The 72089-nt window shown below is 47.1% G+C and overlaps 1 long non-coding RNA gene across 2 annotated transcripts; it reads right to left on the bottom strand.

The window, feature by feature from the left end:
* Nucleotides 1–13215: 13215 nt before the first annotated feature.
* Nucleotides 13216–42807, bottom strand: LOC134970105 (uncharacterized). Of its 2 annotated transcripts, XR_010189664.1 has the most exons (3): nt 42623–42807; nt 14785–14945; nt 13216–14717 (listed from the first exon to the last, which is right to left on the bottom strand). It is a non-coding gene; the product is annotated as an uncharacterized LOC134970105 (long non-coding RNA). The 2 variants fall into 2 exon arrangements; XR_010189663.1 differs by having other exon boundaries at nt 13216–14945.
* Between the last annotated feature and the right edge of the window lie 29282 nt (nt 42808–72089).

Raw genomic sequence — 72089 nt, 5'->3', positions numbered from 1 at the left:
TTTTGTTTAGCAAGTTTATATATTCTATTAAATTGTACTTTTTCCCTTTATATAGAGGGGTTTGTATAGTAGATGATTCCTCACATTCAGGGACTCGTAAAGACACATACATTTGTTATAGATATAGACCATTTATAACATTAAATTGCATTTAGTTTCTAAACAGATTGTCAAATTTGTCTATGGTTCTCTAAGCACATTGTGTGCTGAATATCACAGACACTTTGAGTTCCCTGAGAGTGAGGTCTCAGGTGCCTTGTAATTAGTAGGATGTATATACTATGCTTTTTACATCTGAGCTTTGTATTAGTGTGCTATTGGTCTCTTCATGTGGCCGGGATTGCCGAGACCATATATGAGGATACGTTATATTTATTTTTGACCGGTTTCTCATTGTAACATCTGAATAATCATATAATATTATAGAGGTATCCGGACTCCAGGTCGACAACAAAAAGGTTGACACACCTTAGGTTGACGCCAATTGGTTGACACACCTTAGGTCGACATGGACAAAAGGTCGACAGGGACAAGGTCGACATGGAAAAAGGTCGACATGAGTTTTTCACAATTTTTTTCTTTTTTGGAACCTTTTCATACTTAACGATCCACGTGGACTACGATTGGAACGGTAATCTGTGCTGAGCGAAGCGGAGCAGAGCGAAGGCACCATGCCCGAAGCATGGCGAGCAAAGCGAGCCATGCAAGGGGACGTGGTGCACTAATTGGGGTTCCCGGTCACTCTACGAAGAAAACGACACCAAAAAAACATAAAAAACTCATATCGACCTTTTTCCATGTCGACCTTGTTCCTGTCGACCTTTTGTCCATGTTGACCTAAGGTGTGTAGACCAATTGGCATCAACCTAAGGTGTGTCGACCTTTTTGTTGTTGACCTGGAGTCCCAGACCCATTATAGAGTAGTCATTTTATTACTTCATTTAGTGATTTCTATGTCTGTTGTTTTACCCTGCATTTGCATGATTACTAGCCTGTAATTAAGCATCACCTGGGATAAGATTAGGAACTGTCGAAGTCAAAAAAATATTACATAAAAAGAACATACAAACTACACACATTATGAGTCGCTATACTTGCAAATACGCACAGCGAGCACAGCCATATATGGTAACACACGCATTTACACGGACATGCCACAGAGATGGATTCGACACTTATTTCATGCAGTACATAATTATAATAATATCAAGCGCCAGACATCATGATGATTTAAAATTATATAATGAAGTAATGTCATGTATGTGTATTATTTGAACGAAGCAAGATAGACCTGTCATATTTACTATTAAAGCAACCAGATTAATGTGTAGATTCATTTGATACTTGTTATTAAGTTATAGGACATTGCAACAAATAGTTATGATTAAATGTATGTAAGCTAAAATCACTTTTATTAGAACAATAGATATTCCAAACAGGTAGTGGACAGGAAGCTCAGGCCAGCCCTTTGGATGTCTTCAAGGCTGAACCTGATTAGCATATACAAAAAGACTAGTGACTCATCGTGAATAAATTCCCTCCCCCAAAAACTAGATAACACATTGCTGATCACACAGGAGGCAAGTTCCTGTTTTGGTCTCAGAGTAAGATGGAGTCCCAGCATGATTTTACAGAGAGAAAGAGACATAAGCATTGAGGGAATGGTATTGTATTGCTGGCCTGTAACTGTATGTAACTGTAACTGTATGTAACTGTATGTTTTAACTGCTTACTGTGTGAGTGTAACCATGTAACTATAGGTATACTGTACTTAGTAATATATTGAATCCATATCCTTTTAATAACAAATATATACATCAATGAGCTTTGGAACTCAGATAACGTGTGGGTGTATTGTTTTCTCTTATGGGATGCAGTGTTTTGCGATGTACAGTGCACTTTTATTGTATATGGCAATAAGATGCGCCTGACGTCTGCAGTATATATTAGAGTGGGCATTTAAAATATTTGGGAGGAAACAATTTGGCATTCACAGATGGGGGCTGGTCCGCGATATCAGGGTCTTAATGATGCACTGTACATTACAAACGCGGCTGTAATCGACCGGCTCCGATGGACGCATCGCGACGCTGATGAAAATAACATCCACGTGTATTGGTGTGATATCAGTAAGCCAATAATATGTAATTTCAAGGGACAATGTGTTTCTCATAATATTTAAGATGCTAAAATGTATTTTTATTGTTGCAAAACAAAGTTCAAATAAGTCATATTGTGTTTGATTCAGATTGGACTGTTTATCTGTTAAGTAGGTTTAAAAGTACATTTAAAAGTTGCTGCATAGCCTTGATATATTTTTTTTTAACTCAGGCCTAAAATAACTTCAGGTGCTTGTATAATGTGTGATTTCTTTGTGACAAAGGAAGCCGCATGGTCTGTCCTCCATTTTGGACTAACCACATGGCCTGTCCACCATTTTGTGTAAACCTCATGGATGTGGAAGGGGGAGGAGCAGTGGCCATTTTAGGAAGGTCATTTTCTAAATAGCTGATTTTAACTCTGCTCAGAACAGTTTCCTTGGTCACATCAAACACCATTTATGAGTTACCAATGCATTTATTTAACCCATGCCATTGTCAATTACAAATAGTTTCAATTGGGCCTAGTGCGAGTAAATGGTGAGATAAATGCTTGGCTTGGTGTAAAGAAATTGCACACAGATAGAAAAAGGAAAGAAAGGGTTTTTTTTTTTTTTCTCTTTTTCCTTCCAGGACTTGTAGAATCTGCTTGCTATAGGGTAGCCATTGAAATGCAAATTAACCTGTGTATCTGTTTTTTTTTTTTTGCAGTGGAAAAGCAAATAGCTTTGATATGCAAATAAGAGGTAAGGTGTCTCATAGGAGACCAGTGAATAGTACATATATATAATATTATAATTATGTGTATATTTATATCAGTGTATGTTCTGCAAGATAGCTATCCAATCTGAATCATATCATTTAAATTATTGATTATTGCTAGAGTCATTATAGATCTGTGTGAAATAGGATACATTTGTTGCTATATAGGTAAATTTGAAATAACAGTATTTTAAGGAAGTAAGTGTAAAGACACAAACGCAGGTCTGCATAAAAGTTTATACAGAACAAGTTGTGTCTAGTGGGCAATAGTAATTAGTATTGTTCACATTTATAGAGCTGGGTCGTTGTTTTATTGCGGATGCAGGGTTTTGTACACGTGTCTCGGACAAAGTACAGGACTGCGCACGCAGCGTAAGAGACACGCACAGTCGCGTGTTTACGCAAAGTGCTTAAGAGTGCGGGCGCTAAGTACAAATTATACAATAGTGTTGTTTAGTTCAAAAGTGGGATAGTAGACATTTAATACAATAGCACAAAACTACCCAGTTTCTAAAGTAGATTAGTATAAAACTTTTGTTTAAACTGTATTGCCTCTGGGGTAAAGCTGCCTAGCTGAATGAATTGAAATTTTCTGTACAGAAAGACCAAAGTGTATATGAGTGAGCGAACGTAGGAGTGAGTGGATTTGAACTCAGGGAATTCGGGATCCCGTAGTGTGGTACATCAAGTAAGTGGAGTCTTGGTGGCGTGAGGCGGCTGACTCACGTTAGTATAAGGTTTAATATGCAAATCGTAAGATTTGCAGAGGAGCGTAATAGGGAATTGTGCATTGTGTAGTATTGAAGTAAAAAGGTTTTTTGTTTTACGCTCCGAGCTGAGGGTCACAGTTTGTACATTGACCCGTGGTTGTACGGCAGATAGGTAACAAGTACCTATACCCTGTAGGATTGGACCGCGCGTTTGTGGGTGCGATAGATAGCGCAACTTGATACCCTTTTTATGAGCTTTTTGCGTAGAATTGCGGTATCATTAGCGCTGTATAGAGCATACGCAAGCGTGATTTGTGTATAAAAAGTGTATAGGGAGTTTTCACTGGTCTCTCTCAGGAAAATCTCCAGCGGCGGATATTTACTGGAAAAGGTAAGTCACTCCTAACACTTCCAGTAAATAGAAACCAATAGGGCCTCACTGGGTACGCTGTGTTCACTATTGGAGTGAGTCGTGGTACTCATCGGAGAAGGAGCGAGTGAAAGCGCTAGGTGTCATTCACCGACTATCTGCGGTGTGCATTGGGGATTGTGTTTATTGGCAAAAAGTCTGTGATGGGATCCAAATGCACAAGCAGAGGGCGTTTGGTGGCTAGGGTTCAGGCTGAAGAAGAGTTGGGGCCGAGAAGGTCAGACTCGGGACCGAGAAGGTCAGAATTGCGACCGAGAGGGTCAGCAAGGTTTATTATGTGTGAAAAGTATGGTTCACACATCGAGGCTTTTTGCAATGAATGGTTATGTATGACTGACAAAGATAGGGTACCATTCCCAAAGGTGGGCAGGGGTTGGTGAGTTTGATCCTAAGGTATTGCAGGTGGTATGTCTAACCAAAGTCATATGAGACAAGAATGGAAATATAAGAACTGTTTGAACTTGTAGTAACAATAAACAAGTAGGAAGAAAAAGAGAATGCAAGTACACCGCCATATGTAGATGTGGAAGCAGTTACGGCCAGCATACAAACTATAGAAAATAATAAAAATATGAAAAATATGACTGTAACCTATATATGTACTAATGAATGTTGAAGTTTTATTTAGGAGGAGAAGGCGACCTGTTTCAGCCATTTCTCATGCACTCAGAGGAGTATCCAACCGGTAAAAGAAGATCAGTAGCCTGTTGGGGAAGTGGCTGAGACCAGTGGAACAGGTAAGTATGGTATCATTCGTGTACATGTATAGTAAAACGCAAAAATAAAACAAAAAAATCAAGAAAGTAACGTCAGAAATGGAGAAAAACCTGTCCGCACATTAGTATTTGCCAGTAGGAAAGCTGACAGAGATAAGGTAACCCCCGGGTATTTCTTTCAGTTACCATATAAGAAGTATTCATTCCTATTAATGCCCCTAGTCAAGATGAGCTCGGAAATGTTTGTTGGACCATGTACAGACCCTTAATACGGGATGAGAAGGATTGAGTGAATACTTCGCATGACCTAGAAGCTTGTTAAAAAATTTTTTTTTTTGTCTTTTGCAGTAATAGAAAACTCTCCATCTGGATAAGACCACTGGTAAACACTAATTCGGCAAATGGGAGGTGGCTGTCTCTGTGCAAATGGACAGGCTCAATAAGGCATTGAGTGTCAGGGTGCAGACTTCTTTACAAAATTGGAAAGAGTTCACAGTAGCTAATCTTAGATAGTGTGCTATTGAACATCACAAGAATAGTGCTAGGCGCAGAGAACAACAGGTGGAGAGGTTGAGGACGGTAAGTATACTGGCACATACAGGAAAGACCCATCAGTCCAAATCCCAGATCCCTGATGGTCAATAATATATTACACTTGTAGGAAGGAAGGAAGGAAGGAAGGAAGGGCAATTTGAAGATGGGGCCTCTAAACTTTTGCTTCTTTTTCCTAGCAGAAATGGCCCCTGATTAACTTAATTTTGTTAGATATGATATACATATACTATGCTTCCGCTCAGGTAGTACAAAGTATGTTAAACACCCATGAAGACTAATGTCGCATTCTACTGTTCTAGATGCATGTCCATCACAGGTAGAGGAAATTATCTCACAGATACCGGGTTCCCTATGAACTTAGGATGGACAGGACACTGGATTGAAGGCTGGGATAGTCCCAATAGCGATACGACAAACACAGAAAATTTTTTTAAGGGGAGTAGACCAAGTAGAGAATCACTTTCCCGTAGTGCCCAATCCAGTTGTCAAATTTCTATAAAATCTTCACCTCTACAAACTCATCTGTCACCAACCCTCTATTCTGTTTCTCTACAGTTTTCCTTTACATCTTTCACACAGGGTGGTACAATACATGGACCCAATTACAGTTCAAACTCCACATGCCTAGGTCCTTCAGAGTTCTGCCCAAACCCAGTATATCTCAACAACACGATAACACAAGTGTTACTGCAGTGTGCCTTGTCATGCACAAAGGGTGGAGAATGGGAGTACTGGTGAAGGGACATTTTGTATAGACACTGATATGCCTGTTGGTGAATGGCAAACCTGACATTTTCTTTTTTATTTTCTTCTTCCTTCTCTCCTCTAGAGATGTTTCTTTTTTTCTTTTATCTTTTTTTTTTTGAGTTATGCTCCTGGTACTCTACATTAAAAACACACGATAGTAAATTAAAATGAAAAAATTGTGTTCCCTATAGGAAAAGGCAGTCTGGAGGACAAAGGAGTATGACCAGGAGTCCTCAGGACTGTGGACAGGTGGACACGGTAAGCCAGTAGCCCCCAGAGCATACCTTCCAAGTCTAGCTGAGGTGGCACACGGTCTGACTCATCTAGGCGAAGAGGGTAGGTGCATGCTGATGAGATCCTACTGGTGTGCGCCAGGATTCTATTCTCATGCAGGTAAGAGAGCAATGACCTGTCTTGCTTGCTTGAGGAAGAATATTGGTAAAGCAATACCAACAGAGCCATCCCATATCCCTCCTGCAGACGGATCTTTTCAGGAAATACAAATCGACTTTGTACAGTTAACACCCTTTAGGAATTATTGTTATGTATTAGTGTGCACTGATGTTTTCTCAAACTGGGTAGAGGCATTTCCTGCCACCATGGATGCTGCTGTGTTTACCGCAAAGAAAAATTGCGCAGGAATTTGTGTGTAGATAATGGTACCCCTAGAAGTAGGAGCAAAGCTTGAAATTGTACTATTGTGATCATAGATACTGCCACTAGTATTATGTAGCTTCAGAACCACTCCCAGATCTTCACTCAACGAATCACCCTCTTCGAAATTTGTTTTTGTTTTTGTTTTGGTATTTGTGTCTTTTTTGTGTTGTTTTTGGAAGACAACCTCATGTCATGATTGATTCGCACAATGATCAGAAATGCACCAATGAGGTGACAGTACAGTACTTTATTGAGATGAGCCAGCATTTGAGAACTTGACAAAAGAACTTGAAACTGTTGATTGCTGGAATGCCAAATACTAACTGTCTTGATTGTGAACCAAGAGACTGTGTGATTGTTCTTACGCTCAGGTTGCCTAATAAAAAGGTGGGAAGGACCATACCAAGTTTTGTTGACAGCACTATCCCAGTGAAAGTAGCTGAGAGAGAGACTTGGGTCCACGATTCCCATTGCAGGAAAGTCGGTAGTCCGGAAGGAACTCGTAAATTGAGTGAGATCGCAAAAGTATCACCAGAGACTCTGTTCCATGAAGACTGAGAGGTGGCACTGTTGAACACTACCTGAGCGTACTAATGGATTGCAGAAAGACCAGTCATTGTAATTGATTTGTTATGAACAAGAGTTGTTTTGTTCTATTTCTCTTTTTTCTCTTTCCCGCTGACAAACATTTTTTTCAGGATATTCTATTTTTGTGAGGTTTTTTTATGAGGATTTGAGTGTGGGACTGGAACTGGCTCTTGAGGAAGGAGTGATTTCCTTATAGGATCCCAGGATTAGCCGATCAGTTTGTTAAAATCAGAGAAAAATCAAAGGTCTAGTAGTTATGGAGTTCAGAGGTAATCAGGAACAATCAGGCAATGGCTATTCACACATTGCAGATAAAGAGCTCATTAATATATGTGGAAGAAAGGTTTATGAGTGGCTCTCCCTGAACTCCGAAGGTTTATGTTATTTATTATTAAACAGACCTAGCATACGTTCCAGAAATGGAAACAATGTTCAGAAAATGACAGGTAGTTCATGATAGGTAGTTCATGAAAATTTTATATGTCACTGTCACGATTTGTTTGTGTCTTCTTCATCTACCCAGCAGAACCTCAATCGAATCCAACCATCAGTGTACAAAGACGTAGGTACATGTATGTGTGAAATGTACATCGCAAATCAGACATTATAGGCCAGAGCACTGTCCCAGCATACTCTATAGGTTGAATGTTGTCCCACACCCAACCAGTGGTCCCGTGACCTCCTCCCTGTCTTCCCCAAATATAGTCAAGTGTCTGATTTGCGAAATGCATACATATTTGTGTCTAGGTCACCGATTATTTTATGAAATATTTTTTCTTATGTTAATAATGGATGGCAGTTATTGTTTGCTGCCAAAGGGTGGACTGTCGAAGTCAAAAAAATATTACATAAAAAGAACATACAAACTACACACATTATGAGTCGCTATACTTGCAAATACGCGCAGCGAGCACAGCAATATATGGTAACACACGCATTTACACGGACATGCCACAGAGATGGATTCGACACTTATTTCATGCAGTACATAATTATAATAGTATCAAGCGCCAGACATCATGATGATTTAAAATTATATAATGAAGTAATGTCATGTATGTGTATTATTTGAACGAAGCAAGATAGACCTGTCATATTTACTATTAAAGCAACCAGATTAATGTGTAGATTCATTTGATACTTGTTATTAAGTTATAGGACATTGCAAAAAATAGTTATGATTAAATGTATGTAAGCTAAAATCACTTTTATTAGAACAATAGATATTCCAAACAGGTAGTGAACAGGAAGCTCAGGCCAGCCCTTTGGATGTCTTCAAGGCTGAACCTGATTAGCATATACAAAGAGACTAGTGACTCATCATAAATGAGTAAGTTCCCTCCCCCAAAAACTAGATAACACATTGCTGATCACACAGGAGGCCAGTTCCTGTTTTTGGTCTCAGAGTAAGATGGAGTCCCAGCATGATTTTACAGAGAGAAAGAGACATAAGCATTGAGGGAATGGTATTGTATTGCTGGCCTGTAACTGTATCTTCTTTTATATCCATTTGTATTTTGGGAGTACTTGAGGGTGAACTCCATTGATTTAGAACTAGCAGCCTATATTACAGCGCAAGGCTATAAACATTTTATTTGTTGCATGGTTGTGAATTAGTTTTGAAAATATATGTTCATGTTTTGTTTGTTTTGTGGCATCATATTTTAAAGATGAATTAAAGGTTATATTTTAAATGATATTGTTCAATGAGTGCCCCCCCCAAAAAAAACTAGAGTTCTTTTCTTCTTTTGCTTCCAAATGTTTATTATCTCTCAGGGGTGAACCTCCACATGAGATAATTGCCTATCCACCAAAGGGATATTCACGTTACATTATTGTGGTACGTTTATTTGCTGGTTATTTTAACCACAAACTTTGCTCATTGGACCTGTGCTCTGGTTTTCTTCCCCTTCCCCCCACCTTTCCCTTCCCTTTATCTAGTAAATTAATATCATCAAATGAAAGCTTATAACCAATCAATAAAAATAGTAAAATTAGGCAGGCGGGAGGCAGCGGTTACTGTTGTGCATAGGGGTGCCCTCATCCCTAAATCTGCCCCTGGCTACTGTAAAACTCTCTTTTTCTCAATCTCTCTCTTTCCTTGACACTGGGGGTCATTCCGAGATGATCGCTAGCTGCCGTTGTTCGCAGCGCAGTGGTCAGGCTAAAAATCAGCATTTCTGCACATGCATATGCACCGCAATGCGAACGCGCGACGTACGGGTACAAAGGCTTTTGTGGTTGTGCACAGGTTTTAGCAAAGTTTTCAGTCGCACTGACGGCAGCAAGAAGATTGACAGGAAGGGGGCATTTCTGGGTGTCAACTGACCGTTTTCAGGGAGTGTTTGCAAAACCGCAGGTGTGTCTGAAAAAATGCAGGCATGGCTGGGCGTTCGCTGGGCGGGTGTATGACGTCAAATCCGGACACGAATAGGCTGAAGTGATCGCAAGCGCTGAGTAGGTTCAGAGCTGCTCAGAAACTGCACAAACTCTTTTTGCTGAGTGTGGCTGCACAAGCGTTCGCACTTCAGCAAAGCAAAAATACACTCCTCCATGGGTGGCGACTATGCGTTTGCACGGCTGCTAAAAACAGCTAGCAAGCGATCAGCTCGGAATGACCCCCACTGTGTATAGTATCTGTCCCATCAACCCTCCCTCCTTCTGACTCTCCCTCTCTCTCTGACACTCTATACTGTACCTGGCACTGGGCCTAATTCAGAACTGATTGGTGCTGTGCGTTTTCACACAGCAGCTGATCAGGTCTGAACTGCGCATGCCCTGGAGCTGCAGTACACCGGCGCATGCCGGACAGCTAATGGTCCATTTCAGCCCTGCGATCGCCTCTGCCTGATTGACAGGCAGAGGCGGTCGCTGGGCGGGAGGGGGTGGGCCGACTGCATTTGGACACAATTTTAGGGTCGCGGTCCAGGCAATGCAGGCGTGCGGGGTGTTGGGCACAGTGGCTGCATGATGTTACATGCACCTGCTGCGACCCTCACAGCGACGAGTAGCTCCCTGCCAGTGTGCAGGAGCTGCACTGGTAGGGAGCTGCTTGTCAAGTACAAAAGCATCACCGACATGTGGGGTGGACTAGCCCTGTGCTGGGCATCCCCCCGCATGTCTGAGTAACTGATCGTAGCCATGCAAAATGTTTATGATAAACTTTGAATTACAGTAGGCCCACTGTCTCGCTCCATCACTCTCTCTCCCTGACAATGTCACTCTCTCTCTGACACGGCGTCTCTCTCTCTTCCTACTGTATTTCTCTCTTGCTTCTCCCCCTCTCAAAGATCTTTGATTATGCTGGCTGCCTTAGTCATAATCAGCAGCATACGGACCACTCCCAAATTTTCTGAAGGTCTGGGGCCCCATGGAATCACAGGGCCTGTCACAACCAACCCCTTTCTTACCTGCCTGTCACTGGGCCTGGACACTAGTGTAGTGTTACTAAACTTTTTACTATATACAGTATCTAATAATATTTTTTTCTTTTCACCACAGACGAGGAGTGTCCAGAATACATTTTTTGTAAAAATGCAGTAGCAATATTTAGTACTGTAATTATAGTGTTTTTTCTCCTAAATTGTTTTAAGTCAAACTGATATGACTAACTGTATTATCTTTTTACAGTCTGTCGCCAACCTGTGGAGGAGACAGCTGGTAATAAGAGAGAAATACATAATGCACTGTACTGTACTCTAACTTCCTGTAACATGTCTAACACTGAGCTGATCATCTTTACACCCTCTGACATAACCTTACAGTACATACAGTACATTCTCTCCTTTTACACCCTCTTCCCTCCACAAATGCATGCTGCGTATCCTGACTACTGATTTCTTCCTTATACTGCCACCTCCAATATTTTGCGCAAGCTGCTCCCTACAGTACTGTACTGTACTGTATCTCTGGAATTCTCCAACTCTACAGTACTGTATATTAAACTTGAAACAGGCTCTCAAGGCCCACTTCATCATCACACCCAGCCATCTTTCATCCTACCCCTCTCTTCCATACTGACGGTCTATCCCTTTCTGTCTTTCTGCTCATTCCCTTTAGCATGTATGGGTTGCAGGTAAAGTAAATGCCTGCTGTCGGGGTAACAGTGATTTGGATACAGATGCCAAAATCCTGACAGACGACAATGCCCATAGCCATAATCCCTGAGCTACAGCTCTATTCCCACTTGTGGGTGTCTACGACACCCGTAGAGTACAAATATATCCTGTGGCAAGCAAATCAAGTCACCAAGTCCACTGCGTGGCGAGAGTAGCAAGGCCGCAAGGAGACTCTGAGCACTTCTCCCTGTGCCGGCGTTCCGGCAGGTGGGATGCCGCTGTTGGGATATAGACAGCCGGTATCCCATCCGCCAGGATACCGTATGTAATCCGAATATACAGTGGGTGTGATTCTGACCTGATCGCTGCTGTGCGTTTTCACACAGTGGGTGATCAGCAATACAGTAGATTGCGAATGTGTATGCACCGCAATGTGCACGCACGTCACCAAACAACAATAGGCATTGCCGACCAGTGACAGGCTGCTCTGAAAATTTTCATCGCATGGGCATTTGCAAGGTGATTGACAGTAAGAGGACATTGGCCCTCATTCCGAGTTGATCGCTCGGTATTTTTCATCGCATCGCAGTGAAATTCCGCTTAGTATGCATGCGCAATATTCGCACTGCGACTGCGCCAAGTAATTTTACAATGGAGATAGTATTTTTACTCACGGCTTTTTCATCGCTCCGGCGATCGTAATGTGATTGACAGGAAATGGGTGTTACTGGGCGGAAACAGGCCGTTTTATGGGCGTGCGGGAAAAAACGCTACCATTTCCGGAAAAAACGCAGGAGTGGCCGGGGAAACGGGGGAGTGTCTGGGCGAACGCTGGGTGTGTTTGTGACGTCAAACCAGGAACGACAAGCACTGAACTGATCGCACAGGCAGAGTAAGTCTGAAGCTACTCTGAAACTGCTAAGTAGTTAGTAATCGCAATATTGCGAATACATCGGTCGCAATTTTAAGAAGCTAAGATTCACTCCCAGTAGGCGGCGGCTTAGCGTGTGTAACTCTGCTAAAATCGCCTTGCGAGCGATCAACTCGGAATGAGGGCCATTTGTGGGTGGAAACTGACTGTTTCCTGGGAGTGTCTGGAAAAACACAGATGGACCCAAGCTTTTTTAGGGAGGGTGTTTGACGTCAGCTCCGTCACCAATCTGCCTGGTCTCATCGCACAGTACAGTACATTGTGAATATCCAGATTTTCTAATATAGAGTAGAGCACTGTATTACCACTACTACACTGTACAGTATATTTGTGTCCTTTTTTCCCATAGAACAGCTGCTGATGGCCCTCCAGACCCTTTGTATATTGGTCCACATGATAGTGGGCCAGTTTTTTTCATTTTTTTGTTTCGCTCTATTTAACTGTTTTTTTTTGTAAATTTGTTCATTAAAAATATTTCTTGAACTCTGCTGTATATTTTTATTTTTTACTGCATGGTACAGTACTGTACCTTACTTACTGTACTATACTGTATGACAGAATCTCAGGTCATAGTAGGCATACTCTACATCCTACAATTATCTTGCAGTTTCAAATGAAATTCTGGCAATGGATAAGAGCAAATGACAATAATCCATTACCAAAATTTTATTCCAAGCCTTAATTGAATTTTCCGCATACAGTAGTACTGATTTGTAGAGTACAGTATACAGTATGAGGCAGTTGGGAATACAAAAATTGGACAACACATCAGGTTTATTTTAATTAACACTTTTTATTTACGGCAGAGGACGTGGGACAAAATCAGTAGCAACATGTAACATCACACATATTTTAATAAAAAAGCCAACATCACACATACTGTATGGTACTTTAATAAAAAGGTAATATCACAAGTACAGTAACATGATCAATGTTAAAAAAATGTCATTTTTTTTTGGGGGGGGGGGGGGTAATGCATTTTGTTTTGTTTTTTGTATTATTTTTAGTTTTAGTCTTTTGATTTTGGAACACTGCTGCATACGGACACCAGAACGGAGAACGGAAACAGACAACAGCAGCCCCTGGATGGACACAGCACAATGGACTCGGCCGCTACTGGATAGATACGGCAGCACAAAAAATCAACTCGTGACAGGGGAATAAAAGGGGAAACTTGTACCAGGCCTTTATATTACCTGGGCCAGACACTCCAATCAGAAATGTGGTGAGCCAAGTTCATGCATCCCCCTTGTTTGAGATACCGTGCTGGTCCAAGTGGATTCAGCATGGTGCAGGCAGCCCCAGAAAATTTACTGTACAGTACAATACTGTAGGTCATTCTCTGTATACAGTCACTCAAATTTTTAAGTCCAGCTGTGTCATGATGATGTGCTGAAGCTAGGAGGATTGATGGGTAATGATCCCTTTTCTCCAACATGAATATTCTAAGGCATTCTCCTCGGCATTCTCAGCACAGCATTTATGGTATCCCGTATATCTTCTTGTTTTCTGGTTCACCAATCCTCACACACCTTGCCATGATGTCATTTACCAGATTTTTGGGAAGCAGAATTTTTCCCTTGGCACCATCAAAGTTCACGTGATGGGTCCATGTCAAGTACGTGTTGTAGCTTACATGGTACTGGAAAAAAGAATATGTGCCACCGAATGTATCATAAAGTGGCCTGTGAGCAGGTGTGCTGGTCATCATTGCTGTTCCTGGCAACAGCACTCTTGAATTGCTGACCAATGCTGGACCTTCAACTGTCAAGTTCGGCACTGGAAGCAGTGTTGTATGGACACTCAAATTATCTTGATGCCGATCAAGGTCTTCATGTCCACCCATGTCCATCCAGGCATCAAGGCCTCTGCGTTCATCCAGGCCTCTGTGTCCATCCAGGCCTCCGCTTCCATCCAGGCCTTTGTGTCCATCCAGGCCTCTGCATCCATCCAGGCCTCTGCTTCCATCCAGGCCTCTGCTTCCAACCTAGGCCTCTGCTTCCATCCAGGCCTCTGCTTCCATCCAGGCCTCCACTGACATGAACAGCTTGGTGGTTTGTTGTAATCATGGTCCGGCCAACTCTATCTTGCCATTCTAGCCTTGTTTGTTGGATGGCTTTCTTCATGGCTTCTACCATTTGTTCCTTTATGCCTTCTTTAAGACCAGCAATTTCAGTCTGCAGCTGATTGACTTGTCCCCCAAGGTGACTTACCTATCCACCAAGTTCTGCCTCCAGATTGGTCACCTTGCTGATTAGCTCCTTTAGTAAACCAACACAGGTACACTGGCATTTCTTCACCTCGCTGTTCACATCTGTGAAATCCAACCTTCTTTGTGGCGTATGTGCCTTGATTTCTTGACCAGGGGTGGCAACATGGTCCAAAAAGGAAACTTCCTGATTTAGAGTGTTTGTCATGTCCTCTAGCAGCAGTGTTTCCATGTTCATTGGCTGGACATCCTGATCTGCAAAAGATGGAACAATTAAATTGTTTGACAAACCACATATCTACCCCAAAAAATTATTCTTTGCCTTGGCATTTTCTCTTGGTTTCATCATATTTTCTTTTTGAGCCTTCTTGGCAGTTTTCTGCAGCATTTGTGGGGTTGAATCAGCCAGTCTGTGTGCCATTGATGGATGGGTTTTGGCACTCCCATAGAATCTTATAGTCTGCATTCTCACTCTTCTTTTGTCTAAAAAAAATACAGTAAGGGAACATGTAAAGCACAATATGGTTAAAATAACAAACAACTGTACATTTTCAAATAAAGTGCACAACAGTAAAGTGCAAATACAGTATTATACTTTTCTCCCTGTACTACAGCATACTGTACAGTACTCTACCTCCCAACATGACCCACTCCAGGAGGGACAGAATGCTCTGTTACAATCATACAATACATTAATATAGAAGTCCAGGAACAGAGCATGCTGTCCCTCTTTGAGAGCATCATTTTGGGAGGCACAGTCATAGGTTTTGCAGGCTACAGGGCAAGGCTGAAGGAGTGTATGAATACCCTAGCTAAAACACACAGTGGCAATAGGGATAAGTGAGCTCTATGCACATTATGATACACCGGACTCGATCGCATAGCAAGTTGACAAAATGGCTGCCCTCTGAGCCCCCCACCTCGTGGCAGTGCTCAGCTATAGAGCGAACAATCACATAGGTTTTGCAGGCTACAGGACAATACTGAAGGAGCGTCTGAATACCCTAGCTAAAATACACAGTGACAGACATGATCGCATAGCAAGTTGAAAAAATGACCACCGTCCGTTATCCCTCCTTTTCACCTTGTGGCAGCACTCAGCTACAGATCCAGGTTTTGCAGGCTATAGGGCACTGCTGAAGGAGCGTCTGAATACACCAGCTAAATTACACAGGGGCGATAGAGCTAGGCGAGCTCTATGCATATTTCGATACACCGGACTCGATCGCATAGCAAGTTGACAAAATGGCCCCCACCCGTGACCTTCCCACCCCACCTCATGGCAGTGCTCAGCTATGGAACGAGCGATGGCAGATTTTTTGCATGCTACAGGGCAATGCTGAAGGAGCATCTGAATACACTAGCCTTATTGCACAGGGGCGATAGGGTTAGGTGAGCTCTATGCACATTATGCACATTATGATACGCCAGACTCAATCGCATAGCAAGTTGACAAAATGGGTGCTGCCCTTGACCCCCCCACACCTCGTGGCAGTGCTCAGCTACACAGCAAGCGACGACATAGGTTTTGCATGCTACAGGGCAAGAATTACCGATCAAATACTGTATGGAGAAACTGTAGAAACCAGCTGGAACAAGTGAGGCCAGCAAAAGATTTTAACAGCAGGAACACAGAGAGCAAATTAGCAGGAGATGTTTCAAATGCCGGAGATGATCCACACAGCAAGTCTGATTACGAGGAAACAGCTTTGCAGAGTGGTTACTGGGCTATGACTGAGTTGCCCTTTTATCCTGATTCAAACAAAGGAAATTCTTCCCTCTCAAAGCATGCTCTGTGATTGATGTGGTGGTGAATGCTCTTACACAGTCACCAATCACAGAGTATACTTTGAGCGGGAAGAATTGAAATCTTCTGCTGGCCTCCCTTGTTCCAGCTGGTTTATATAGTTTCTCCATACAATATTTGATCAGTAATTCTTTCATTTACTGTTTTCATTTATATATATATATATATATATATATATATATATATATATATATATTTAAATTACTATCCTTGCTGAACGGGTGTATTTTAGCAAGGGTATTTTGATGCTCGTTCATCATTGCCCTGCAGCATGCAAAACCTATGCCGTTGCTCGCCCTGTAGCTGAGCACTGCCACAAGGCGGGGGGGGGGGGGGGGGGGGGTCACGGGCGGTGGCCATTTTGTCAACTTGATATGCGGTTGAGTCCGATGTATCATAATGTGCATAGAGCTTGCCTATCCCTATCGCCCCTGTGTATTTTAGCTAGGGTAATCAGACGCTCCTTCAGCATTGCCATATACCCAGCAAAACCTATGCTGTCGCTCGCTCTATAGCCGAGTGCTGCCACAAGGTGGGGTTTCATGTGTGGTGGCCATTTTGTCAACTTGCTATGCGATTGAGTCCAATGTATCGTAATGTGCATAGAGCTCGCTTATCCCTATCACACCTGTGTATTTTAGCTAGGGTATTGTGACGCTCCTTCAGCATTGTCCTGTAGCCTGCAAAACCTATGCCATCGCTCACTCCATAGCTGAGGGCTGCCATGAGGCGACTGGAGTCAGGCGGTGGCCATTTTGTCAACTTGCTATGCAGGACCGGTGCAAAATCTCTCTGCATCCTAGGCAAAGTTTCAGCCTAGCGCCCCATAACCAGTAAACCCCAGCACCACCACCTTTCAGAGGGGAGATGCAGGTGACCACTGGGTGGGCTGGATGAATTGCATCATTATACAGAGAAAAGGAACAACATGCAAGGACATTTAAAGTGAAAAAGTATATTGTAAACAGTCACAAAATTACCCAGCGACACTGCTGGGTGCCGAGACATGTAGTCAGGTGTCGTTTGCTGCTGGAGAGCCGGAATCCAGAGGCCTGAAGGAGGTGCTATGAGGCGCATCCGTGGGGATGCGCCTCAGGAGACATAGTTACATTTGCCTCCTGTGTGCCTTCACATGGCTTGATGTTACACGTGCCAGCACGAGGAAGCGCTGATGCATTATGAGGTACAGACCCCCAGCAGAAGCTAGCTCAATGTATTAGGAGGCGGCCGCATACACACACATCCTTCTGTTTTTTGCTAGATGAATTCATTGGCGCCCTCCAGGGATTAGCGCCCCTAGGCAGCTGCCTAAAGCTGCCTAATGGTAGAGCCGGCTCTGTTTCTATGCGATCGAGTCCGATGTATCATAATGTGCATAGAGCTTACCTAGCCCTATCGCCCCTGTGTAATTTAGATAGGGTATTCAGACGCTCCTTCAGCTTTGCCCTGTAGCCCGCAAAACCTGTGCTATTTTGCTCGCTCCATAGCTGATGGCTTCCACAGGGTAAGGGGTCACAGGCGGCAGCCATTTGGTCAACTTGCTATGTGATTGAGTCCGGTGTATCGTAATGTGCATGGGCTACTGCACTATACTATACTGTAGGTGTAGGCAGTGCAGCTGCTATGGGACCTTTTCACATGTCGACCTAGACCATGTCGACCTAAAGACCCTGTTGACGTACTTACTGTCGACCAATAGTGGTCGACTCAAACATTGTCTACCTACTTACTGTCGACCTAACACACCACACCCCATCGTAGTGTGGTACAGTATAACATGAACTGTAGGACATTTTAATGTTATATGAACCAGAGCTCGGTAATGAGGCACAATATGAATGGGGAGCACTATACAGTATATAACAATGTGAATTGGGGGTACTGTGTGGCATAATGTGTACTAGCAGCTCTGAAATGTGACATACAGTACAGTACAGTAGGGAGAACTTATTTAATACTACAGTATGATGCAGAGAAGAGTCTCTCTACAAGCATTGGGATGGGGGCCCCTTCAAAATGTTGCTACAGTATGGGTCACACAAAGTTCTGGCTACTCCCCTGAGTCTGGAGTACAATATTTTATGGTGCATTGAGCTCGCTTATCCCCATAGCCCCCTGTGTTTTTTAACTATCGTATTGAGACGCACATTTCTAGGCCTAGAGTATTTAATATACAGTAAGCAGCATTGCTGGTAGGTAATAATTTAAGAATTTACATACAGTAGTGACATGTACTGTATGTAATGCTGGTACAATATGTCAGTCGTCCCTTATGCTGTCCAGTACTGTCTCACAGGGCCCGTGCACCTCCATGGAGGGTTATTCAACTGTTTTATACAGGAAAGTAATTGCAGTCCATAACACCGATGTGGTATTTCAGTACACAGTGGCGTAACTACTGCCCCCGCAGTCCTCGCGGTGGCTTGGGGGCGAGGGGCTGCGGGGGCGCTACTGACTTTGCACAGATTGACATGCGGATGATGTCAATCTGTGGTCTCCTCTCCCTCCCTGCTGTGTTGGAGGGACACGGAGAGCATAGCGCGCCTCTCCTGTGTCCCTCCTGGCTCTCCCCCGGCCGGTCTAAGGAAGTGCCGTTCGTGAGCTCTGATTGGCTCACGAACTGGCACTTCCTTTATTAGACCGGCCGGAGAGCTAGGAGGGACACTGGAGCGGCGCGCTATGCGCTCCGTGTCCCTCCAACACATAGGAGCGGGGGGGGGGGAGCAGGCACTGGGGGCATATACCTGGCACTGTGGGGGCAGATCTGGCACTGGGGGCATATACCTGGCACTGTGGGGGCAGATCTGGCACTGGGGGCATATACCTGGCACTGTGGGGGCAGATCTGGCACTGGGGGCATATACCTGGCACTGTGGGGGAAGATCTGGCACTGGGGGCATATACCTGGCACTGTGGGGGAAGATATGGCACTGGGGGCATATACCTGGCACTGTGGGGGAAGATATGGCACTGGGGGCATATACCTGGCACTGTGGAGGAATATCTGGCACTGGGGGCATATACCTGGCACTGTGGGGGAATATTTGGCACTGGGGGGAGCAGGCACTGAGGGGGCATATGTGGCACTGTGGGGGCAGATCTGGCACTGGGGGCATATACCTGGCACTGTGGGGGCAGATCTGGCACTGGGGGCATATACCTAGCACTGTGGGGGCAGATCTGGCACTGGGGGCATATACCTGGCACTGTGGGGGCAGATCTGGCACTGGGGGCATATACCTGGCACTGTGGGGGCAGATCTGGCACTGGGGGCTTATACCTGGCACTGTGGGGGAATATCTGGCACTGGGGGCATATACCTGGCACTGTGGGGGAAGATCTTGCACTGGGGGCATATCCCTGGCACTGTGGGGGAAGATCTGGCACTGGGGGCATATACCTGGCACTGTGGGGGAATATCTGGCACTGGGGGCATATACCTGGCACTGTGGGGGAATATTTGGCACTGGGGGGAGCAGGCACTGAGGGGGCATATGTGGCACTGTGGGCGCATATCTTGCACTGGGGGCATATACCTGGCACTGTGGGGGAATATCTGGCACTGGGGGTATATACCTTGCACTGTGGGGGAATATCTGGCACTGCGGGGAGCAGGCACTGAAGGGGCATATGTGGCACTGTGGGGGAATATTTGGCACTGGGGGGAGCAGGCACTGAGGGGGCATATGTGGCACTGGGGGGGGTATATGTGGCACTGGGGGCATGTACCTGGCACTGTGGGGGAATATCTGGCACTGGGGGCATATACCTGGCACTGCGGGGGAATATCTGGCACTGGGGGCATATACCTGGCACTGGGAGCATGGCCCTAGCAACAAGCACTACCCCCTAGCAAAGAGCATGACACCAGTGCATGAAACCCATGGCAACAAGCATGACACCCAGTGCATGAAACCCCTGGCAACGAGCATGACACCCAGTGCATGAAACCCCTGGCAACGAGCATGACACCCTGAGCATGAAAACCCCTGGCACCGTGCATGGAACCAAGAGCATGAAACCGCTGGCAACAAGCATGACACCCAGTGCATGAAACCCCTGGCAACGAGCATGACACCCTGAGCATGAAAACCCCTGGCACCGTGCATGGAACCAAGAGCATGAAACCCCTGGCAACGAGCAGGTAATTTAAAAGTAATTAGAAGCCTTACTGTAGAACTTAATGTGTAATGGGCATTACGGTGTGTGGCATAATGTATCACGGACATTGCAGTGTGTGTCATAATGTGTCAGGCATTACGGTGTGTTGTATACTATATCACGGGCATTGTGGTATGTGGTATAATGTCTCAGGATCATTGTGGTGTGTGTCATACTGTGTCACAGACATTGTATGTGCTATAATGTATCAGGGGTATTGCAGTGTGTAGCATAATGTATAACGGGCATTGTGATTCCTGTCATAATGTGTCACAGGCATTACGGTGTGTGGCATAATGTGTCTGGGGCATTACAGTGTGTGCATATTGTGTCATGTGCATTATTGTGTGTGGAATAATGTCTAAGGGCCATTGCAGTATGTGGAATAATGTATACTGGGCATTACTATAAGGAAGAAAACTGACAAATAATGTAAGAGGCATGAATCAGGATTATTTTTCTTTCCTGTGGTGGCTAACGTCTGGGCGAGCAGGTTGCAAAACTGGGGTATAAGGTAGTCTTTTCCTGCAATGCCACACCCCTTTACGCAAAGCCACGCCCATTTCAACAAAGCCACACACCCTTTTTGGTGGCGCGCGCATAAGGTGCGCACATATTTGTCCCTTTACTAGTGCCAATTATGGGGGGTATGACGGGGGGGGGGGGAGGGGCGCCGAAGGATTTTTTGGCTTGGGGGAGAAAAATTTCTAGTTACGCCACTGTCAGTACAGTACTGTACAGTACAGTACAGTACAGTACAGTATACAGTACTTTAATTTGAACATCAGGTACTGTATAGTAAGCATGTACAGTATTAGCTTTTATCATAAAACCTATGCAAATTTTCAAATGTGTACATTTTAGAATACAGTATTCACAAATGTTTTTTCTCCACACATGAGTTACGGTTGGACCACATGCCAGTAGTAACTATCAACAAAACTATGAGCAAGATTATCGCCAACGTGAAAAAAGAGAATAAAAGCATCAAAGAGATCCATGCATGGCTCAAGGAAAGTTAGAAACTGTGCGCTATCATGCTTTCAAGAGAACAACGCCCAGATTTGCATTTCCTACAAAATGCACATGGTACGTACTGTACAGTACTGTAATGCTTAACTGACTTACTGTATACAATAGTCAATTTTGTTGTAATAGTAAAGAAAAAAAGGAACACTTTATCTTTCTGTGATTGTGCTGTTCATTAATTTGTATTTTTCATGCTGTATTGTACTGTAGGAGAGTGCAAGAAATTGTGGAGGAACTAACTCATGGGGATGATGAGTGTACTGCTTCACAAATAAAATAAATTCTCCATTCCAAGTATGACCTGGACATATCGATCACCAGCATTAGAAGGATGCATCGGAAAATGGGATGGACCTTTAGCACTATAAGGTAAAATACTGAAAACAGTATAAAGCATAAACTCACACTTAGTCACAGTTAATAATCCCTTGTTAAGGGATAAAACAATGACGTAAATCATTATACAGAGTGTGTACTGTATCCAGTATGTATATATGTATATGTATATGTATGTATATATATATATATATATATATATACACGTGGGGACGGTGCGGCACTCCAATAAATCAGACGTGAAACCTCCGTAATTATCAACGTTTCAATGCCGTTTATTCCATAGGCATTTTCATCAGGATACAAAGAATACATAAAACCATCTTACCTTATATAGCAGATATCACCCTGTGAGACGCACTCTGCCGCAACGGGACTGCACACCCGGCGGAGGCGCCAAAGAAATGACGTCATGACGTCCTGTAAGAGGAAGTCAAGCGTCGTGTGAGAAACCATCACCATAGCAACCACTAATAACAACTTGCTGGCACCCCAGCGCAATCGCAGTGCGGGAGCTGGCGTAGAAAACAATGCAGATAGACAGATAGGCATATCTCAAAATATAACATGTTATAAATGCAACCAGGAATAATATGTGGTAAATAACGGTATATCATAAATAATATATAATATATCAATGCCTTGAGGACAACAGTAATAAACTCATGATCACACAAACACTATAATAGAATATACAGGGATTAATCAAGCATAATAGCCAGAACGGTAAAGAGAACCTTGCCCTCAAATTAATACATTCAATGACTACTGGCTAGGATACTGATGCCTGACTGTTCATTTAAGCCCCCAGGGGTTAGTGTCCCCAGACGGTAGATCCACCGTGCCTCACATTGCAAAAGTTTGAGGCCACGGTTGCCACCTCTGAGTGACACAGGCACATGGTCGATCATCCTATACCTTAAAGTAGTTAGATTATGTGCCGCTGACAAAAAATGTCTAGCCACTGGTAAATCACTTTTGCCAGTATGCAGAGCTGATTTAATTGAAGACCTGTGAGCGGCCATCCTTTCCTTAAAAGACCGCTCAGTTTTTCCGATATATGAAAGGCCGCACGGACAGATAATTTGGTACACTGTAAACTTGGAATTACATGTGAGTCTGTGGCGGATATGTAAAACCTTACCAGTGTGCGGATGAGGTTTTACATATCCGCCACAGACTCACATGTAATTCCAAGTTTACAGTGTACCAAATTATCTGTCCGTGCGGCCTTTCATATATCGGAAAAACTGAGCGGTCTTTTAAGGAAAGGATGGCCGCTCACAGGTCTTCAATTAAATCAGCTCTGCATACTGGCAAAAGTGATTTACCAGTGGCTAGACATTTTTTGTCAGCGGCACATAATCTAACTACTTTAAGGTATAGGATGATCGACCATGTGCCTGTGTCACTCAGAGGTGGCAACCGTGGCCTCAAACTTTTGCAATGTGAGGCACGGTGGATCTACCGTCTGGGGACACTAACCCCTGGGGGCTTAAATGAACAGTCAGGCATCAGTATCCTAGCCAGTAGTCATTGAATGTATTAATTTGAGGGCAAGGTTCTCTTTACCGTTCTGGCTATTATGCTTGATTAATCCCTGTATATTCTATTATAGTGTTTGTGTGATCATGAGTTTATTACTGTTGTCCTCAAGGCATTGATATATTATATATTATTTATGATATACCGTTATTTACCACATATTATTCCTGGTTGCATTTATAACATGTTATATTTTGAGATATGCCTATCTGTCTATCTGCATTGTTTTCTACGCCAGCTCCCGCACTGCGATTGCGCTGGGGTGCCAGCAAGTTGTTATTAGTGGTTGCTATGGTGATGGTTTCTCACACGACGCTTGACTTCCTCTTACAGGACGTCATGACGTCATTTCTTTGGCGCCTCCGCCGGGTGTGCAGTCCCGTTGCGGCAGAGTGCGTCTCACAGGGTGATATCTGCTATATAAGGTAAGATGGTTTTATGTATTCTTTGTATCCTGATGAAAATGCCTATGGAATAAACGGCATTGAAACGTTGATAATTACGGAGGTTTCACGTCTGATTTATTGGAGTGCCGCACCGTCCCCACGTGTATACAATTTTTTGTGAGGGCACCCAGTCTTATATTTACCTTCAGTGGCTGTGCCGGATCCCCACCTGTCGTCTATATATATATATATATATATTTCAAGCAGTACTCCCAATAGTCAGATACAGTAGCTGGTGCCTTCGTAGGTGGTGCATTCCTACAGTAGGTAACACATCATGTCTAATCTATACCAACAGTCAGGCAACACAGATGAATAAACAGGCAACAGGCAGTTGTAAATTCAAAGTTTCGAAGCAAATTACTTTGTCATCAGGTAGAAGCAAACTGCTTCGAAATGTTGCATTTGACTGCCGTCTGACTGTTGATATACAGAGTATATAATGTGTGTGTATATATATATATATATATATATATATATATATATATAGTATACTGTATACAGTACAGTATATACTGTACTGTACAGGTATATACTATATTGTGTACACCCTATATACAGTGTATATGTGTATATACATATATATATATATATATATATATATACACACACACACACACACACACACACAGTATGTATAGCACTGTGTATATACTGTAATGCATATATAGTATAATGTATCCAGTATATATACACAGTACAGTATACTGTACATACAGTCTACTGTACATACTGTAATCTATTTCATTACTGTATATGATTAATTATTTTTGGCTGTTCACAGGATATCTCCCATGATAAGAGATGTGAATAAAGAAAAGAGAGTTGAACAGGTATGGCGATGGACTGAGAGTGGTGAAACATTTCACAATGTCATTTTCATAGATGAATCGTCTGTTGCTCTTGAGAGGTTCTCCCGAATGTAATTCTGGAAACGTCACCATATCTCATTAAAACCACGCCCAAAGCATCCTTTAAAGGTCTATGTATGGGGAGGCATATCACGATTAGGAACTGGTCCCCTATTATTTTTCGAAGATACTATACTTTATTCTGTGCCTGTGTTTTGTAAAAATACATGCTGTACTGTACAATACATGTGAATGCACAATAAAATGGGTTGCTTATTAATGAACAACATTTTCTTGTTTCTGTAGGGATCATGGATAAGCAATTCTTCCAAGAACAAATAGTAGAGGGATGTATGGTGCCATTCATGAGTAAATATTACTCATCTCATCACAGGGTATTCCAAGACAATGGTGGTCATTCCGAGTTGATCGCTCGTTATTTTTTTTCCGCAACGGAGCGATTAGTCGCTAATGCGCATGCGCAATGTCCGCAGTGCGACTGCGCCAAGTAAATTTGCTATGCAGGTAGGTATTTTACTCACGGAATTACAAGGTTTTTTCTTCGTTCTGGTGATCGTAATGTGATTGACAGGAAGTGGGTGTTTCTGGGTGGAAACAGGCCGTTTTATGGGAGTGTGTGAAAAAACGCTGCCGTTTCTGGGAAAAACGCGGGAGTGTCTGGGCGAGCGCTGGGAGTGTTTGTGACGTCAAACCAGGAACGAAACTGACTGAACTGATCGCAGTTGCCGAGTAAGTCTGGAGCTACTCAGAAACTGCTAAGAAGTGTCTATTCGCAATTCTGCTAATCTTTAGTTCGCAATTTTGATAAGCTAAGATTCACTCCCAGTAGGCGGCGGCTTAGCGTGTTCAATGCTGCTAAAAGCAGCTTGCGAGCGAACAACTCGGAATGACCACCAATGATCCTAAACTCTGCCTCAGCCAAATTTATGGAAGAGAAAGGTATCAATTGGGAATCCACACCACCAGAGTGAATGTTGTTTTAATACTGTGCAAGTAAAATTTTTGGATAGCACTCTAGTACTGTAAATTTATTTTTTTGTTTAATGAACAGTACAATACTTTATGTTTTATTTTCTCTTTTTAACCTAATTAACAAACATTTTTTTCTGTACTTTTTTTTTAGATCAGCAGACATGAATCCAATTGAATTAGTGTGGGCTCAATTGAAGAGATACATTAGGGTGGTCATTCCGAGTTGTTCGCTCGTTATTTTTTTCTCGCAACGGAGTGATTAGTCGCTAATGCGCATGCGCAATGTCCGCAGTGCGACTGCGCCAAGTAAATTTGCTATACAGTTAGGTAATTTACTCACGGCATTACGAGGTTTTTTCTTCGTTCTGGTGATCGTAATGTGATTGACAGGAAGTGGGTGTTTCTGGGCGGAAGCTGGCCGTTTTATGGGAGTGTGCGAAAAAGCGCTGCCGTTTCTGGGAAAACGCGGGAGTGGCTGGAGAAACGGGGGAGTGTCTGGGTGAACGCTGGGTGTGTTTGTGACGTCAAACCAGGAACGAAACTGACTGGACTGATCGCAGATGCCGAGTAAATGTGGAACTACTCAGAAACTGCTAAGAAGTGTCTATTCGCAATTTTGCTAATCTTTCGTTCGCAATTTTGATAAGCTAAGATTCACTCCCAGTAGGCGGCGGCTTAGCGTGTGCAAAGCTGCTAAAAGCAGCTTGCGACCGAACAACTCGGAATGAGGGCGCAGGAGTGATGCGAAGCCAACAACAAAACAGCAGCTGTTGGATGGGATCCAAAAATTTTGGCTAGAAGTACTCACACCTGAACATTGTAATAATTATGTAAATCACCTGTATAAAGTATTACCTGTTATAGTTGAAAGAAATGGGCAAGCTAAAAATATGTAGTTCTGTACTGTATTTTCTAAATAAAATTTTAATTGATGCATTATTAAAAATGTTTATAAAATTGCCTTTGTCTGAATATTGCGTAAGCTAATGTACAATATTATACATTATACTATACAGTAGTACTGTTATGGGTGGTCTTCAGTATGCCGGTTGTCGGGATACCGGTGCACAGTATACCGGCGCCGGAATCCCGACACCCGGCATACCGACACTTATTCTCCCTCGTGGGGGTCCATGACCCCCCTGGAGGGAGAATAAAACAGCGTGGCGAGCGCAGCGAGCCCGCAAGGGGCTCATTTGCGCTCGCCACACTGTCGGTAAGCCGGCGGTCGGGCTCCCGTCGCCGGTATGCTGGTCGCCGGGAGCCCGACCGCCGGACTACCATACTACACCCACTGTTATTGATGTGTATGAACAGTTGTTTACAGTTTTATAAGTCCTGGGTAATAGAGTACTGTACATTTTTGATCAGTACAGTACATAAAATCTGATTTTGTAATAAATACTTTTTTACATTTATATTGATGCTTGTCCAATAAATATTCCATTATACAGTACGGTATGGTACATGGGGGTAAATGTACAGTATGATGTGTCATTATGGGGGAGAAGTGTTATTAAACATAGAAACATTCCATAGACCAAAAACCTTACGGTTTCACATGTCCCATTAAGGCTTCTTACACATGATCTGGCATTTCAGAAACCTGTTGTAACACTTCCACTGAAACTACAAAAAGCAATGAAATTCCGATCATTAAGGCTGACGCCTTAATGGACGTGTTCCTTGCGCAATACAGATATGGTATGCCATCACAGCCTGTGGGTAAGTGCAGATTCAGCACTCTCACAGAGTGAGATTGATGTCACTCACACAATGGTGGAGCTGCTCATTCACAGATTTGTGTGCTCATTGGAATACACACATGCAGTCTATGCAACTGAAGGTCTGAGCAGTTATGTGGTGCTCCCATCCCACACAGTGCCCACAACCATCCCATTCGGTCACCACAACACTCCCACCTTGTTACAACAGCCTTCTCACTCCATACATCCATCTCACTTAGTATACACATTTAGCTCCCTCAAACATCTTGGTTAATTGCTAAAACTATAATACCCCATCTACGGTCTATGCATCTACACTTACTTCCCCTATACACCCCCATGCTGCTCTGTCTTCCCCAATCCCTACTGCTGTGTTCTCCCATCTGTGCTAGTCTGTACTAACTTATCTGTACCATCTGCCTTTCCCCACCTGTGCCTTGTCTGTACCACCGTTTCCTTCTCTCTGTGCTGCTCAGTGTTTCCTCTTCAACGTCACTCTGCCTCCTCCAATACATGGCACACTGTCTTCTCTCCCATCTGCACCAGCTTTCTACCCATCCGTGCCAGTGTTTTCAACCCATCTGCACCATTTCCCCCATCTGCACCACTCTGTCTCCCTTCCCATACTTGCTGCTTAATCTACCCCCTATCCACACCACTCTTACCCTATTCATATAGCTGTCATCCTGAAGGTAAGTTTTGTGGGTCACTATTGGGGGGTGGGGGTTGCCCTATCCAACCCACCCAAGGATTAGGCCTAGCTGCCACCCCCCAGGGGGATGTGAAAATACTTATCCCCTCCGATGTTGGGACTGTATTCCCCTCATCCATGCTGCTCTGCCTTCCTCATCCGTGCCGTTTCTTTCCATCTGTACTGCTCTTACCCCTCCCACATGTGTGCTGCTTTTTCCCCCTCATCCACACGGCACTGTCCACCCATCCACGCAGCTGTCTCCCCACCATCTGTGCAACTGTCTTTCCCCCACCTGTCTTACCTCCCCCCCATCTGTGGGGGTAATTCAGAGTTGATTGTAGATGTGCCAAATTTAGCACATCTACAATCATTTACTCTAACATGCGATGTGACGCCCAGCACAGGGCTAGTCCGCCCCGCATGTCAGGCCCTCCCCCCACTGGGCTCCCAGGGTACGCACGCACAGTGCGGCCATTGCACATTCGCACCCCACAAACTAATTCAGACTGCAATCGCTGCAGTCTGAATTATCCCGTGTTTCTTTGTCACCCCCCATCAATGCTGCTTAGTCTTCCCTCTATCCACACACTTTTGTTCCCCCATCCACAATGCTCTGTCTTCTCCCTCCAACCAACAACAATCTTACGTCATCTGAGCAGCTTCGTCTTCCGCTCAGACCTTCAGTTGCATAGACTGCATATTCCAATGAGCACACAAATCTGTCAATGAGCAGCTCCACCCACTGGCGTGCGCAGCACATTTTATTAGAGGGTGCACTGTCGGAGGGGTGTGTCTAGCATCGCCTTTTGGGCGTGTCTAGCACCATCTATTGATGATCAACGCATATAAAATATCCACCCTTGTACCAATTCTAATAAAGCAGATACATTGTCAGATGTTGTGGTGTGCACCAAACAAACACACCTGATGGCACTCACTGCAATTACACTGCTCCTCCTCAGCCTGGTCTGGCTCCCCCTCTCTTTCCCCTGCAAGCTGCAGCAGCTTACTTACAAGTCAGTCACTCACTGACACTGACAGTCGCAGACTAGTTACTGCTGCTGCTGGAAAAACGAGTGACGTGTCAATGCTGCTGCCGACTGCCTGCCGGTATTGAACTTGTCTTCCTAAGAGGAACGCTGGCTGCATGCTGCTCCTCATCAGTGGCTGGCGTTGGCATACCATAGAAGGAGAGAGGTGGGCATGTGGCGGGTGTGGCAGGTGTGCGTGCGAGCATCACACTGTTTTTGTACGTGGAGGTGGAGCTGGGAATTGGAAAGCCGGTGGCAGTGGCACCCTTGAATAACCCAGGCGTCCGGTCAGTAATGCAGTCCTGACAGGGTGCAGCACAGAGGGGACAGTAATCTGCCTGCTCGGTGATTGCTGCATCAGGCATGTGAGATCGGGGTGCCAGACATTAGGGGGTGCCTGTGCGCACCAGGCACCCCCCCTGCGCACACCTATGGCTCCACCATTGTGTGAGTGACAGCAATCTCACTCTGTGAGAGTGCTGAATCTGCACTTACCCACAGGCTGTGATGGCATACCATATCTGTATTGCGCAAGGAACACGTCCATTAAGGCGTCAGCCTTAATGATCGGAATTTCATTGCTTTTTGTAGTTTGAGTGGAAGTGTTACAACAGGTTTCTGAAATGCCAGATCATGTGTAAGAAGCCTTAATGGGACATGTGAAACTGTAAGGTTTTTTTGTCTATGGAATTTCATAGCTATTTTTCAATTTATTTTTTTAAATTCCGAAATGTAAAATTTCACTGTAAGAATACACATTTGATTTTTTAAAATGTTTAACGATAACACACCCCTGGCAACGAGCATTACCCCTGGCCACAAGCATTACAAACCCCTGGCAACGAGTATGACACCTGTCCCAGAGCATTAAACCCCTGGCAACGAGCAAGACAACCACTATGCTACCCAATTACTGAGATCAGGGACACACTGGGAGAGAAGCCATTGGTGCAGAGGGACCAGAAGGTTGCTCTAAGGTGGGCGGATGCTGGAAGATTGACTTCCAGCAGCAGTACAGTGTACTGGTTTAAGTGATCTTCGGTAGTTTTCTGAAATTGGACATGTTCATCCATCATATATATACGCCATGACAAGGGCGTAACTAGGGTCTTTGGTGCCCAGGGCAAGTATAAGAATGCCCCCCCCACACAGCAGAAGCAACAGTCTCCCCTGCCAGCACCCCCTCCACCCACCCACACATACAGCAACACTGTCTCCCACCCACGCACACATACACAAACACTGTCTCCCTGGCAAGCACCCCCCTCCACCCAACCACACATACAGCTACACTGTCTCCCACCCACGCACACATACAGCAACACTGTATTCCCTGCCAGCACCCCCTTCCACCCACCCACACATACAGCAACACTGTCTCCCACCCACGCACACATAGAGCAACACTGTCTCCCCTGCCAGCACCCCCCTCCATCCACCCACACATACAGCAACACTGTCTCCCACCCACGCACTCATACACCAACACTGTCTCCCCTGCCAGCACCCCCCTCCACCCACCCACACATACAGCAACACTGTCTCCCACCCACGCACACATACAGCAACACTGTCTCCCCTGCCAGCACCCCCCTCCACCCACCCACACATACAGCAACACTGTCTCCCACCCACGCACACATACAGCAACACTGTCTCCCCTGCCAGCACCCCCCTCCACCCACCCACACATACAGCAACACTGTCTCCCACCCACGCACACATACAGCAACACTGTCTGCCCTGCCAGCACCCCCTCCACCCACACATACATACAGCAACACTGTCTCAAACCCACACACACATACAGCAACACTGTCTCCCCTGCCAGCATCCCCTTCCACCCACTCACACAGCAACACTGTCTCCCACCCACGCACACATACAGCAACACTGTCTCCCCTGCCAGCACCCCCCTCCACCCACCCACACATACAGCAACACTGTCTCCCACCCACGCACACATACAGCAACACTGTCTGCCCTGCCAGCACCCCCCCTCCACCCACCCACACAAACATACAGCAACACTGTCTCAAACCCACACACACATACAGCAACACTGTCTCCCCTGCCAGCATCCCCTTCCACCCACTCACACAGCAACACTGTCTCCCACCCACGCACACATACAGCAACACTGTCTCCCCTGCCAGCACCCCCTCCACCCACCCACACATACAGCAACACTGTCTCCCACCCACGCACACATACAGCAATACTGTCTTCCCTACCAGCACCCCCCTCCACCCACCCACACATACAGCAACACTGTCTCCCACCCACGCACACATACAGCAACACTATCTCCTCTGCCAGCACCCCCCCTCCACCCACACAGCAACACTGTCTCCCCTACCAGCACCCCCCTACCACCCACCCACACATACAGCAACACTGTCTTCCACCCACGCACACATACAGCAACACTGTCTCCCCTGCCAGCACCCCCTCCACCCACCCACACTTACAGCAACACTGTCTCCCACCCACGCACACATACAGCAACACTGTCTTCCCTGCCAGCACCCCCCTCCACCCACCCACACATACAGCAACACTGTCTCCCACCCACGCACACATACAGCAACACTGTCTCCCCTGCCAGCATCCCCCTCCACCCACACATACAGCAACACTGTCTCAAACCCATGCACACATACAGCAACACTGTCTCCCCTGCCAGCACCCCTTTCCACCCACTCACACAGCAACACTGTCTCCCACCCACGCACACATACAGCAACACTGTCTCCCCTGCCAGCACCCCCTCTCCACCCACCCACACATACAGCAACACCATCTCCCACCCACGCACACATACAGCAACACTGTCTCCCCTGCCAGCACCCCCTCCACCCACCCACACATACAGCAACACTGTCTCCCACCCACGCACACATACAGCAACACTGTCTCTCCTGCCAGCACCCACCAACACATACAGCAACACTGTCTCCCACCCACGCACACATACAGCAACACTGTCTCCCCTGCCAGCACCCCCCTCCACCAGCCCACACATACATTCATACAGCCAGCAACACTGTCTCCCACCCACGCACACATACAGCAACACTGTCTCCCCTGCCAGCACCCCCTCCACCCACCCACACAGCAACACTGTCTCCCACCCACGCACACATACAGCAACACTGTCTCCCCTGCCAGCACCCCCCTCCACCCACCCACACATATAGCAACACTGTCTCCCACCCACGCACGCATACAGCAACACTGTCCTCCCTGCAAGCACCCCCCTCCTCCCACCCACACATACAGCAACACTGTCTCAAACCCACGCACACATACAGCAACACTGTCTCCCCTGCCAGCACCCCCCTCCACCCACCCACACATCCAGCAACATTGTCTCAAACCCACGCACACATAGAGCAACACTGTCTCCCCTGCCAGCACCTCCTTCCACCCACCCACACATACAGCAACACTGTCTCCCACCCACGCACACATACAGCAACACTGTCTCCCCTGCCAGCACCCCCCTCCACCCACCCACAAGGCAACACTGTCTCCCACTCATGCACACATACAGCAACACTGTCTTCCCTGCCAGCATCCCCCTCCACCCACCCACACATACAGCCACACTGTCTCAAACCCACGCACACATACAGCAACACTGTATTCCCTGCCAGCACCCACTTCCACCCACCCACACAGCAACACTGTCTCCCACCCACGCACACATACAGCAACACTGTCTCCCCTGCCAGCACCCCCCTCCACCCACCCACACATACAGCAACACTGTCTCCCACCCACGCACACATACAGCAACACTGTCTCCCCTGCCAGCACCCCCCTCCACCCACCCACACATACAGCAACACTGTCTCCCACCCACGCACATATAAAGCAACACTGTCTTCCCTGCCAGCACCCCCCTCCACCCACCCACACATACAGCAACACTGTCTTCCCTGCCAGCACCCCCCTCCACCCACCCACACATACAGCAACACTGTCTCAAACCCACGCACACATAGAGCAACACTGTCTCCCCTGCCAGCACCCCCTTCCACCCACCCACACATACAGCAACACTGTCTCCCCTGCCAGCACCCCGCTCCACCCACCCACACATACAGCAACACTACCTCCCACCCACGCACACATACAGCTACACTGTCTCCCCTGCCAGCACCCCCCTCCACATACAGCAACACTGTCTCCCACCCACGCACACATAGAGCAATACTGTCTCCCTGCCAGCACCCCCTTCCACCCACCCACACATACAGCAACACTGTCTCCCTCCCACGCACACATACAGCAACACTGTATTCCCTGCCAGCACCCCCTTCCACCCACCCACACATACAGCAACACTGTCTCCCACCCACGCACACATACAGCAACACTGTCTCCCCTGCCAGCACCCCCCTCCACCCACCCACACATACAGCAACACTGTCTCAAACCCACGCACACATACAGCAACACTATCTCCCCTGCCAGCACCCCCTAACACCCACCCACACATACAGCAACACTGTCTCCCACCCACGGACACATACAGCAACACTGTCTCCCCTGCCAGCACCCCCCTCCACCCACCCATACATACAGCAACACTGTCTCCCACCCACGCACATATACAGCAACACTGTCTTCCCTGCCAGCACCCCCCTCCACCCACACATACAGCAACACTGTCTCCCACCCACACACACATACAGCAACACTGTCTTCCCTGCCAGCACCCCCTCCAACCACCCACACATACAGCAACACTGTCTCCAATCCCACGCACACATACAGCAACACTGTCTTCCCTGCCAGCACCCCCCTCCACCCACCCACACATACAGCAACACTGTCTCAAACCCACGCACACATAGAGCAACACTGTCTCCCCTGCCAGCACCCCCTTCCACCCACCCACCCTGCCAGCACCCCGCTCCACCCACCCACACATACAGCAACACTACCTCCCACCCACACACACAAACAGCTACACTGTCTCCCCTGCCAGCACCCCCCTCCACATACAGCAACACTGTCTCCCACCCACGCACACATAGAGCAATACTGTCTCCCTGCCAGCACCCCCTTCCACCCACCCACACATACAGCAACACTGTCTCAAACCCACGCACACATAGAGCAACACTGTCTCCCCTGCCAGCACCCCCTTCCACCCATCCACACATACAGCAACACTACCTCCCACCCACGCACACATACAGCAACACTGTCTCCCCTGCCAGCACCCCCTCCACATACAGCAACACTGTCTCCCACCCACGCACACATAGAGCAACACTGTCTCCCTGCCAGCACCCCCTTCCACCCACCCACACATACAGCAACACTGTCTCAAACCCACGCACACATAGAGCAACACTATCTCCCCTGCCAGCACCCCCTTCCACCCACCCACACATACAGCAACACTGTCTCCCCTGCCAGCACCCCGCTCCACCCACCCACACATACAGCAACACTACCTCCCACCCACGCAGACATACAGCTACACTGTCTCCCCTGCCAGCACCCCCCTCCACATACAGCATCACTGTCTCCCACCCACGCACACATAGAGCAACACTGTCTCCCTGCCAGCACCCCCTTCCACCCACCCACCCACACATACAGCAACACTGTCTCCCACCCACGCACACATACAGCAACACTGTATTCCCTGCCAGCACCCCCTTCCACCCACCCACACAGCAACACTGTCTCCCACCCACGCACACATACAGCAACACTGTCTCCCCTGCCAGCACCCCCCTCCACCCACCCACACATACAGCAACACTGTCTCAAACCCACGCACACATACAGCAACACTGTCTCCCCTGCCAGCACCCCCTTCCACCCACCCACACATACAGCAACACTGTCTCCCACCCACGCACACATACAGCAAAACCGTCTCCCCTGCCAGCACCCCCCTCCACCCACCCACACATACTGCAACACTGTCTCCCACCCACGCACATATACAGCAATACTGACTTCCCTGCCAGCACCCCCCTCCACCCACCCACACATACAGCAACACTGTCTCCCACCCACGCACACATACAGCAACACTGTCATCCCTGCCAGCACCCCCCTCCACCCACCCACACATACAGCAACACTGTCTCAAACCCACGCACACATACAGCAACACTGTCTCCCCTGCCAGCACCCCCTCCACATACAGCAACACTGTCTCCCACCCACGCACACATAGAGCAACACTGTCTCCCTGCCAGCACCCCCTTCCACCCACCCACACATACAGCAACACTGTCTCAAACCCACGCACACATAGAGCAACACTATCTCCCCTGCCAGCACCCCCTTCCACCCACCCACACATACAGCAACACTGTCTCCCCTGCCAGCACCCCGCTCCACCCACCCACACATACAGCAACACTACCTCCCACCCACGCACACATACAGCTACACTGTCTCCCCTGCCAGCACCCCCCTCCACATACAGCATCACTGTCTCCCACCCACGCACACATAGAGCAACACTGTCTCCCTGCCAGCACCCCCTTCCACCCACCCACCCACCCACACATACAGCAACACTGTCTCCCACCCACGCACACATACAGCAACACTGTATTCCCTGCCAGCACCCCCTTCCACCCACCCACACAGCAACACTGTCTCCCACCCACGCACACATACAGCAACACTGTCTCCCCTGCCAGCACCCCCCTCCACCCACCCACACATACAGCAACACTGTCTCAAACCCACGCACACATACAGCAACACTGTCTCCCCTGCCAGCACCCCCCTCCACCCACCCACACATACAGCAACACTGTCTCAAACCCACGCTCACATACAGCAACACTGTCTCCCCTGCCAGCACCCCCTTCCACCCACCCACACATACAGCAACACTGTCTCCCACCCACGCACACATACAGCAAAACTGTCTCCCCTGCCAGCACCCCCCTTCACCCACCCACACATACAGCAACACTGTCTCCCACCCACGCACATATACAGCAACACTGACTTCCCTGCCAGCACCCCCCTCCACCCACCCACACATACAGCAACACTGTCTCCCACCCACGCACACATACAGCAACACTGTCATCCCTGCCAGCACCCCCCTCCACCCACCCACACATACAGCAACACTGTCTCAAACCCACGCACACATAGAGCAACACTGTCTCCCCTGCCAGCACCCCCTTCCACCCACCCACCCTGCCAGCACCCCGCTCCACCCACCCACACATACAGCAACACTACCTCCCACCCACGCACACAAACAGCTACACTGTCTCCCCTGCCAGCACCCCCCTCCACATACAGCAACACTGTCTCCCACCCACGCACACATAGAGCAATACTGTCTCCCTGCCAGCACCCCCTTCCACCCACCCACACATACAGCAACACTGTCTCAAACCCACGCACACATAGAGCAACACTGTCTCCCCTGCCAGCACCCCCTTCCACCCATCCACACATACAGCAACACTACCTCCCACCCACGCACACATACAGCAACACTGTCTCCCCTGCCAGCACCCCCTCCACATACAGCAACACTGTCTCCCACCCACGCACACATAGAGCAACACTGTCTCCCTGCCAGCACCCCCTTCCACCCACCCACACATACAGCAACACTGTCTCAAACCCACGCACACATAGAGCAACACTATCTCCCCTGCCAGCACCCCCTTCCACCCACCCACACATACAGCAACACTGTCTCCCCTGCCAGCACCCCGCTCCACCCACCCACACATACAGCAACACTACCTCCCACCCACGCAGACATACAGCTACACTGTCTCCCCTGCCAGCACCCCCCTCCACATACAGCATCACTGTCTCCCACCCACGCACACATAGAGCAACACTGTCTCCCTGCCAGCACCCCCTTCCACCCACCCACACATACAGCAACACTGTCTCCCACCCACGCACACATACAGCAACACTGTATTCCCTGCCAGCACCCCCTTCCACCCACCCACACAGCAACACTGTCTCCCACCCACGCACACATACAGCAACACTGTCTCCCCTGCCAGCACCCCCCTCCACCCACCCACACATACAGCAACACTGTCTCAAACCCACGCACACATACAGCAACACTGTCTCCCCTGCCAGCACCCCCTTCCACCCACCCACACATACAGCAACACTGTCTCCCACCCACGCACACATACAGCAAAACTGTCTCCCCTGCCAGCACCCCCCTCCACCCACCCACACATACTGCAACACTGTCTCCCACCCACGCACATATACAGCAATACTGACTTCCCTGCCAGCACCCCCCTCCACCCACCCACACATACAGCAACACTGTCTCCCACCCACGCACACATACAGCAACACTGTCATCCCTGCCAGCACCCCCCTCCACCCACCCACACATACAGCAACACTATCTCAAACCCACGCACACATAGAGCAACACTGTCTCCCCTGCCAGCACCCCCTTCCACCCACCCACCCTGCCAGCACCCCGCTCCACCCACCCACACATACAGCAACACTACCTCCCACCCACGCACACAAACAGCTACACTGTCTCCCCTGCCAGCACCCCCCTCCACATACAGCAACACTGTCTCCCACCCACGCACACATAGAGCAATACTGTCTCCCTGCCAGCACCCCCTTCCACCCACCCACACATACAGCAACACTGTCTCAAACCCACGCACACATAGAGCAACACTGTCTCCCCTGCCAGCACCCCCTTCCACCCATCCACACATACAGCAACACTACCTCCCACCCACGCACACATACAGCAACACTGTCTCCCCTGCCAGCACCCCCTCCACATACAGCAACACTGTCTCCCACCCACGCACACATAGAGCAACACTGTCTCCCTGCCAGCACCCCCTTCCACCCACCCACACATACAGCAACACTGTCTCAAACCCACGCACACATAGAGCAACACTATCTCCCCTGCCAGCACCCCCTTCCACCCACCCACACATACAGCAACACTGTCTCCCCTGCCAGCACCCCGCTCCACCCACCCACACATACAGCAACACTACCTCCCACCCACGCAGACATACAGCTACACTGTCTCCCCTGCCAGCACCCCCCTCCACATACAGCATCACTGTCTCCCACCCACGCACACATAGAGCAACACTGTCTCCCTGCCAGCTCCCCCTTCCACCCACCCACCCACCCACACATACAGCAACACTGTCTCCCACCCACGCACACATACAGCAACACTGTATTCCCTGCCAGCACCCCCTTCCACCCACCCACACAGCAACACTGTCTCCCACCCACGCACACATACAGCAACACTGTCTCCCCTGCCAGCACCCCCCTCCACCCACCCACACATACAGCAACACTGTCTCAAACCCACGCACACATACAGCAACACTGTCTCCCCTGCCAGCACCCCCTTCCACCCACCCACACATACAGCAACACTGTCTCCCACCCACGCACACATACAGCAAAACTGTCTCCCCTGCCAGCACCCCCCTCCACCCACCCACACATACTGCAACACTGTCTCCCACCCACGCACATATACAGCAATACTGACTTCCCTGCCAGCACCCCCCTCCACCCACCCACACATACAGCAACACTGTCTCCCACCCACGCACACATACAGCAACACTGTCATCCCTGCCAGCACCCCCCTCCACCCACCCACACATACAGCAACACTGTCTCAAACCCACGCACACATACAGCAACACTGTCTCCCCTGCCAGCACCCCCTCCACATACAGCAACACTGTCTCCCACCCACGCACACATAGAGCAACACTGTCTCCCTGCCAGCACCCCCTTCCACCCACCCACACATACAGCAACACTGTCTCAAACCCACGCACACATAGAGCAACACTATCTCCCCTGCCAGCACCCCCTTCCACCCACCCACACATACAGCAACACTGTCTCCCCTGCCAGCACCCCGCTCCACCCACCCACACATACAGCAACACTACCTCCCACCCACGCACACATACAGCTACACTGTCTCCCCTGCCAGCACCCCCCTCCACATACAGCATCACTGTCTCCCACCCACGCACACATAGAGCAACACTGTCTCCCTGCCAGCACCCCCTTCCACCCACCCACCCACCCACACATACAGCAACACTGTCTCCCACCCACGCACACATACAGCAACACTGTATTCCCTGCCAGCACCCCCTTCCACCCACCCACACAGCAACACTGTCTCCCACCCACGCACACATACAGCAACACTGTCTCCCCTGCCAGCACCCCCCTCCACCCACCCACACATACAGCAACACTGTCTCAAACCCACGCACACATACAGCAACACTGTCTCCCCTGCCAGCACCCCCTTCCACCCACCCACACATACAGCAACACTGTCTCCCACCCACGCACACATACAGCAAAACTGTCTCCCCTGCCAGCACCCCCCTCCACCCACCCACACATACAGCAACACTGTCTCCCACCCACGCACACATACAGCAAAACTGTCTCCCCTGCCAGCACCCCCCTCCACCCACCCACACATACAGCAACACTGTCTCCCACCCACGCACATATACAGCAACACTGACTTCCCTGCCAGCACCCCCCTCCACCCACCCACACATACAGCAACACTGTCTCCCACCCACGCACACATACAGCAACACTGTCATCCCTGCCAGCACCCCCCTCCACCCACCCACACATACAGCAACACTGTCTCAAACCCACGCACACATAGAGCAACACTGTCTCCCCTGCCAGCACCCCCTTCCACCCATCCACACATACAGCAACACTACCTCCCACCCACGCACACATACAGCTACACTGTCTCCCCTGCCAGCACCCCCTCCACATACAGCAACACTGTCTCCCACCCACGCACACATAGAGCAACACTGTCTCCCTGCCAGCACCCCCTTCCACCCACCCACACATACAGCAACACTGTCTCCCACCCACGCACACATACAGCAACAGTGCCTCCCCTGCCAGCACCCCCCTCCACCCACCCACACATACAGCAACACTGTCTACCACCCACGCACACATACAGCAACACTGTCTCCCCTGCCAGCACCCCCTCCACACAGCAGGGAGGGGGGGAGTGGCCGGACACACAGCAGGGGAGGGGGGTTGCTGGACACACAGCAGGGGGGAAGGGGGGGGCGGACACAGCAGGGGAGGGGAGGCTGGCCGGACACACAGCAGGGGAGGGGAGGGTGGCCAGACACACAGCAGGGGAGGGGAGGGTGGCCGGACACACAGCAGGGGAGGGGAGGGTGGCCGGACACACAGCAGGGGAGGGGAGGGTGGCCGGACACACAGCAGGGGAGGGGAGGGTGGCCGGACACACAGCAGGGGAGGGGAGGGTGGCCGGACACACAGCAGGGGAGGGGAGGGTGGCCGGACACACAGCAGGGGAGGGGAGGGTGTCCGGACACACAGCAGGGGAGGGGAGGGTGGCCGGACACATAGTAGGGGTGGGGGGGGAGCAGACACACAGCAGGGAGGGGGGAGGTACCCGGACACAGCGGAAGGAGGAGGTGGGGCCGGACACACACAGCAGGGAGGGCGGGGGACGGACACACAGTAGGGAAGAGGGGGGGTGGCCGGACACAGCGGGAGGAGGGGAGGGTGGCCGGACACACAGCAGGGGGGGGGGCAGACACACAGCAGGGGTGGGGGCGGCCGGACACACAGCAGGGGTGGGGGCGGCCGGACACACAGCAGGGGAGGGGGTGGCCGGACACACAGCAGGGGAGGGGGTGGCCGGACACACAACAGGGGAGGGGGTGGACGGACACACAGCAGGGGAGGGGGCGGCCGGACACACAGCAGGGAAGATGGGGGGGGATGGCCAGACACACAGCAGGGAAGGCGGGGGGGGTTCACACAGCAGGGAGGGCGGCGAGGGACGGACACACAGCAGGGAGGGCGGAGGGGGGGACGGAAGGACACACAGCAGGGCTGGCGGGCGGGGGGGAGGGGACGGACACACAGCAGGGAGAGCAGGGGGGGGGGACACAGCAGGGAGTGCGGGGGGGGGACAGACGGACACCCAGCAGGGAGGGCGGGGGGGTGGACACACAGCAGGGAAGGCGGGGGGTGGACACACAGCAGGGGGGGTGGACACACAGCAGGGGGGGTGGACACACAGCAGGGGGGGGTGGACACAGCAGGGGGGGGTGGACACAGCAGGGGGGGGTGGACACACAGCAGGGGGGGGTGGACACACAGCAGGGGGGGGTGGACACACAGCAGGGGGGGGTGGACACACAGCAGGGGGGGGTGGACACACAGCAGGGGGGGGTGGACACACAGCAGGGGGGGGCACAGCAGGGGGGGGCACAGCAGGGGGGGCACACAGCAGGGGAGGGGGTGGCTGGACACACAGCAGGGGAGGGGGTGGCCGGACACACAGCAAGTAGGGAGGGAGGGGGGGCAGACACACAGCAGGAAGGGGATGGGGCCGGACACACAGCAGGGAGGGGGGGGGGGCGGACACACAGCAGGGAGGGGGGTCGGACACACAGCAGGGAGGGCGGGGGGGGGGACACACAGCAGGGAGGGCGGGGGGGGGACACACAGCAGGAAGGGCGGGGGGGAGACGAATGGACACACAGCAGGGAGGGGGGGGCGGACACACAGCAGGGAGGGCGGGAGGACGGATGGACACACAGCAGGGAGGGCGGTGGGACGGACACACAGCAGGGTGGGCGGGGGGGACACACAGCAGGGAGGGCGGGGGGGCGGGAACACAGCAGGGAGGGCGGGGGACGGACACACAGCAGGGAGGATGGGGATGGGGGGGACACACAGCAGGGAGGGCGAGGGGCGGAGACCCAGCAGGGAGGCAGGGAAGCAGGGCGGGGGGGGACACAGGAGGGAGAGAAGCGGGTGGGCGGGGAGAGAAGGAGGGATGGGCGGGGAGAGAAGGAGGGCGGGGGGGGGCACAGCAGGGGGGGAGGCCAGTGCCAGTATATGGCTGTGTGGGTGACACCTCATAAAATTGCTCCAAGGTCACCTCAGGGGATGCCGTGACACCCTGGGGAATGACAGCACCATGTCTGGGGCAGGGGGAACCCCACGCGTGATGTACACCGAGCGTGGAAAGTTTCCCCGCATCACAGGCTACAACGTGTCCTGGCCCCCCCGCACCCACAGCCTCTGTGCCCCGATCATACAGACTCCATTACAGGCCTCCCTTCCACCCTGCACAGGACTCCATTACACAGACGCGCACACCGGCCAGTGCGAGGGGGAGATTCCACTAGCACGTCTCTTACATGATACCTGGTGGGCCAGCCATGGTAAGCTGACCCAGCAGAAGAGGGGATCGGACCGGCCCAGCGGTGGCCTGTCCTGGTGGTCCAATCTGCCCCTCCACGTTGAGTGATGTATGCTGGGGAGAGGGCCGGGAACTGCAGTTTAAATGCCGCGTCGGGGCGGGGCGGCGGCGGCACACAGCAGGAGGTGATGAAGCCGGTTATACAGCGGGATGGGGAAGGGGGGGATAGCCGGGCACACAGCGGGAGAGGAGGGTGGCCGGACATACCTTGTCACAGTGCAGGGACTCTGTGCCTGGCAGAGCGCCCTGCAGAAGGACACCGACTTCTTTGTATCTCCGGCCTGCCAGCATGTCTCCAATAGTAGTAGGGAAGGAGCTTGGCAGGCGGGCACACAGCACAAGATGTACAGTGTCAGCCATCGTGGTACACCTAGTGAAGCTACTCTCTGTACACCCCCTGCTGGCGGCCACTGCGCAGCCGCAACAAATTGAAAAGTCCTATCTTTATAATGGGGCATATTTTACTTAATTAAAAAAAATCTGTAACTTTCTGAAAAACCACAACCCCAAAAGGCACTACACTGGGACAAGATCTATCTAATAAAACAAACCCCAAGTCTTAATTCGTCCTCTATCCTGAGTTATGCCTTCCCAAAAAAATTCTCATTCACTCTATGGGAAAACGGTGTCAAAAACGCCTCACAAGAAGTCACAGAAAAAAACTGACAGTTGGAACTTTAGGTTACACCCAATTCCTCATTTTTTATTATTTTGCCCTGAAATTTGGCATGCAGCAGCGGGTGACGATTCTGCGCATCCTTGCCAAATTTCAGCTCAGTGTGTCCAATCACTTTTGAGGTGTAGCCCCTCAAACACCATGCCCCCATCTCAGAAGTTCCCTATGGGAGAATTCCGTTTGTTCGATTCAGCCTTAATATAAGGGCACGACCGTACCCTTATAATACTATACAGTACTGTACTGTAGACACATACAGTAGAATTTGACGGCAGATAAGTACCACTGTGTCCATCTAGTATGACCCTTTTTAACAATATTTTTATCTCAAACCTTATTTGATCCTAGCTCCCCTTTCCATTCTCTGTTCCAAACTACAGAACAGTACTTATAGTACTGTATTCAGGATTTTAGTCTTTCTGGGTACAGTACTGTACTGCAAGCTCAGTGAGACAGTACAATATTTCTAAAGTATAGTACATTAACTCCTGAAGTTGATGTGTATAGTAAATTACTGTATCACACCTTTACAGTAAGACTTTAGTACAGTATCTTGATTAGAGATATGCAGCGGGCATTATTTGGGTTTTGTGATTTGGTTTTGGATTTGGTTCCGCGGTCGTGTTTTGGATTAGCAACGCATTTTGGCAAAGCCACCCTTTTGAATTTTTGTCGGATTCGATGCATTTTGGATTCTGTGTTTTTTTTCCAAAAACCCCTCAAAAACAGCTTAAATCATAGAATTTGGGGGGAATTTTGATCCTATAGTATTATTAAGCTCAATAACCATAATTTCCACTCATTTCCAGTCTATTCTAAACACCTCACAATATTATTTATAGTCCTAAAATTTGCACCAAGGTCGCTGGCTGACTAAGCTAAGCGACCCAAGTGGGCGGCACAAACACCTGGCTCATCTAGGAGTGGCACTGCAGTGTCAGACAGGATGGCACTTAAAAAAATAGTCCCCAAACAGCACATGATGCAAAGATTTAAAAAAAAGGTGCAAGATGGAATTGTCCTTGGGCCCTCCCACCCACCCTTATGTTGTATAAACAGGACATGCACACATTAACAAACCCATAATTTCAGCGACATGGTCTGCCACATGACTGTGGCTGAAATGACTGGTTGGTTTGGGCCCCCACCAAAAAAGAAGCAATCAATCTCTCCTTGCATTAACTGTATCTACAGAGGCAAGATGTCCACCTCATCCTCATCCCCCAATTCCTCACCCCTTTCACTGTGTACATCCTCCTCCTCACAGAGTATTCATTCGTCCCCACTAGAATCCACCATCACAGGTCCCTATGTACTTTCTGGAGGCAATTGCTGGTAAATGTCTCCACGGAGGAATTTATTATAATTCATTTTGATGAACATCATCTTCTCCACATTTTCTGGAAGTAACCTCGTACGCCGATCACGGACAAAGTGACCGGCAGCACTAAACACTCTTTCGGAGTACACACTGTAGAGGGGGCAACTTAGGTAAAATAAAGCCAGTTTGTACAAGGGCCTCCAAATTGCCTCTTTTTCCTGCCAGTATATGTACGGACTGTCTGACATGCCTACAGTGATGCTGTCACTCATAAAATCCTCCACCATTCTTTCAATGGTGACACAATCATATGCAGTGACAGTAGATGACATGTCAGTAATCGTTGGCATGTCCTTCAGTCCGGACCAGATGTCAGCACTTGCTCCTGACTGCCCTGCATAACCGCCAGTGGGTGGTTTTGGAAATTTTATCCTATTCCTGGCAGCTCCAGTGGCGGTAGAAAATGAAAGAGGAGCTGTTGGCAAGTCGCGTTCCACTTGACTTGACAATTGTCTCACCAGAAGGTCTTTGAACATCTGCAGACTTGTGTCTGCCGGAAAGAGAGATACAATGTAGGCTTTTAGGCTTTAAACCTAGGATTGAGCACGGTGGCCAAAATGTAGTGCTCTGAATTCAACAGAATGACCACCCGTGAATCCTGGTTAAGCGAATGAAGGTCTCCATCCTCAAGTTTCACATGCCTAGCAGAATCACTCCATTTTAGCTCCTCTTTCAATCTCTCCAGCTTCCTCCTTAGCGCCAGCAACACCCATATCCTCATCCTGGTGTACTTCAATAGTGACATATTCAATTTGAATATCAGAAACTGGACTGTGGGTGCTCCTTCCAGCACTTGCAGGGGGCGTACAAATAGTGGAAGGAGCCACCTCTTCCCGTCCAGTGTTGGGAAGGTCAGGCATCGCACCCGCCGACACATTTGGACTCTCCTTGGGGATTTGTGATTTAGAAGAATGCACAATTCTTTGCTGTGCTTTTGCCAGCTTAAATCTTTTCATTTTTCTAGTGGGAGGATGAGTGCTTCCATCCTCATGTGAAGCTGAACCACTAGCCATGAACATAGGCCAGGGCCTCAGCCGTTCCCTGCCACTTTGTGTCATAAATGGCATATTGGCAAGTTTACGCTTCTCCTCAGACGATTTTAATTTAGATTTCTGGGTCAATTTACTGAACTTTTGTTTTTTGGATTTTACATGCTCTCTACTATGACATTGGGCATCGGCCTTGGCAGACAACGTTGATGGCATTGAATCGTCTCTGCCATGATTAGTGGCAGCAGCTTCAGCACTAGGTGGAAGTGGATCTTGATATTTCCCTATTTTACCCTCCACATTTTTGTTTACCATTTTTTAATGTGTGGAATTATATGCCAGTAATATATCTGGAATTAGACGGCGGTAATCTCTGGAATTAGATACCACTAGAAAGATACCAGATACCACTGTGACTGGAATGATGATGACCTATGCACAGTGACAGGACACTACCACAGCACCGTACAGCAGCAAGATGCAGCACTGGACTATTAGTAATGTACTGTAGTATACTGAGCACCACAATGCAGCACAAGACAATGAGCAGTGACACTGAGCACTGATGAGGATAATACTGAGAAGAACTGACACTGAGCAGCAAGATGCAGCACTGGACTATTGGTAATGTACTCTAGTATACTGAGCACCACAATGCAGCACAAGACAATGAGCAGTGATAATGAGCACTGATAAGGATAATACTGAGAAGAACTGACACTGAGCAGCAAGATGCAGCACTGGACTATTAGTAATGTACTGTAGTATACTGAGCACCACAATGCAGTGTACTGAGTGTGGTGGGTGGGCCTCCTGTCATATGTGGGCTGGGCTACATGGCTAAACCTAAAACAGGCCACACAGACACATCAGCCTACCAGGATTCTTCCTGTTGAGGCCTATGGCCTATCTCCCCCTGACTGAAACAATATGTCATGCATGATGTCACAACTCGGCGGACATGTATTGTGATGTCAGTAATTAGTGGACACAGCAGCCAGGTCTGGCGACAGCAGGGACAAAGGAGTATGCTTGTACCAGGTTCTCAAACTCGGAGGGGCTATTCAGTTTCTCATACAGTACCTTTGCAGTTTTAAAATAACATGAATCCTAATAAGCACCAATATGAAGAAATGTGATTTGTCTAGCTGCATACTGTACTGTACAGTATTTTTTTAGGTACTGTACATTACTGTAGTAATATTCAAGTCACAATTGTGCTTACATTTTTCAGTAAAACACTGTATGTTACACGGTTATAAATGATGTGTGTATTTGTTTTAATTTTTTATGCAATAAAAAAGCATTTTAGAACTTTGCACAATTGTACTGAGTGCTTCCTTTATGCAGTGGAGGGTAATTCCTCTCCACACATATGCTGATGGTTCATACAGTACAGTAGTTGCCTACCCTCACGGATATTGCAGGAGTCTCCAAATTGCAATTCTTATCTCCTAATCACCTGCATCATACAGTACAGTACATTAAATCAAATCTCCCAGAATGTTAACCGCAGCCTGGGTTACAACAAGGAATTTGTATGGACGGTGATTTACGCCTGTCAATACAGGTACAGCATGACTGCTACTGTACAGTATTTGTGCAAAGCAGTCCTGACTCTAAGCAACCCCCTCCTAGCCCCCCTGTGGTAGAGAACACATCCTGTGTACCAGCAAGCTTCTTACTGTACTGTACAGTATCTCAATGTCTTCCAATACTCTGAAGTGTGAGGTGCAAATGTTTTATTAGTAATACAGTAGGTACTGTATAAAGAAACATAGATTTTGATGGAAGATACTGTAAGAACCACTTGGACCATCTAGTCTTTAGTTAAACAGACAAAAGACTTTGGACAAGGTTATTCTAAATTGCATTTGGAGTTTAATGCATACACTAGAGATCTGTCCACACTGTATTGTACTGTACTGTACATACAGTACTGTACAGTATCTACTTTATCCTGCCATGTACAGTATGGCACGGCTTGAAATCTCAGACTATAAGAGGATTTAAAATACAATAGCCATGTTTTGTAACATTTCTTAAGTTGCTTTTTTATTATGGTACTTTACATTAGAGATGAGCGGGTTCGGTTTCTCTGAATCCGAACCCGCCAGAACTTCATGTTTTTTTTCACGGGTCCGAGCGACTCGGATCTTCCCGCCTTGCTCGGTTAACCCGAGCGCGCCCGAACGTCATCATGACGCTGTCGGATTCTCGCGAGGCTCGGATTCTATCGCGAGACTCGGATTCTATATAAGGAGCCGCGCGTCGCCGCCATTTTCACACGTGCATTGAGATTGATAGGGAGAGGACGTGGCTGGCGTCCTCTCCATTTAGATTATAAGAGACTGAGAGAGATTTACTGGAGCTGACTAGGAGGAGTACTGTTACTGTAGAAGTGTAGAGACTGAGTGGAGAGAGTTTACTAGTGAGGACAGTGCAGTTTACTTTATAATCCGTTCTCTGCCTGAAAAAAGCGATACACAGCACACAGTGACTCAGTCACATACCATATCTGTGTGCACTGCTCAGGCTCAGGCCAGTGTGCTGCATCATCTATTATCTATATATAATATTATATATATCTGTCTGACTGCTCAGCTCACACAGCTTATAATTGTGGGGGAGACTGGGGAGCACTACTGCAGTGCCAGTTATAGGTTATAGCAGGAGCCAGGAGTACATAATATATTATATAGTGAGTGACCACCAGACACACAGTGCAGTTTATTTAATATATCCGTTCTCTGCCTGAAAAAAGCGATACACACAGTGACTCAGTCAGTCACATACCATATCTGTGTGCACTGCTCAGGCTCAGGCCAGTGTGCTGCATCATCTATTATCTATATATAATATTATATATATCTGTCTGACTGCTCAGCTCACACAGCTTATAATTGTGGGGGAGACTGGGGAGCACTACTGCAGTGCCAGTTATAGGTTATAGCAGGAGCCAGGAGTACATAATATATTATATAGTGAGTGACCACCAGACACACAGTGCAGTTTATTTAATATATCCGTTCTCTGCCTGAAAAAAGCGATACACACAGTGACTCAGTCAGTCACATACCATATCTGTGTGCACTGCTCAGGCTCAGGCCAGTGTGCTGCATCATCTATTATCTATATATAATATTATATATATCTGTCTGACTGCTCAGCTCACACAGCTTATAATTGTGGGGGAGACTGGGGAGCACTACTGCAGTGCCAGTTATAGGTTATAGCAGGAGCCAGGAGTACATAATATATTATATAGTGAGTGACCACCAGACACACAGTGCAGTTTATTTAATATATCCGTTCTCTGCCTGAAAAAAGCGATACACACAGTGACTCAGTCAGTCACATACCATATCTGTGTGCACTGCTCAGGCTCAGGCCAGTGTGCTGCATCATCTATTATCTATATATAATATTATATATATCTGTCTGACTGCTCAGCTCACACAGCTTATAATTGTGGGGGAGACTGGGGAGCACTACTGCAGTGCCAGTTATAGGTTATAGCAGGAGCCAGGAGTACATAATATATTATATAGTGAGTGACCACCAGACACACAGTGCAGTTTATTTAATATATCCGTTCTCTGCCTGAAAAAAGCGATACACACAGTGACTCAGTCAGTCACATACCATATCTGTGTGCACTGCTCAGGCTCAGGCCAGTGTGCTGCATCATCTATATATATAATATATCTGTCTGACTGCTCAGCTCACACAGCTTATAATTGTGGGGGAGACTGGGGAGCACTACTGCAGTGCCAGTTATAGGTTATAGCAGGAGCCAGGAGTACATATTATATTAAAATTAAACAGTGCACACTTTTGCTGCAGGAGTGCCACTGCCAGTGTGACTGACCAGTGACCTGACCACACTGACCACCAGTATAGTTAGTAGTATACTTATATTGTGATTGCCTGAAAAAGTTAAACACTCGTCGTGTGACTTCACTTGTGTGTTTTTTTTTTTTTATTCTATAAAAATAAAACTCATTCTGCTGACAGACAGTGTCCAGCAGGTCCGTCATTATATAATATATAATATATACCTGTCCGGCTGCAGTAGTGATATATATATATTTTTTATATCATTTATCATCCAGTCGCAGCAGACACAGTACGGTAGTTCACGGCTGTGGCTACCTCTGTGTCTCTGCACTCGGCAGGCAGTCCGTCCATAATTGTAATACCACCTAACCGTGGATATTTTTCATTCTTCTTTATACATACATAGTTACATAGACATCTTCTCTTTATCAACCAGTCTATATTAGCTGCAGACACAGTACAGTACGGTAGTTCACGGCTGTGGCTACCTCTGTGTCTGCACTCGGCAGGCAGTCCGTCCATAATTGTATACCACCTAACCGTGGTTTTTTTTCATTCTTCTTTATACATACATAGTTACATAGACATCTTCTCTTTATCAACCAGTCTATATTAGCTGCAGACACAGTACAGTACGGTAGTTCACGGCTGTGGCTACCTCTGTGTCTGCACTCGGCAGGCAGTCCGTCCATAATTGTATACCACCTAACCGTGGATTTTTTTCAGTCTTCTTTATACATACATAGTTACATAGACATCTTCTCTTTATCAACCAGTCTATATTAGCTGCAGACACAGTACAGTACGGTAGTTCACGGCTGTGGCTACCTCTGTGTCTGCAGTCGGCAGGCAGTCCATAATTGTATACTAGTATCCATCTCCATTGTTTACCTGAGGTGCCTTTTAGTTGTGCCTATTAAAATATGGAGAACAAAAATGTTGAGGTTCCAAAATTAGGGAAAGATCAAGATCCACTTCCACTTCAAATCCAAAACACCAAATATCAGAAAAAAAAGGACTCCAAAACCTAAAATAAAATTGTCGGAGGAGAAGCGTAAACTTGCCAATATGCCATTTACCACACGGAGTGGCAAGGAACGGCTGAGGCCCTGGCCTATGTTCATGGCTAGTGGTTCAGCTTCACATGAGGATGGAAGCACTCAGCCTCTCGCTAGAAAAATGAAAAGACTCAAGCTGGCAAAAGCAGCACAGCAAAGAACTGTGCATTCTTCGAAATCCCAAATCCACAAGGAGAGTCCAATTGTGTCGGTTGCGATGCCTGACCTTCCCAACACTGGACGTGAAGAGCATGCGCCTTCCACCATTTGCACGCCCCCTGCAAGTGCTGGAAGGAGCACCCGCAGTCCAGTTCCTGATAGTCAGATTGAAGATGTCAGTGTTGAAGTACACCAGGATGAGGAGGATATGGGTGTTGCTGGCGCTGGGGAGGAAATTGACCAGGAGGATTCTGATGGTGAGGTGGTTTGTTTAAGTCAGGCACCCGGGGAGACACCTGTTGTCCGTGGGAGGAATATGGCCGTTGACATGCCAGGTGAAAATACCAAAAAAATCAGCTCTTCGGTGTGGAGGTATTTCACCAGAAATGCGGACAACAGGTGTCAAGCCGTGTGTTCCCTTTGTCAAGCTGTAATAAGTAGGGGTAAGGACGTTAACCACCTCGGAACATCCTCCCTTATACGTCACCTGCAGCGCATTCATAATAAGTCAGTGACAAGTTCAAAAACTTTGGGTGACAGCGGAAGCAGTCCACTGACCAGTAAATCCCTTCCTCTTGTAACCAAGCTCACGCAAACCACCCCACCAACTCCCTCAGTGTCAATTTCCTCCTTCCCCAGGAATGCCAATAGTCCTGCAGGCCATGTCACTGGCAATTCTGACGAGTCCTCTCCTGCCTGGGATTCCTCCGATGCATCCTTGCGTGTAACGCCTACTGCTGCTGGCGCTGCTGTTGTTGCCGCTGGGAGTCGATGGTCATCCCAGAGGGGAAGTCGTAAGCCCACTTGTACTACTTCCAGTAAGCAATTGACTGTTCAACAGTCCTTTGCGAGGAAGATGAAATATCACAGCAGTCATCCTACTGCAAAGCGGATAACTGAGGCCTTGGCATCCTGGGTGGTGAGAAACGTGGTTCCGGTATCCATCATTACTGCAGAGCCAACTAGAGACTTGTTGGAGGTACTGTGTCCCCGGTACCAAATACCATCTAGGTTCCATTTCTCTAGGCAGGCGATACCGAAAATGTACACAGACCTCAGAAAAAGAGTCACCAGTGTCCTAAAAAATGCAGCTGTACCCAATGTCCACTTAACCACGGACATGTGGACAAGTGGAGCAGGGCAGGGTCAGGACTATATGACTGTGACAGCCCACTGGGTAGATGTATGGACTCCCGCCGCAAGAACAGCAGCGGCGGCACCAGTAGCAGCATCTCGCAAACGCCAACTCTTTCCTAGGCAGGCTACGCTTTGTATCACCGGTTTCCAGAATACGCACACAGCTGAAAACCTCTTACGGCAACTGAGGAAGATCATCGCGGAATGGCTTACCCCAATTGGACTCTCCTGTGGATTTGTGGCATCGGACAACGCCAGCAATATTGTGTGTGCATTAAATATGGGCAAATTCCAGCACGTCCCATGTTTTGCACATACCTTGAATTTGGTGGTGCAGAATTTTTTAAAAAACGACAGGGGCGTGCAAGAGATGCTGTCGGTGGCCAGAAGAATTGCGGGACACTTTCGGCGTACAGGCACCACGTACAGAAGACTGGAGCACCACCAAAAACTACTGAACCTGCCCTGCCATCATCTGAAGCAAGAAGTGGTAACGAGGTGGAATTCAACCCTCTATATGCTTCAGAGGTTGGAGGAGCAGCAAAAGGCCATTCAAGCCTATACAATTGAGCACGATATAGGAGGTGGAATGCACCTGTCTCAAGTGCAGTGGAGAATGATTTCAACGTTGTGCAAGGTTCTGATGCCCTTTGAACTTGCCACACGTGAAGTCAGTTCAGACACTGCCAGCCTGAGTCAGGTCATTCCCCTCATCAGGCTTTTGCAGAAGAAGCTGGAGGCATTGAAGAAGGAGCTAAAAGGGAGCGATTCCGCTAGGCATGTGGGACTTGTGGATGCAGCCCTTAATTCGCTTAACAAGGATTCACGGGTGGTCAATCTGTTGAAATCAGAGCACTACATTTTGGCCACCGTGCTCGATCCTAGATTTAAAGCCTACCTTGGATCTCTCTTTCCGGCAGACACAAGTCTGCTGGGGTTGAAAGACCTGCTGGTGACAAAATTGTCAAGTCAAGCGGAACGCGACCTGTCAACATCTCCTCCTTCACATTCTCCCGCAACTGGGGGTGCGAGGAAAAGGCTCAGAATTCCGAGCCCACCCGCTGGCGGTGATGCAGGGCAGTCTGGAGCGACTGCTGATGCTGACATCTGGTCCGGACTGAAGGACCTGACAACGATTACGGACATGTCGTCTACTGTCACTGCATATGATTCTCTCAACATTGATAGAATGATGGAGGATTATATGAGTGACCGCATCCAAGTAGGCACGTCACACAGTCCGTACTTATACTGGCAGGAAAAAGAGGCAATTTGGAGGCCCTTGCACAAACTGGCTTTATTCTACCTAAGTTGCCCTCCCACAAGTGTGTACTCTGAAAGAGTGTTTAGTGCCGCCGCTCACCTTGTCAGCAATCGGCGTACGAGGTTACATCCAGAAAATGTGGAGAAGATGATGTTCATTAAAATGAATTATAATCAATTCCTCCGCGGAGACATTGACCAGCAGCAATTGCCTCCACAAAGTACACAGGGAGCTGAGATGGTGGATTCCAGTGGGGACGAATTGATAATCTGTGAGGAGGGGGATGTACACGGTGATATATCGGAGGGTGAAGATGAGGTGGACATCTTGCCTCTGTAGAGCCAGTTTGTGCAAGGAGAGATTAATTGCTTCTTTTTTGGGGGGGGTCCAAACCAACCCGTCATATCAGTCACAGTCGTGTGGCAGACCCTGTCACTGAAATGATGGGTTGGTTAAAGTGTGCATGTCCTGTTTTGTTTATACAACATAAGGGTGGGTGGGAGGGCCGAAGGACAATTCCATCTTGCACCTCTTTTTTCTTTTCTTTTTCTTTGCATCATGTGCTGATTGGGGAGGGTTTTTTGGAAGGGACATCCTGCGTGACACTGCAGTGCCACTCCTAGATGGGCCCGGTGTTTGTGTCGGCCACTAGGGTCGCTAATCTTACTCACACAGTCAGCTACCTCATTGCGCCTCTTTTTTTCGTTGCGTCATGTGCTGTTTGGGGAGGGTTTTTTGGAAGGGACATCCTGCGTGACACTGCAGTGCCACTCCTAGATGGGCCCGGTGTTTGTGTCGGCCACTAGGGTCGCTAATCTTACTCACACAGCTACCTCATTGCGCCTCTTTTTTTCTTTGCGTCATGTGCTGTTTGGGGAGGGTTTTTTGGAAGGGCCATCCTGCGTGACACTGCAGTGCCACTCCTAGATGGGCCCGGTGTTTGTGTCGGCCACTAGGGTCGCTAATCTTACTCACACAGCTACCTCATTGCGCCTCTTTTTTTCTTTGCGTCATGTGCTGTTTGGGGAGGGTTTTTTGGAAGGGACATCCTGCGTGACACTGCAGTGCCACTCCTAGATGGGCCCGGTGTTTGTGTCGGCCACTAGGGTCGCTTATCTTACTCACACAGCGACCTCGGTGCAAATTTTAGGACTAAAAATAATATTGTGAGGTGTGAGGTATTCAGAATAGACTGAAAATGAGTGTAAATTATGGTTTTTGAGGTTAATAATACTTTGGGATCAAAATGACCCCCAAATTCTATGATTTAAGCTGTTTTTTAGTGTTTTTTGAAAAAAACACCCGAATCCAAAACACACCCGAATCCGACAAAAAAAATTCGGTGAGGTTTTGCCAAAACGCGTTCGAACCCAAAACACGGCCGCGGAACCGAACCCAAAACCAAAACACAAAACCCGAAAAATTTCAGGCGCTCATCTCTACTTTACATACAGTATTCTACTGTATTATGGCAAACAAAATTGTTGGGTGTACAGTAGGCTGGTCTATAAATATACCGTACAGTAAGTCAGTTTCCAAAGAAACACTGTTCAGTACTGTACATCAGGGATGGGAAACCCTCAGTCCTCCAAATGTTGTTGAACTAAACATCCCAGCATGCCCTGCAACAGTTTTAGCACAGCCAAATAGCAAAACTAGCAAGGCATGCTGGTACTGTATGTGTAGTTCATTCAACAACAGCTGTAGGACCAAAGGTTCAGTGTACAGGGTGAATTAAAAATAAATAAATAAGTGGATCAGTAAAGAAAATGCTCCATGTACAGTACTGTACAGTACTGTACAGTCTTTTCCACAGGAAATGTGTATTAGAGGTACTTTATACTGTATACACTAAATGTACAGTAATTTTTTTTTTTTATTACAACACACAAATGCATCCCAGACGGAAATCTACTGTACACAGTAGACAGCTTATGGTGACAGGACTCACTTACTGTATCCTAACCCATAGTCGTGGTGTATTTTAGATAGCATAATGAGATGCTCCTGCAGCATTGCCCTGATTCATGTAAAATCTTTGTGCATACAGTATCTCTATTGAATGTAAAGTACAGTTATAGTACAGTACAGTATATTACAATAGAAAAAAAAATTAAGTGTCAGGGAAAAAAATGCCTCATGACAGATACACAAGCTCATGTCTAAATGTACCGTAAGCAGTGGACCCTTGTCATTGGTTTTAGATTATGCCCTAATGTCTAGGGGACTTGGCCGCTCACATACTGTACTGTACTGTATTCCTGACTTCAATGGACCATACTTTACTGGAGCTTAAACTCCTTGTTTTGCATCTGTATATACTAGATTTATTAATTGATCACTCTATGGGACCTCATTGCCCCTGTGTATTTTAGCTAGGGTATTGATATGCTCTTTCAGCATTGCCCTGTAGTCTGCAAAACCTATGCCGTAGCTCGCTCCATGGCTCAGGGCTTCCATGGGACAAGGCATAGATAATGGGTGGCAGCCATTTTGTCAACTTGCTATGCGACCGAGTTTGGTGTATCACATACAGTATCCTCCAACTGTACCTTTTTGGCAGGTACAGTACCTTTTTTATGGTCTGTTCCTGCCAAAAAGGGCTTTGTACTGATTTTTGACTCTCCAAGTTAAAATTGAAAGTATAGGAAAGGGGGTGTGGCCATGCCCCTTTTCCTGTGGCCATGCCCCCTTTCCTAATTTGAACTGATTTTCACGTGTAAAATGCTAGAGGGTATGGTACAGTATTGTATTGTGCATTGAGCTCCCCTATCCCTATCAACCCTGTGTATTTTAGCTAGGTTATTCAGATGCTCCTTCAGCTTTGCCCAGTAGCCTGCAAAACCTGTGCCATCACTCACTCCACAGCTGAGGGCTTCCACGGGGCATGGGATAATGGGCGGCGCCCATTTTGTCAACTTGCTATGCGATCAAGACCAGTGCATCGTAATGTGCATAGAGCACGCCTATCCCTATCGCCCCTGTGTATTTTAGCTAGGGTATTCAGATGCTCCTTCAGCTTTACCTAGTAGCCTGCAAAACCTGTGCCATCGCTCACTCTGTAGCTGAGGGCTTCCACGGGGCATATGATAACGGATGGCAGCCATTTTGTCAGTTTGCTATGCGATTGAATCCAGTGTATCGTAGTGTGCATAGAGCTCGACTATCCCTTTCGCCCCTGTGTATTTTGGTAGGTTATTCAGACACTCTTTCAGCATTGCCCTGTAACTTGCAAAACCTGTGCAATCGCTGGCTCGATAGCTGGGGGCTTCCATGAGGCAAGGGGTCACGGGTGGCAGCCATTTTAATTGAGTCTGGCCTGCTACAGATTTGTACTGTACAGTATGTGTTCCATACGGTGCATAGAACCTTATCCTCATAGCCTCTGCGTATTTTATAGTAGATACGCTCCTGCCGCTTTGCCCTGCTTTAAGTAAAACTTGTGTGCACACTTCTATTGAATGTGAAAGTATACTACAGTACAATAAATAAAAAAAAATATTAATAAAGTGTCAGGAAAAAATTAACATGCATTCGCACTTTGGAAATCGAACCCGGGACTCTAAGCAAGGGAAGCGGCACACTTCACCATTCAGACACGTCGGCGAATGACAGATGCATAAGCCCATTGGTTTTGGGATTTGGATGCTAACATATCACTAACATCAATAGACCACACTGTACCTGTAACACGTTTGTTTGCGTCTGTGTACACTACTAGTTTTATTTATTGATTTGTCTGCTGGACTTGGACGCTCACATATTCCTAATGTCAATGGACTATACTGTGGCTTTATCATGTTCATTTGCATCTGTATATACTGTACTACTGTATTTAAGTCTGTACACTGTAATATACTGTATGACATACTGTAGTATATTGTAGCGTAATGAGGCGCACCAGTAAAGTAGTTCTTACAATGTATTTCAGTATTGTATTTTAATGGAGACCACACGCATGCGCAATGGTGATTTTAAAAAGTGACATCTGGTGGATGATCACAGGTATTACACTTAAAGGTATTGCCAAACACTCTGTGCGCCTCCTCATGACTAGGCGTACCTCCTTGTTCCCAGGCACGCTGCATATGCCCGATCACGACTAATGCCTCATCCAGGCAAAATAACGGAGGCTCCATCTCTATATCACACAGTTTTTCATTATGACATGCCACTTGACCCATTTCTGCAGGACTAGGCTATGCCATGTGGGACTTCAAAGGGTTATCTTCTAAAATAGAAATTGTTACATAACTTTGAAAATCACATGGATTTGTTCTCATGTTGGGTTGGTCACCAGTGGTCACCAGGGGAATAACAGAATTAGGGTGTTCCATTGCATCATTAATAACATCATTCTCATTTATGTACGCAGCGTGCATCCTCCCCAAATCCGTCCCTAACAGTACTGCAGCAGGTATATTGTCCAACACTCCAACATCCTGGATGCCTCTCCCAACTCCCCAGTCCAGATACACATGAGCCATAGGCACCTCTGGGTGTAACCCACCCACACCTCTCACTGCCATAGTCCTTGCCTGAAATAAAGTTCTCAGGATCCACTAAGTATGGATGCACAAGAGTCAGTTCAGTCCCAGAGGCCAGTAGTCCTACTGCTAACTGTGTTCCTAAGTTAACCATTTGCAGGTTATCTCTGGGCCATTCCTGGGGTCTTTCCACACACAGGACAGCAGGCACAGGTTTCCCTGCTGGTCATCCCACAGAAGAAGGTGTTGATTTCTTCTTCTTGGAGAAATGTACGCTGATGAGCCACACTTCATCACAACTGAAATGACTACAGCCAGTTGCCAAAACAGTCTTTTCCTCCACCCCACCAACAAATACAGCAGCTGCTGGCTTAGTTGAAAAGGACCACGTGGATTATACTCCAGGTTGCTGTTCTCACCACCCAGCTTGCTCTGGTGATCCCCAGCTCTTCTTTCCCACAGAAGTCCTGGTACTGGTGTACTTGTCTGCCAGTCTGGCAGCCTCTTCAGATGACTTGGGGTTCCAATCCAGGACCGACTCTTTTTTTAAAAAACATCTTTTTATTGAAGCAATATGTTATACAATTCACATTGTACAAAACTGAGAGAAAAATGTGTACAAAATTGTCGTAAAACATTACATTTGCATACATAAAGTGTTGTTGTCAAGTATTTGTGTCTTCTATGGAGACTATAGGTCCCCATCAACATTACAAATAACTCCCGATTCACTAAGTAGTAATACCACAAAGCATTTCCAAACAATCAGCATATTATTTCTGGACACAAGGAACCTTCTACATCCAAAAACACATCAAAATTACATAGATACGTATAATACCAAAATTAAAAAGAAGAGGGTTGTCTGCAACCGTCTGTCACCCCTCCCCCCATCCCCCCCCCCCATCTCCCATCCCATCCCCCGAAGACTGTGCAGGAGTAAACTTTACAGGATAACTGGTGGATCTCCTCCCAGTGTCCTGGTCATATACCATAAAGTATTAAATTTATATATTTGTGCTAGAGAGTGTGGCTACATAGCTCTCCCACAGCTCAAAGATTTTTTTTACTTTTTTGTATTTCTCTAGTATTACTCCCATCCATTCCATTCTGAACAGGTAGAACAACTTTGCTTTGAATAACGGGATTGAGGGAGGCTCAGGGTGGATCCACACCTGCAATATGGATTTACAAGCTGCAGCACTTACTGCCAAGAGCAGCTTTTTGCTACCTCTGGACATATTCTGATTCTTAGGAAAAATGCCAAAGAGTGCCCATTCTGGTGTTAAGGATAAGTAATTCCCCAGATGGTCAGTGACATATTTATGAACTTTGGCCTGAAAGCTCCTGATGAGAGGGCATTGCTAAAGGCAGTGAAAAAGATCAGCCTGAGAATCCTCACATTTCTAGCAAGCATGCAAAGATGAAAGGCCACTAAAAATCTTTTATGCGGAGATAGATACGTTTTGTGAAGTATGTTTAAAAACATTTCCCTGTATCTTGAGGAAGAAAGAGTCTTACAGGTGTGGGCATGTGCTTTTGTGCTTTTAATAAGTCCTCTAGCCGCATGTGTGGATTATGTACTTTCCAGGTCACTATACCTTCAGCTCTAGTCGAGTAGTCCAAGACTATCTGAAAATGTTTATAACCTAGTGATATGGCTTTTTTGTATAATGGTTCCCGTTTCAGAATATCATCTACCACATTTTGCCAATCATATGGAGAAAAAATCCTGGTAAGAGATTTTATTCAGTGTTGGGGCAATAAAAAAAGCGATTGGGTATGGTTCCACCACTGGAAACTTGTCAGCTGCCTCCTGGAATGTTAGCGGTCGCTGATACTTACAGTTAAGAAAGCTCCCTATGTTAACAATTCCACCCGCTCTCCATATGTTAAACGGGTGGCCAGCCCACCTGTCTTGAAACTCAGGGTTATTTACAAAGGGAAGAAAACTTGATTTGTGAGCATTAACTGTCTCATTCCCACCCACAATTTTTTTACATGCCATAAGAGTGGATTTTCCTTGATGTGTATGAGGACCTCTTGATCATGCATTTTCAAGAAACTTACTAGATCACCACTCTGCAAAAATTATTTCTAAATCAGTGTTAGCATAGATTTCCTGATTATGAATACAATCTTGGAGGTACCTTAGTTGGGCTGCTTGAGAGTATCATTGAACATTAGGGAAGTTCAGCCCCCCATTGGTAGTTGTTTGTTGCAATTTAATTAAGTTTATACGTGGCTTTTTTCTTTGCCATATGAACTTACGAAATAAAAAATTAAGATGTTGGGTGTCTTTAGGCGTAATTACATTAGGAAGGGTTTGAATAATATACATAAGACGCGGAAATGAAACCATTTTTATTAAATTGACCGTCCCCAGGTAAGATAATTGTAATGATTTTCAGCTCTCCAGCTCAGCCGCATTTTTGTTGATCACTGATGTAAAATTTAAGTTGTAGAGACTCTGTGGATTCCTAGGGATTAGTAAAGCTAAGTAGTAATATAGTCAGATTTCCAGGTTAAAGGTAAATTATCCAATCCTACACTCAGGAAATTATTAGGACCCAATCAAAGCGCTACTGATTTTGACCAATTAATACAATAACCAGAAACATACCCATATGGCTGTAAAAGATTAAAGATGTGGGTCAATGAGGTAGATGGGTCTGCAATATATAGTAAGATATCTTCGGTGAAAGCCCTCAACTGTATTTCTCTCCATCCCATAATAATCCCTTTGAATTGGGTATCCTTTTGTAACATATGAATCAGTAGGTCTATCACCAGATTGAAAAGAAGGGTGTAGAAGGGACATCCCTGATCTGTCCCTCTCTGCATGACAATAGGATTACGTAGTAGACGGTAATGTATACAAATACTGAATGGTCTTAATAAATTCTTGATGAAAGTTCGGAATTAGCAGGGTAGACTATAGATGAGGTAAAAGTACCATGTCAAACACTTTTGTCATGTCTAAGCTCAGTAATACATTTCGCGAGTTTGGCGATTGAGCTTAAATTACAGTGACTGCGATAGCTGCTCAGACCCCTTTGACAGAGTGTTTGTTAATCACAAAACCTAATTGGTGAAAAATTAGGGCATGCGGAAGAATCAATTGTATCCTTTCTGAGAGAATTTTAGCTAATAATTTGATGTCCGTTTTCAATAGAGTTATGAGTCTATAGGATCCAACCATCTGAGGATCCTGATTAGTTTTGGGGTTCAGAATAGTGTGCTCAGTATTAAAGTGTTGAAAGGCAGTGTGATGTCATAGTATATCGTTAAATAATTCAAGTAAAGTAGTGGTAATATGTGGGTGTAAGATTTTGTAGAATTCATTCGATAGACCATCAGGTCACGGAGACTTGCACAGATGAAATTTAGAGATTGCATCGACAACTTCTAGTGCAGGGATTGGTTCTATCAATGAGTCTGTTTGAGTAGTAGACAGGGAGGGTAAATTTGCCTTTCTCTGTCTAAGGGGAGATCAGAATACAGGTCAGTAAAATATGATTCAAAATGATGCACAATTGCACTAGTATCAGTGATTAGCTGGCCAGTCTGTCTATGCTTCAGAGCCGTTATAAAGCATTTAGATTGCCTTTTCCTCACTATAGTCCCCAAAAGATGTCCTGTCTTGTTTACTTCTAGCAAGAAAACGTCAAATCTTTTTTAGCTTGGGACAGTAGAAAATCAATTAGTAACTGTTTAGCCTCAGTATATTTGTTCAAATAAGCTTCACTAGAGATCGTGAGGTGTTCCTGAAGAGCTGTAGGCATAGAGTTATGCAGAGAGCGATAAGTGGCCATCAACTTTTTTTTTATCTGGTGACATACTCAATTATCTGACCCCTTAGGACAGATTTTGCTGAGTCACAAAATATAGTGGGTCTATCCCAATATTCCAAGTTATCATCTAAATAATTTATCCAATTATTAGTCAAAAGTAGTCGGAAGTCATCAGATTGGTATAAGTAACTGCAAAATCTCCATAACCTGGTACCACCCGATCGTATTGTTCATTCTGGGATCAATGAGATAGGAGCATGGTCAGAAATCAGCACACTGTGAATATCAGCGTGCTTCACTTGTGAAACTAGCAAGTCAGCAATTAAGAAGGAATCTATATGAGACCATGAGTGGTGAACATTGGAATAAAAAGTAAATGACATATCTGTCAGGTTCAGCAGTCGCCAAATATCAGTGAGCTGGAGAGATGATCGCATTGACTGTATTAGTTTCCATAAATGTGAGTTTGGGTTATTCGGTGAAGGTCTTTTATCTATACTAGGATCATCCACAGAGTGAAAATTCCCACCCAACACTAATGCAAAGTTCTCACGCTGCACAAGAATATTGGCGAGATCCTTAAAAAATTCAGATGTGCCTATGTTTGGAGCATATAATTTACCAATGTATATTTAGCTCCCCACACTTCCACATCTAAAATGAGATACCTGCCATTCTGGTCACTGATGGAATTTAGGATCCTGTAATGCAAGTTTTTCTGAAACAGTATCACAACACCTCATACTTTCCTTTGATAGTCAGCTGATATACAGTCATCTATTCAAGGTACCTTCAAAGCAGATCCTGAACCCTTTAACTAATGAGTTTCTTGTAAAAATACAATTTGGGGGGTTAAATATTTTTAAATGTGTAACAACTGTCTTGCGCTTTATGGGAGAGTTAAGACTGCCAATGTTACAGGAAACCACCTTAAGCTGCGAATCAACAGTTGTAGAGGGTGTAGATAAGGACTCTAAGCTCTGATTAGCCAATACCTAATCAAGAGGGGGGTAAAAGCTGATAATTCAAAATATAAAAGCCAACTCCTTGACCCCAGTGAACAAGGAATGTGGGGCTAGATTTAAAAAAAAGTCTCCTACATGAGGGGAGTGAGACGGGATACAGACAACAAAAAATATACAAAAAGAGTACAACACATCACTTCAAACAACATTTTCTAACATTTTCCTCAAACATTTGAAACCTTACAAGTGTCATTACTAAGTATAAAGCTTGACACAAACTTAGAAACATAAAATGGAGTAGTGGATGAAATATACAAGTAGCTCCAACATGGACAAATAACCTTATACACTGCAAAGAGTGAAACACCTAAAGGCAAATGTAGTATTGTGTACTAGTAATCAGCTGGGCTTCTAGAACTGTTAGGGTCTCCTGCCCTGTGCTGCCACGTCGTCATGGCAACCGGGAGACAAGTGCTAGTGGAGTAACCTGAGCGCAGCTGATACTCCGGTTCGGGTCTTTTGCTGTGCAGTGGTTATAGGCTCTGTGCACGGCAGGGGATCCAGTGCTGGTTTTTGTGCTCACAGTCTGTGAGGTCTGAGTGGGGCGTGGACAGCACCTGCTTTATAAGGCCTCTTTTCAGGGTAAGCAGATGCTGCTGAATCTTTGTTGGTTAGTCAGTTCATGAAAGTTAGCCAGTACTGTGTAGCTTTGTATTTGTTTGTTGCTTACTGCAAATAGGCCTGGGGATTTGGTATTACACTCTGCCAATCCAGACCTAGCAGTAAGACTGGAGTCAGTCGTTTAGCTTGCTGGGGTTCTGTTACTACTCTGTGAACTTAGCAAGTTTGCGGCTGTATCCTAAGACTTGCCTGTCTAATCCTGTCTCACTGTGCTAGGTGTCAGGGGTCAGTTTAGTGGCAGTAAGCTAAAACCTGTGCACTGCAAGTGAGAATTAGGATTGTGGAGATTCTCCTTGTGTCTATCATTCCATCTCTGACCAAGGAGTTTACTGCCACACCCGTTGGTAACCCTTTAGGGTTTTGCTGTTGCCCTTAGCAACAGCATTTCGGGTTCTCTACGTATTAAAACACAACATCTTGCTTTTCCATCTGAGCAGTTCTAATACAAGGGAGATACCCAGTTCCTTAGCCTCTGGGCTTCTCTGTTCACTTTGTGTGTATTTTGTTACCCTATCACCTTCTGTGTACGTTATGTCATATCCCCCAGTTTGTCTGTGAGTCCATCTGTTTTGCATAACAGTTCAAACACCAGTACATTCCTGCAGACACTGGAGTGCATAACAGTTCTGACACCAGTACTTTCCTGCAGGCACTGGTGTGCATAACATATTCAGCAGCCTAATACTCCTGTTGAAATTTTGTGGGAATATGGAGCATACCCCTCAAAATACGTTGCAACAGGTGGTCGATCAGGTGCAGGTCCTGACTCGACAATTTAATGATTTGTCCATTAAAATGCACACCTCCCAGGCTGCTGGCGGAGCTCCCGCAGCAGCAGCACCTGCAGGGGTTAAGGAGCCGAAAGTAAATCTCCCGGATCGTTTTTCTGGAGATCGCTCGCAGTTCTTTTGTTTCAAGGAGAGCTGCAAGCTATACTTCCGGCTTAGGCCTCAGTCTTCTGGGTCGGAGATTCAGCGGGTGGGCATAGTGATTTCCTTGCTACAAGGAGACCCACAGGTCTGGGCATATGGGTTGCAGCCTGACTGTCCGTCGCTTAAAAGTGTTGATGCTTTTTTTACGGCACTGGGCATGTTGTATGATGACCCTGACAAGACGGCCTCAGCCGAGGCTCAGATTTCGATCCTTAAGCAAGGGCGAAGGCCAGTTGAGGTTTACTGTACGGAGTTTCGGAGGTTGGCCCATGATACCCAGTGGAATGACCCAGCCCTGAGACACCAGTACCGAAGAGGTCTTTCTAACCAGATAAAGGACCAACTGGTACAATATCCCTTGCCTGATAGCTTGGATCAGCTCATGCAGTTATCCATCCGGGTGGATAGACGGCTGAGAGAGCGTAGGCTTGAAAGGGAGACTGAGATTTCCTTCCTTCCCAAGGGAACCTCAGACTCTGAGGAATTTTCTGAGGAGCCTATGCAGATTGGGGCTACCCGCCTCTCCTCGCGTGAGAAGACGCGGAGGAGACAGCAGGGGTTGTGTTTGTACTGTGGGAATAAAGGTCATGTGGTAGTATCATGCCCAGAAAAGCCGGAAAACTTCAGGGCCTGAGGGTGATGGGAAATATCCTGTCAGGCCAGAAGTCAGAATTTCCCAAGAAGACTTTTATCATTCCGGTGACCTTGAAGATCCTCGGTCAAACTGTCAAGACTGAGGCCTTTGTGGACAGTGGGGCCGACGGGGTTTTTATGGACCGCCAATTCGCCCTGAAACACTCTGTTCCCTTAGTACCCTTGGCATCGGAAATTGAGATTTGTGGGTTAAACGGGGAACCATTATCCCAAGGTAAAATTACCTCTTGCACTAGCCAGATTTCTTTGTTTATTGGAGCCACACACTCTGAAAAATTGTCCTTTTATGTGACTGTCTGTACTTTTGCCCCATTGGTGTTGGGGTTACCCTGGTTAAGGGCCCACAATCCTCAATTTGACTGGGTCTCTGGGGAGATTCTTAGTTGGGGTACTGATTGTTTCAGGAGTTGCTTGAGCCTTCCAGTCAGGCTCTCGCAGCTAAGTTTGCCAGGATTGCCAGGGTGTTATGCAGATTTTGCGGACGTGTTCTCCAAAAAAGTTGCAGAGGTACTACCTCCCCATCGCCCCTATGACTGTGCCATTGATTTGTTGCCAAATGCTAAGCTTCCCAAGAGCAGGTTGTACTCCCTGTCACGTCCTGAGACTCAGGCTATGGCAGAGTACATTCAGGAGAACTTGGCTAAGGGATTTATCAGACCTTCACAGTCTCCAGTTGGGTCGAGGTTCTTCTTCGTGGGTAAAAAGGACGGTTCGTTGCGACCCTGCATCGACTTCAGGGAATTGAACCGTATCATGATTAAAAACTCATACCCACTGCCTCTCATTTCGGTCTTGTTTGACCAGCTTCGTACTGCCACCATTTTTTCTAAGATTGACCTACGCGGTGCGTACAATCTAATCCGAATAAGAGAGGGGGATGAATGGAAGACTGCCTTTAATACCCACTCAGGGCATTATGAATATTTGGTGATGCCTTTTGGGCTCTGTAATGCCCCGGCAGTCTTCCAGGATTTCATGAATGATGTGCTCAGGGAATATTTGGATAGATTCTTAGTTGTATACTTAGATGACATCCTAATCTTCTCCCATTCCCTGGAGGAACATCAGAAGCATGTACGCTTAGTCCTCCAGAAACTCAGAGACCACCGGCTTGGGGCGAAGCTGGAGAAGTGCGAATTTGAAGTTCAGCAAATCGCATTTCTAGGATATATTATCTCCCCAGAAGGTTTCCAAATGGAGGGTTCCAAGGTACAGGCAGTCCTGGATTGGGTGCAGCCCACTAGTTTGAAGGCGCTTCAGCGTTTCCTGGGCTTTGCGAATTTTTATAGACGATTTATCGCTGGATTTTCGTCTATAGTGGCGCCCTTGGTGGCACTCACTAAGAAAGGGGCGGATGTTGCTCACTGGTCTTGTGAGGCTAAAGCGGCTTTTGCCCGTCTCAAAAGGGCATTTGTTTCGGCCAAGGTGCTGCGACACCCAGATCCAGAGCGTCCTTTTGTGGTGGAGGTGGATGCCTCTGAGATGGGTATTGGGGCAGTGCTTTCTCAGATGGGAGTGTCTGATAATCGCCTTCATCCCTGTGCTTACTTTTCCCGTAAATTTTCGCCTGCCGAAATGAATTATGACGTGGGTAACCGGGAATTGTTGGCTATTAAGGTTGCACTCGAGGAGTGGAGACACTGGCTTGAGGGGGCTAAGTTTGTGGTCTCAATTCTCACTGACCATAAGAATCTGGCATATTTAGAGTCAGCGAAGCGTCTCAATGCCAGGCAGGCACGATGGGCTTTGTTTTTTGCTCGCTTTAATTTTTTGATAACATATCGCCCTGGGTCAAAAAACATCAAGGCTGATGCGCTCTCGCGGAGTTTTGCTCCAATCCAGGAGACCACCGAGGAGCCGTTGCCCATTGTTTCCCCATCATGTATTAAAGTGGGCATTACCCAGGACCTCTTATCATTAGTCCTTAGAGCACAGGAGCAGGCTCCTCCAGACCTTCCGGTAGGTCTTTTGTTTGTGCCTCCTAGGTTAAGACAGCGAGTGTTCCTGGAATTCCATGCCAAGAAGTCGGCAGGTCACCCGGGTATTGCCAGAACTCGGGAGTTGCTATCTAGGGCGGTGTGGTGGCCCTCGGTGGCTAAGGATGTGGATCAGTGGGTTCGGGCATGTGACATCTGTGCCCGAAATAAGACTCCTAGAGGGGTTCCTGTTGGCCCATTACATCCACTCTCTATCCCATCTAAGCCATGGACCCACATTTCAATGGATTTTGTGGTGGACTTGCCCAAATCCTCGGGGATGACAGCCATCTGGGTTGTCGTTGACAGGTTTTCGAAGATGGCGCACTTCGTTCCACTGGTTGGGCTGCCATCAGCCAGACGCCTGTCTGAATTATTTATGCTGCATGTTGTGCGTCTCCACGGGTTGCCACTTGATGTGGTCTCTGACCGCGGATCCCAGTTTGTGGCCAAATTCTGGAGGGCATTTTGTTCCGATCTCCAGATTTCTGTCAGCTTGTCGTCAGGCTACCATCCGCAGTCTAATGGGCAGACTGAAAGGGTGTACCAGTCCTTGGAGCAGTTCCTCAGGTGTTATGTCTCCAAGTGTCAGACTGACTGGGTTGCTCATCTGTCCATGGCGGAGTTTGCCTATAACAACGCGGCTCACTCTGCTACAGGGATCTCTCCCTTCCTTTGTGTGTATGGGCATCATCCTAAGGCCAATTCTTTTGACCCCCTGGACTCCACGCCTGGTGGTTCCTCTGTGGTTTCGGTCCTTAGAGGTATTTGGCGGAAAGTGAAGAAAGCCCTTGTGTCTGTGTCATTAGTGACCAAAAGGATTTTTGATAAGCGGAAAAGACCCTGCAGCTTCAAATTAGGAGACTTCGTCTGGTTGTCTACCAAGAATTTGAAGTTGAGACAGCCATCTCATAAGTTAGGGCCCCGGTTCATCGGCCCTTATAAGATCACCAGGGTTATCAATCCGGTGGCATTTCAGTTAGATCTGCCCCGTTCTTTGGGTATCAATAAAACATTTCATTGTTCCCTTTTAAAACGGGCGATTAGTAATCCTTCTTCCAGTGGAAGACCTTCCCCTCTTCTGATACGTGGCCAGAGGGAGTTTGTTGTTGAAAGGATTCTTGACTCCAAGGTGGTTCGGGGTCGGCTGTCATTTTTGGTGCACTGGAAGGGGTATGGCCCGGAGGAGCGGTCGTGGGTGCGCAGTTGTGATCTTCATGCCCCCAGACTGATACGCTCTTTCTTCTCGCAGTTCCCCGATAAACCCGGTGGTAGGGGTTCTTTGACCCCTCGTCAGAGGGGGGGTACTGTTAGGGTCTCCTGCCCTGTGCTGCCACGTCGTCATGGCAACCGGGAGACAAGTGCTAGTGGAGTAACCTGAGCGCAGCTGATACTCCGGTTCGGGTCTTTTGCTGTGCAGTGGTTATAGGCTCTGTGCACGGCAGGGGATCCGGTGCTGGTTTTTGTGCTCACAGTCTGTGAGGTCTGAGTGGGGCGTGGACAGCACCTGCTTTATAAGGCCTCTTTTCAGGGTAAGCAGATGCTGCTGAATCTTTGTTGGTTAGTCAGTTCATGAAAGTTAGCCAGTACTGTGTAGCTTTGTATTTGTTTGTTGCTTACTGCAAATAGGCCTGGGGATTTGGTATTACACTCTGCCAATCCAGACCTAGCAGTAAGACTGGAGTCAGTCGTTTAGCTTGCTGGGGTTCTGTTACTACTCTGTGAACTTAGCAAGTTTGCGGCTGTATCCTAAGACTTGCCTGTCTAATCCTGTCTCACTGTGCTAGGTGTCAGGGGTCAGTTTAGTGGCAGTAAGCTAAAACCTGTGCACTGCAAGTGAGAATTAGGATTGTGGAGATTCTCCTTGTGTCTATCATTCCATCTCTGACCAAGGAGTTTACTGCCACACCCGTTGGTAACCCTTTAGGGTTTTGCTGTTGCCCTTAGCAACAGCATTTCGGGTTCTCTACGTATTAAAACACAACATCTTGCTTTTCCATCTGAGCAGTTCTAATACAAGGGAGATACCCAGTTCCTTAGCCTCTGGGCTTCTCTGTTCACTTTGTGTGTATTTTGTTACCCTATCACCTTCTGTGTACGTTATGTCATATCCCCCAGTTTGTCTGTGAGTCCATCTGTTTTGCATAACAGTTCAAACACCAGCACATTCCTGCAGACACTGGAGTGCATAACAGTTCTGACACCAGTACTTTCCTGCAGGCACTGGTGTGCATAACAAGAACCCAGCATCTTTGAGACATGGGTTTTAGCTGTACTGGAATCTGTGAAAAAGAAGTTTCTGCCATAATCTCGAATGTGCAATTTTTTCAGGTACATAAGGGAAAAGTGGGCATTATTGTCATAAAATAGTTTGCAGACATGGGAGAACTCCCTACATTTCTGCACCACGAAGGCTGAAAAATTCTGAAAGATGAGGATCTTATTGTCCCCTACCTTCAGTTGGGAGCTTCTGCGAAGGACTTTAGTGGAGAGGAATTCTGGCAATTGTGAATCCCTAATGATCTCTGGAATATCCACAAATCTAAGATTACATTTTTAGCTCTGTTCTTCAAATCATCAATCTTAGCTTGCAGAGTTTGAATAGTGGTCACATGGGTGTCTGCTGTATGGTAATGACTATGTACGTGATCTATGTCACTCACCCTCTGCTCTACCTCAGTAAGTCTAGTAGAATGTGTTTCTAACTTGGCCAATGTCGTGTCCAAGGTAGTCTGAATCTGTTCAAGCAATAAATTGAATATTCTCAAATTTTTTATCTATCTGAAGCACTAACATTTTAGTTAATTCTTGAGCCATTTGGGATAGGGAGGAGTGACCTGAGTGAACTTCGGTGTCAGACATCCTTTCCCAGGAATCAGTTGTGCGAGGGAGTGCAGATGGATTCAATTTGCCAATGGATATCTATTCCTGTTCATCCTAGTATTGACAGTAGACTGGTTAGACTTGCCTGAAGTATTTTTATGGATGTATCTGTCCATAACCAACCTCTGAAAAATCTGTTAGCAATAGGGAACCAATAGTACCAAATATCCAAAACCATACTGAAGCACAATACTACAAAGGTTATATGACTATTATATCAGGAAAAATTACAGAAATGTGGCAGAGCTACTTAAATGGCAGCAAACATTTACAAAAACATCCATAACAGCCACTCCTCAACAGTATCAAAAATACTGAAGGACATAGAAGAAAATCAACAACACAGATAACAAATATTGCCAATAATAGGTCAAAATACTGTGAAGAAATGTGAAGAATAAACTCAACTCAAACACTAAGGTTCAAAGTGCACAAATAAGAACGCTGTCGGCTATTAGCACTCACGTAAAACAATTTATTCCAGCAAAGTGTCAGCCATCTAGTACAGCTATCAATAATATTCACTCCAATGAAGAAGTAATAATGCTCCCGAGTTGACCAGTTATCTGCATATTCAACAATAATTAAATATAACTTTGCTTATATTGACAGAAATTTATAGGCTCATAAAACAACAATGAAATACCATGGTACCACCAAAATTTTGCTAGATGGAAATCTCAGATAAGTAACAGATCAATTGCAGGTAACTAGTACCAGGACAAAGCACTACAATAAACCATGAGTCTCAAGTTGAGTTAGAAAAGAAAGATTAAAACATCTCAGCAATTGGTGAGCTAGTATATTATGGCAATAAGCCAGAACTGAAGCAGAGTTAGTCACGTTATCCAGAAGGAGTCCAAAAACAGACACTTTTTCTTCTGCCTCCAGTCAGCACTGAAACAGCTTCTATGCTTTGGGGTTTCTGTAATATCCTGCTTCTTGCAGGTTTGTGAGCCACAGTCAGTATGACTAAGATAAAACAGCAGGGTAGTAAGTTAAGGGGAAGATTATGGAACAGGGTGGGAGAAGCTGCTATGTTTGTAGGGGAGGGATAACACAGTAGGTGGGAAAGATTATGTTAGTTGAAGAGAAAAGGGTCAACAAACAGTGATAGAACCTGGGGGAGATGATCCTTTCACTGGAGACTGTGGCCAGTGGTCTTCAGTAGGTGAGCAGTCCAACTCCCCAGCTCTTCTGCTCAGTGGTGACAGCCATTCACTGCAGCATCAGAGATAATGTTAGCAGGAAAGGGAGACAAACAATATTGGCTACTGGGGAAGGGAAAGCCTCCACTCAATGTACCAACCCGTGCTGCAGGGCTCAGTGCAACCAGGAGTCAGAAACTGTCCCACAGGTTGGCATTGGGCTACCGCCCAACAAACACTGAATGTGGGGCCAGGGGATGAACTAAGTGTACGCCAGCTTAGGGAGATCAGTAGTGATAGCAGGCAGCCAAGAAGGAATCACTGCAGCCCTCAGAAAGTGCACCACCACAGGTCCGCACCCGAGGGTCCTGACAGTGGTCACCAGAGGTCTGCATAAGAATGGCACCAAGGTTGATCAGGATTCCTCCGCGACGTCAGCCCTTACAAGCCACCCATCCAGCGCGGCATCCATCCAGGGACAGGTAGGAAGTCTAAGCATGTCTTGCCACCGTCCTCTCTGGCAACTGCCAGTACTCACTCTCTCATGGATGCTTTTACTCCACGGGGAATCGTCCGCACACCACACTCCCCGATCTTCAGAATTCACCTTACGAAGGTCAAACAAGTAGCGAGACCACACACTCCCCACCACGGCCAAGGGTAGGTCATCACCAGGGAACAACGGCAAGTCCCGGCAGCTTGTTGTAGTGACAAGTTAGTTTTGTGTACCCAACCCAGACAGGATAGCACCCGAGCACTTGTTAAGGGAGGTAGCAGATGTGCCGACTGGTTTCAGGCGAATCACGCCACACCACGAGGCGGTCATTCAGGCCTTTACAAGCGATGGCCAGACTCTAGTGGAAACATGAGCTCTGCACCCAAAAAGGGTATCTTTCAATTTCCTGTACTCAGCAGAGGGCAAATATGTTAAAATCTAGCCGTTAGGGCAAGAAAGCAAGAGGATGGCTTCAGATTTTTAGTTATCTGCCCGGAGCTGGATTAAAATGCAGCCATGCTGGATGACCCGCCCACCGAAAGTCTCCAGGACCCACTCTTTAACCTCAGCTGGGCAGAGTGCGATGTACTGGTTCTGGAATATGAGATCTTTCAGTTTGTCATAGTCCTTCACCTGCAATCCTTCAAGCCATTGATGCAGAAAGGTTGACAATTTGAGTCTCTGAACTTCTGTTGGTAAGCCTCAGGGGTGATGTTAAAATGCTTTAACAAGGCTTTCATAATTGCAGCATAATCACCGTTCAGCTCCTGGGGAAGATCTACAAACACTTCCAAAGCTTTTAGGGCAGCCCAGGAGTTAAATAGCTTGACGATTGACTGGGGTCAAGTGCAAACTATCGGAAAGTTTTTTAAAGTTCTTGAGGAAAGTATCCAGGTCCCCATCATTATCCAGCACTGGAAACTGGTCATGATTTGGGTCTCTGAATGCAGGCTGACTGTTGATCTTTGCAAGTTCAAGCTGATATTGATGCTCAGATTGGTGTTCCTTGCCTTCCATAGCTGCTTTCCATTCTGCAGTTGTTTTGTACTGTTCTGTTGTATCAGCTGCAGAGGTGACACATCATCTGTATCCATCCTATATTTGAATCAGTTTGCAAATATTGGACCAAGGCAATATAATCGCTGGAACAAGTA

This window comes from Pseudophryne corroboree, chromosome 11 (assembly GCF_028390025.1).
Source record: "Pseudophryne corroboree isolate aPseCor3 chromosome 11, aPseCor3.hap2, whole genome shotgun sequence".
Taxonomy (NCBI): domain Eukaryota; kingdom Metazoa; phylum Chordata; class Amphibia; order Anura; family Myobatrachidae; genus Pseudophryne; species Pseudophryne corroboree.
The sequence above is the reverse complement of the archived record's forward strand: the minus strand, read 5'-3'. Positions and strand labels throughout refer to the sequence as shown.